This window comes from Sipha flava, unplaced genomic scaffold, assembly GCF_003268045.1.
Source record: "Sipha flava isolate LNK unplaced genomic scaffold, YSA_version1 245_pilon_pilon, whole genome shotgun sequence".
Taxonomy (NCBI): Eukaryota; Metazoa; Arthropoda; class Insecta; order Hemiptera; family Aphididae; genus Sipha; species Sipha flava.
In genome coordinates this window covers 495,035-564,268 of record NW_020272893.1, presented here as the reverse complement: position 1 = coordinate 564,268, position 69,234 = coordinate 495,035, and the positions used below count along the sequence as shown (strand labels likewise).

Genomic DNA, 69,234 nt, shown 5'->3' with positions numbered 1-69,234 from the left:
AAAAAAAAATGTACCCACATAAATGTAAATCTTTATATATAAAACAGTAAGCTTGACTGCTATCAACGCACAGCTCAAACCATTGGACGGATCTGGCTGAAATTTGGCATACAGATAGCTATTATGATGTAGACGTGCGTTAAGAAAGGATTTTTCGAAATTTTGAATTTAAAGGGTTGAAATCGGTTTAATATTTTTTGACCCGGTCGATAACTGCGCTATTGAAAATGAATAATATTAAATAAAACTATTAAAAAATTATTAAAAACTATTAATTTTATTTTTGGTAGTAAATGACGAGTATTGCATAAATATTAAACAAAAAGATCCCGCAACAGGTGCCAAAACAAATAAGAATGTTAGTTCAAAAAATTATGCATATCGGTTGATGATTAGACGCGATCAGGACTAAGTTATTTTACGATGCATAAGCTTTGTCAACAATTCATGGTCGAAATATATATAAAGATAGATAGCGAACGATTTCGATACTTCGATTTCGATTCAATCAAAAAAAGCTGCGTGCAAAAGAGTCTCAAAACAATTGTTAGATATTGGAGAAGGGAAAGTTACTACAGATGAAACGGGATGTATAAAATTACCAAACGATTTCTGCACAATCATTTATTCGCAAGATGCTCTCATTGACCAGATATGTCCCAGTGTACACAGACAATACACAAATCATGAGTGGCTGGCAGAAAGAGCAATTTTAGTAGCAAAAAATGTGAAGGTCAACGAATTGAATCTCAAGATACAAAATTTGTTACCAGAAAACTTGGTGTCATACAAATCTAGATACAGTTTGCGATGCTACTGAAGTTGTAAATTATTCAACAGAGTTTTTAAACTCGTTGGATTTACTAGGCATGCCACCGCATAATTTACAATTGATCATTACAATTTACCATCGATAAAATACCTCCTTCAGAGTCATTTAAAGTTGTAATACATGCAGATAAAAAACTACCAAAAGAACATAGAGGCAGGTATAATGCACCAACGGCAAATGAAGTTGCTTTAGTGTTAGTAGATCAGCAGTTTGATCGAAGAGACATCATCCTCGAAAACCGAAGTAACTCACTTCACCGTATCAGTAAGATACATCGAGCATACAACGCACTGCAGTATCCTTTAATGTTTTGTCGGGGGGATGATGGGTATGCAATCAATATACCACAACGCGATCCAAAAACCAAGTTACCGCTTAAAAAAACTGTCTCTGCATCAAGTTTTTACTCATATAGAATAATGGTCAGAGAAGGGGAAGACAACTATTTAGTTAATTATCGTTCTCTTTTCAGTCAATATTTGGTAGATGAATACGCCAAAATTGAAACTGAAAGACTAAATTACATCAAAAACAACCAAGCCAAATTGCGCGCAGATAGTTATATTCATTTAAAAGATGCGATTGGACGACGAGACATAGAAGCTAATCAGTTAGGCCAAATGGTTATACTCCCGTCAACTTTTACTGGTGGGCCAAGGTACATGCACGAAAGAACACAAGATGCTATGACCTACGTTAGACATTACGGTCGTCCTGACCTTTTTATTACTTTTACATGTAATCCTCGCTGAGACAAGATAAAAGAGCTCTTACTTCCCGGTCAAAGATCATATATATATGATCGACATGATATAATTGCAAGAGTGTTTCGGTTAAAAGTCAAAAAGACCATGAACTTATTGACAAAAGGTAAAATATTCGGAGAAGTGAGATGCTATATGTATTCAACAGAATACCAAACTGTAGAGAGGTTCAGGTAGTTGTAAGCTATAACTTATCGAATAGGTTATGATAATAACTAAATTAATATGTATAAAATATTATTTCAAAAATCTTAATTAATTTAAATTTCAATAGATTTAACAAAATTTAATCTTGGCAGGTTACATACATTAATATACTTAAACCCGGCCACGACGGGTAATTCAGCTAGTCAACTATAAAAATGTATAAATAAAATCTGAATAAAAGACTGGTAGACAGGTACTCGATTACGTGGCTTGGTGTTCGGTGAGACTTCTCCCGGCCTTTCCACATAAGTGCGCACTGGAATCCTATGGCCTTTAGACCGAGGGCGATTATAACCCACTCTTCTCTTCAACCTTTATGACCGCAAACATCGCCCCCCGCGTATATACCGGTGTGGGTCAGGTAATCTAGGTGAGAATAGGGGGCTTGCCTTTCATTTGTATTATACGGTGCTTACGACGTCCTCGTGAATTATTCTTTTTCCGTCTGTTCAGACAATCCTTTAAAGAACTGGTTTATTATTATTATTATTATTATTATCGTTGTGTGTGTTATTCTTTATATTTTCGAAAAAAGGGTGTGCGTTCCACCACTCGCGGTAGTCATAGCAGACCCCCCGAGTTTGGTGACGAAAAAATTCCGTGGATCACAGGAGCTTGCTCCCGCCGCAGAGGTCCCACGACCTCACACAACAGACCGATAACTATTTTTATAACACATATTTTTATAAAAAGTGCGTAGTGCGTCCGGCTTTACGCCGTCTTCCGGAGCAGTCGGCATCGACGAATCTTTCGTTGTTCGTGATTTTTTTTATTCTCAATTATTTTTCGTCTTCAAAACCGAACCCCGACTGGTGCCGACTTTTGGCCCAGCTATTACGTGTATTGTACGCCGCTTTTCGGAGCAGCCGGTACCGTTGTCGTTGTGAGTTCTATTCCTTTTTTTTTTTTTTTATTCGTCGTAAAACGAACCCCGGCTGGTGTCGACTTTTGGCCCAGCTGTTACGTGTATTGTGAATTCTTCAAACAGCTGAAACGCCGCCTATTGATCCAGCTGCATACCCGTGAAGTTTTCTCCGGCCAACTGAACGCCGCCTTTTGGATCAGCCTGGTCCGCAAGACACGTAAGTGACGTTTTTAACGCATTTAACTCTCTCGCTCCAACGATGGCCGACCACACTGGCAACAGCCAGGTGGCCGGCCAATCAACACACGTTCCTAATGAAACAGATATAAAGCGTCGACAACCAACCCTCGACGGTCCCCGGCTAACTTTTTGGTACCCCCCGCCCACGACCGTGCAGTGTTCACACAACCAATGCTCGGCCAAATTCCGGGCCAAAGTGTGGACAAGTGCAAAACAATCAATCACACGCCACCTCGGGGACTTACATGACGAAGCGGAATCTACTACGATAAAGTGCGTTGGGTGTGAGGTGGTACTCGGAGCTCGACCCGGCGGTCACAAATGCGGGTTCCGAATCGAAGACTCCGAAGATGTAACAGAACGATACGGATGCAATGTAGCTGGGTGTGAAAACTCATACCCGAGTAAACAGGGCCTCACAAATCATCTTCGGAACAACAGACGATGTGACGCGGTCGAGCTACCAGCTCCCGCGACGCGTCAACAGCTCCGGGCACTTCCTCGGGCCAGGGTAACGCGTGGCGGAGACGCCTGCGTACCCGAGAATACGGGAATCTCGTCGTCCGTAGTAATGAGACCCGGGCGGGCACCTTCGTCGAGTGGACCAAGGACACTAGACGCCACCAACGTTCCAGACACAGGTGGTCCGCAGACAGGGTCGCCGAGCACGGTCACGATGGGACCAACCGACCCACCCACGGTACAGAGACCGGTGCTTTCCATACGCCCGTGTCCGCAGACTCCGTTGCCACCGACATCGGGGCGACTGTCGCTACCACGCGTGATCACCCCGGTGTCACCGCGACGCGAGGTTTCCCGTAACGAAGGCTACAACGCTGTCTACGCCAGTCCGAACCTATCTCCCTATCCGGCCAACTCGCCCTCAACACAGCAGGACGAATCCGACGCGGCCGATGGGGAGCCGCTGGACAACGGCGAAGAAGTCTTCGATGACGGGGCGGACGTCGGGGCACCTGGAACGATCGATAAAGACGAAATCCTCCAACCCGACGACACGACCCCCCTCCATGCTTTTCACCAGCGTGCCCGTGAACACGCCAGGGCACCGGTCACGGAGACCAGCTGGAGGTCGTTCGTCGACTTCCCAATATTTTTTTTACTGTGTGTTTTTCTCTTTGTATAATTGTTTTTTTTTTGTGAGTTGTACTCAAATATTTCCTATATATGGCGCTCATTATTTCTTGTTACTATTTTTACCATATCTCTATTATTACCAAATTTTACACATCATTTATATTTAACCATTTTTTTTAATTATTTTACTTATTTATTTAATATATTTATTTTTACCTACTTAATTAATTAATTTTTTTTTTTGCTACACATTTATACTTATTACTATATTTTTATACCATATACCCCAATTTTTCAACTTATGTACTATTTATTAAGCCCACAATTATGTGTCCCCCCATTTAAAAAAAAAAATGCTCCTCAACAAACCATAAAAATGTATGAATAATATCTTTTTAATAACAGATTCTATTAATAGGTAATATTTCAGAAATTACATCATACAATTTTAAAGTCTATATCGTTTATACTACTCTATATCTAGAACCAATACTCTATTTTATCGATAGAATGATATTGTTATCTGGTATTAGATATTATTAAATGTTTGTACATTGCTACGTACGTTGCTTAAATTAGCTTAAAAATTAAAATTTAAAAATTTCTAAAAATAAGCTAAATGTTAAATTGCCCAAACACATTGCAATTTTTAAAAATTCGCTCAAAGATATGACTTTTCGGCATGCAATTCGGACATACACCTCTAAGACGTGGCATGCAATTCGGACAGAACCCTCTGAGACCTGGCGTGCAATTCGGCCGCATCGGCGTATACCCGTCAGCAGATTTTCGATTTTCGACATATACCTAATGTTAAATATTGTCTCACGAGTATACGCTTCTAAAATAACTCGAAAAAAAAAAATGTAATAGTTTATTAGAAAATTTTTTTATAAACCATGAAGTTGAATGAAATATTTATCTGTTGAAGATTATAGTGTACGCTGTGTTATTGTATTTTAAGTTAAATGGGCATTTAGTCCTCGATTATTAAATCTGCATCATGCAATGTATAACGCGCGACAAATGTATATCTTGTGGTTTTATATTTTAATGTCTTATTAGAAGTTATAAACATGTACAAAGGATTAATTAATTTTATTCGAACGTACCAAGAAAAAAAATCGTCGAGTGAAGCGAAAAAATTGATTTTAGGATTAAAATCCATATTTTTTAGTGCGTATACCCATAAATATATTTACCAGTACATCACTGCAAATAATGAGTAATTCTCTAAAAAGAAAAGCTTTAGTAGACATTTTTTTCAAACCATCAAAACTTATTCGCTCAAAATTGAAACTAGGCAATATACCGACTTTGACTAATACTGATTTATCATTAATTTAACATAATATTCATCGTGCCTGTCTATCTGTGCACCCCCTGTGCTCTGCCGAGCTGCCGTCATAAACGAATTATTATTTTTTTTTATTTATTGGATCAAACAGATCACACTATTATTTATTATACAATATATTTATTCATTTATTTACTTCTTTATCATTATATTCACCGGCGAACAAGATTGCCTCCTGTTGTAGGCAGGCATTTGCCGCGTCGACAACAATACTAGATGTCGCTGCAATCAGCTCTTGTAGATGATAATAAGGGTGCCTTAATAGCTGTATAATGAAAATGTACTATTGGGAATAACTGCTGTGTGAATAAAATGAAATAGAAAAAAAATAATATTAAACTTTAAATGGACTGTATAATTGAATAATCATGATAATAATAGTAATAATAATAATAATAATAATATATAAATATAAATAAATAATATACGGCCCGCAATACAAAATAATTAAAATAAAATAACAATGAAAATAATAGCCTTTGGTGGCTAGGCCCATCGGCCTTTACACAACGATGTATACAAATATGGTCGACCGCAGTGTATAAATGAAAATAAATCACAGAATTGGTACGTGCGACCACTCAAGCACAGTCACCAACGAAACAACTGCAATGGTACAGCCCTGGACGATGAGAAAACAAATGAAAACCACGTTATTCACAAAGCGACCGCTGGTAAAATTGAAAAACAATGAGATTAATCACTGGACAACATCAGATTGCCCCGAACGATACTTTACCAGACAGTCGATTCACAAACGAAAATGACACTATTCAACAACGTGGTTTGAACAAATGGCTGGGGACGTACGAAAACTTGAAACGAAATTAAATTTGATGTGCACACCACGAAGACACAAAAACGAGAACGAGATGGGGCCGACGACATTCACCACGAAGGCTAAGGCCGCCGGACACCACAAAATGAAGATAAATGTCTCAGTGCCACCACAATAAACCAAAAAACATGAGAACTTATGAAACTTTGTGGCTCTGAGAACATGACTTTTACTTTTACAAAAACATAACCGAAAAATTTTGAAAACGTGGAAATAAAGACACTTTCATGCGATGATAACAGTGCGATTGCGTACCCGGCCGGTAGCACACGAAGGCTTATCACCGCCGCCGACGAAGGCTGCGGATACGCAACGCACGAAAATGATAACATAAAATGAGAAACAAATGAATTGTTACACCATAAACACTAGAAAATACATAATATTAATAAATTTATATTGTGTTCATTAGGCTAAAACTCACCAATACCGGCGAAAATGTACTGAAGAGCTGTTATTATCCACCACACACGGTTAACATCTTAATTTGTAAATTAATACTGACTAGACTAGATCTGGATGAAATTATAAAGAAATGGCAGCCTTCGAAAACTTTTCTCCTGTTAAAATCTTATTAATTAAGCCCACATTTGATTTTAAAACACAATTTAATCTTTTGAAAGTTGAAATTTCCGTTTAGATTGTACTATTTTTAAACATGCATCGAATGTACTGCATACACACATAAATATAAACAATTATATTGCTAGATTTAGTAAAATACATACTATGTTTAAAGATTATTAAGTATATTTAGTAGAAATATGCAATATACACGTGTAGATTGTAAAATAATAGAATTTCATTCTATAATATATTTCAACAAAATTTAATTTATATATTTTTTTATTTGTTGTTTTACATCATACAAATTATACATGTACATTTTTGATAACCAATCAAAAAAACATAACAAAAACTACAATATTTGTCTACAAAAGTTTTGTGCGACAATTTTTAACGTTTAACATAATAAATAACGCGTTCAAATATTTAATATTAAATTGGTATGCATTATTGTTAATGGATTTGTTTTAATAACATCAATTAATTTTTCTTATACGGCTTGGACCAAACAAATTATTCTATTCAAATAAATCTTATTATAAATATAAACAGTTTAATATAAATTTTTATTTTAAGTTATAACACTATATTAGTAAGTACATATATTAAATTTTTTTTTTTTTATAAATATTATGTACTGAAAGAAAATAAATATAAATATACTGAATAATTTATTTTCGATCCAATTTAAGATAATGGTAACATAAAATCACATGTGTATGAAAAAACAATATAAAAAAAGCAATGCAGGTATAAAGACTATAACTTAAACCGTTAAGTGTAATAAATAATAATATACCATAGTATTAATAAGAATTTGGTGTTTTTGATTTATATTTATTTATCTACCATTTTATCAAGTCCTAGGCAACAATAATTTTGGTTTTACATTTACATACATCTTATTTGAACAACTTAAGCTATAAATTATATAAATTACACATTGAAGTTTTTGAGTTTGATTTTTGTTAAAAATAATAACAGTTGTAAAGACAAAATTTAAATAATAATAAAACTAAATTATTGCTGTATGTATTTACGTACATAAATATTTGTACTAAGGTTTAAATGTGTTTTGCGTTTACTAAAAAAAACCTGATGAATAAAAGTACCCGAAAGATAAAAAGTATTTAGAAACTCTAAACAAATTTCAAAGCACCAACCAAAATTTAACAATAACTCTATTAGTTAAAATTACAAACATGATTCTATATTAATATTAAAATACTATACACATTTAGTCAAGTATTTAGATACAGGATGAAAATATTTTATGTTTATTTAACATACAAGAATATTTCTATCACAACAATCACGTACTTAGTTATTCTGATATCGAACAAGTTACGACATTTTAATTTATAAATAAATCAACGAGTTGTAATTGCATTTTTTATAGTTAATTACTAATGGCACATGAATACAAGTTCAAAAAATAGGTAGTCAAAAAATAAATATTTTAAATATTATAAATGTTACGATGCCTAGGGGTATGCACTTATCAAGTAGTAAATATTTAATATGAAATTCAAATATAAACTTCATTATTAGTAGTATTAAATATAAATAAGCTATATTGATTTGATTTGATTGAGTAAACTTCTGAAAAATTATTGAATGATATAATGCATTGGATATTGTCAATATTCAATCATAAATATATTTTAACGTAAATCGATTACCAGTGGCGTGTGCAGGCGGATGATGATGGAGGATATATCTCCTCCATAGGCTTTTTTTTTTTTTTTTATTTTTTTTAGTCTTAAAAGTTTAAAAACCTATTTAAGAAATACAATGGGGCAATTCCCGTTAAATGAAATGGCGTTAATGAACATACATCGAGACAATACATTATCTACAGAACAAATAATTGATGAATTCAGTTTAAAAACCAGAAGGATGAATTTCGGTCTTGATTGCATTTTTTTTTTTATATATAATAAGAAAGAATAAAGATTGAAAATAATACATTTTTAATTAAAACATCCTTCCCCAATAGGATAATTTGAACACTAAAAATTTAAATACATTTTCTAACGGATTTCATTATCACTGAAAATTAATATCTGAATTAAATTTTAAAAATATTGTTAAATTAGTATATTACTTTCAAGTCATAAAATAATGAATAACCACAAATTAATTTGTTTGAAGTATTAGGATTGAAATGTAATAGCTAAGTAACAGTTAAGTATATAAAAGTTTTTGAAATCGCGAATTATATTTTTTTAAATTAGATAGTTATAGAATAATGAACAATTAACATTAAATTATTGCTGAGTGCATTAATTAATAAATTATCCATACTCAATGATCTTATTGAAATCCAGTTTAGTTCTCTTATCTTAATACAAAACTAATATTTATATTTGTATAATACACAGGCATAAGAGGTATACATTAAGATTACTCATAAACTTGAACAACTCTATGTCTATTAAAATATTATCATATGAAATTCATTTTTTGTTTTGTATTATTTGAAATTAAAAAAATCTTTGATTTTTAAAGCTCGACAGGTTATATACTTGTAATATTTGAATTATAAATTAAATTATATTATTTTAAGTTATTGGTCAAAATTGAATTTTATATAAATTGATAATTAAGTAAAATATTATTTTAGATTTATAACTAATAAAAACAAAATTATCTATTATCATTTATTTTATTATTTAAAAAAAAAAATCATTTGGATGTTTTTGAATTCATTTTTAGAATAAAATCTAGTTAAATTTAGACAAATATAAATTCAATTGTGTGTACATACCTATAAGCTATCTTGATTTGTGTATTTATATACATGAAAAAATCGCTACCTAGACAATAAAAATTGCCAAACGTTTTCATAAGTTTATTTCTCAATAGTGGTTTGAAACCACTGGCTCTATCTGTAGATCTTATAAGAATTGAAGTTGCCGTAAAGGATTTTACGGTTAAATATTATAACTTAAATAAATGTTTGAGATTGAAAAAATCATAGATAATATAACATTATTTATGAAAAATAAATAGAATATGATTTTAGAAAAAGGGGTTATTTATATTATAAAGGAAAATCGCGTTTTACTGACAATAAATAGAATATATTATTTAAAATAGAAAAATTATTTGTAAAAATAAAATGCGAATTAACGAGTACATAAAATATCGTTATTATTAACATACCCTATATATTGTAAGTAATTAATATTAGTTTACTACTCATAATTTTTCATATTGCCCTTACGAATTGAATATTACAATTCTTTCAGTATTTAATCTATCAACATTTTTTTTACATATAACATAAAACTGTCAGGATACATACATAGACATAATAGCAGAACTTTTATACAAGCTTTTGATTTTCTTCGGATGTACGATTATGTAGACGATATATATCAGTTAATGAAATCAGTGTCGATGGATTAAAAAGTGAACTTATGCTTCCTTTTTCTTGGTCTATAGTCCACAGAAGATTCGTCTAAGTATTATATTTACGAAGTATAATATGAGGTTTAGACGCCTTTACCTCGAGATTCACTAGCCGATCGATGACACCGAGATTGATGATTATATCTTGGTGAAACAACACAACTTGAAGAGCTACCTGCACAATTAAAATTTTTATAATTACCATTGCTTTATATATATATAAACAGTGGCGTATCCAGAATTTTTTTTTTTTGGGGGTGGGGTTATAAAAAAATGTAATATTAAATTTTTTTTGAATTTTGTGTGTTTTTATTATAATCAATAGACAATATATATATACACTAAACATTTTCGGAGGGGGGAGATTATAACTCCCCCCCTCTTGGATACACCACTGTATATACACATTTTATAATTATATTAACAACTTCATAAATGAGGAAAAAATTAAATTCTCATTTTATTATTTCATTTTGTATTTATATATATTCATTCATTATATTTTATGACAGATGATGTATAATTAATTACGAATGTAATTTGTCGCTAATTTAAATCTAAAACAAGTATCAAAATAATTTATTAAGTACTTTAAGTAATTAATTATCATAGAGTAATACATTGTATTTTCATAATAACCTACAATAAAGTATATATTTAAGTGAAACATTATAATTAGAAATTTATAAATATGGTATGACGAGTCCAAAAATCTCCCCTGGCTTCCTTAATAATTAACAGTTGCTGATGAGGCAATTGGGGACAACAACAAGTGTCAGTTGAAACGTAATGAATAATTGTTACACACGCGGTACCAATGTTACCAATGTATCATTTGCTTTTAAATAAAGGAAATAGAATTTAATTAGTTAAGTGATGCTACCAAATATATAAAATGTTAAAGTAAAATACTTCAAAGCATGGGCGCCATTTGGGGGTGACAGGGTGTGTGCCCTCACACCAGTGGCGTGCTCAGCAGGTAGGCGTGGTAGGCCCAGGCCTACCCTGTTTTCAAATAATAATTATTAATATTTTTCAAGAAACATAATTTTATACATTTTTTTGCTTCATAATACGATATGTAATTGAATCATTTTGGAACAAGGTTTATTTATTTATTACCTACTTATAGCAAGCGTTTATACATTATTAATAATTCTTTCCTTAGTCGCAAACAATTGTAACCACAGTACTGCTTATCGGCTAAAAATAGTAAAAAATAGACAATAATACACCCGAAGTGAGTTATTTATACATTCGTCACTGGCCGTTCACTGCCGACAATCGTCATTTGATATAAGATAATGAATATGGTTTACAAAATATGTTATTTTTTGGTATTAATAATTTATTAGTTTATTACAGTGTGTACTGTGTACTGTGTAGACGTATTTTAGTGACTTGTGTGTAACCGAGCCGATCGAGAAAATCGTTTTATTCGTTTTGTCTGTTTTTGTTTATGTACACTATTAAAATAACCTAAGTACTTTTTTATTTTATATTGATTATAACTTGACTAATAATTAAATAAAAATAAAAATATGATTAGCCAGTTTTTTAAACCTATTCCGAAACCCACAAGGACATTGAACGATGATGATAGTACAATAGATCAACCACAAACAAAAATGTTAAAATTAAATGTTACCTCAACTTCTAACGAGTCTTCTATTTCCTCGTCTAGCTTAAATGTGCTTAATATTAGCTTAAATAGTGATGAACAACCAATTCAGCCGATTATCAATTTTCCACGTCGTAAAAATTGTGAAAAACAACGTAGTTTTCAAAGTTCATGGTACAAAGTTTATCCTTGGATTGAATATTCTGTTCAATTGGATGCAATTTTCTGTTTTTTTTTTTGTCGTCATTTTACTAGTTCTATATCTCGTGAAAAGCATCAAGATGTTTTAATAGCCACAGGATATAATAATTGGAAAAATATTTCGGGGATGGAAAAAAATCATAACTCGGTAGATTCGCATAAAACATCGTTAGCCAAATATCAAGGTTATATATCATCAAAAAGTATAGGAGCTGTTACGACTCAAATGAATAGTCATGTCGAAGAGAATATAAATAAAAATCGAGAAGTATTAAAAAGTGTAATTCGTTCAGTTTTGTATTGCGCACGACAGGATATAGGTTTACGTGGTCACAATAATGTGTGAAGTTTAATATAAATTTAAAGTCCCTACCTAAAAATGCTAAATATACTTCAAATAAAATCCAAAATGATATTTTATTTGCGTCTTCAAATGTCATTTTACAAACTATTATTAGAGAAGTGAATGAAGGTAGTTCGGTTTAAAGTTTAATTATTGATGAAGCTCGTGATGCGTCAACATTTGAACAAATGTCAATATGTATCAGATATGTACATAAATTAACTATAAAAGAAAGGTTCTTAGGATTTTTACAAGTAGAAGAATTAGATGCACTTGGTCTAAATAATTCTATTATCGAATTTTTAAATTCAGTTGGTTTAGATATTACAAAATGTATAAGTCAACCTACGACGGTGCATCAGTAATGTCTGGTTCTACCAATGGCGTACAAGTAAAAATTAGAGAAGTTTCTAAAAACAAATGCCCTTATATACATTGCTATGCACATCGGCTTAATTTAGTTTTGGTCGATGTTGCTAAATCAGTTGAGATTGTTGACAATACGATTGGATTGCTTGAAGTAATTTATGCATATCAATCGAGTTCAACTTTACGTTATAAAATATTTTTTGATGTCCAAAAAGATTGTGAAACAATTTTAAAAGTCCCTCAATATAGTAATACTAGATGGGTTGCAAAATATAAAGGTATTCATTTTTTTTTAATTCGTTTTGAACATGTCATAAAAGCTTTATCACAACTGTCAAGTAGCTCAAAAAAAAAGAGGCCGTAGAAGCCAAAGGATTATTAAACCAATTTCGATCGTTTGACGTATTATTTGTTTTAACATTTCTTGATAACCTTTTATCAACTATCAATGTACTTTCAATACATTTACAATCTTCTTCTCTTGATATAATTAAGTGTTTAAATTTAATTGATGCTACAATAAAAGAGCTTCAAAGTTTACGTTCGGATGAATTTTTCAACAACTTTTATAAAAAAGCTCAAATTATGGCTTCAAATTTAAATATCTCTATGGATAATTATGAAAAAAGACAGAAAAATATTAATAGTATATATAAAGTGATTATGTAATTACTTCAACAATTGGCTTAAAATGTAATAAAACTACGACTCAAAAATTGCGAATTATGTATTTTACAATAATAGATAATATGTTGAATGAAATGAAAAAAAAGATTTAACAACAATTCAAAATTTTTAACTGCTATTTCAGTATTCAATCCGATATCGACAAACTTTTTAAATGATGATTTTGTTTTAAAGTGTATAAATTATTATGGAGATGATAATTATTTCTCTGACCAAATCATAAGTCAAAACAAATTAGCAAAAAATATGTACAGTAGTTGTAAAAATATCATAGATTTTTACAACGAAATATTATGGGGTAGTCATTTGGAGAAATTAAAAAAGTCATGGAACGAGTGTTAGTTATACCTGTAAGTTCAGCATCGGCCGAAAGAAGTTTTTCAACAATGAAAAGGATAAAAACTTATTTACGAACATCTATGTCTACTACACGTCTTCATAATTTAGCGTTAATTTCTATTGAGAGAGAGTTAAGTTTTGAATTAATTCAGGATCCTATAAAGATTGTTAACAAGTTTGCTAAATTGAAAAATCGAAGACTTCAATTCACTAAATAATTATTATATTTTATATTTTTATGTACTTATAATTAAAAAAACTATTGTTTCATTTGCATTCATTTAGGTATTATTCAGTTATATAAAAACTTAATTTTATTTTTTAATATGTAACTTTAAGTATTATTAACAAGTCAAATAGGAGGAATAAATTGTGTTGTATTATATTATTTTATAATCATTTTTTCTAATTCAATTTAAAAATATTAAGTTTCTAAAAAAAAAATAATGTGTATTATGTACATACATAAACTAAAATAATTATGACCGAGCCTATCCTACATTTTGATCCTGGGCACGCCTCTGCCTCACACCCTGACAAATTATTGTCTACTATTTATTTATTTATTATATACTAATTGTTGATACTATGGCCCTGGATTTAGCTTAAAATATTTGATCCCTGAAACAATGAAACATCTATCTTTATTCGTCTTGAATAAAATTAATAATATTATTGCTTAATGGTAAATGGTTCTTTCTACGATAGAAATTACATTTTTTCTCCGGTAGATAATAGATATTATAAGGTCTTTGTGCCGTAAATATGTTTTAGATAGAAAAATTTTATTGTGAAAATACAAGAAACGTTTTTTAACGATTGGTCTGGTAGTGGAAAAAAAATTGCCCTCCTAAATTGTTAGCACACCCTTAAGAAAACTGAAATGGGGACCCTGCTTCAAAGTATCATACCCAATTGTTAATAAATAAGTAAATAAAAGTAAATACTTGAACAGGAGCTCTGAAAGAGCGACCGGGTTTGAGGGCTTTTACATCTATCTCCATAGAGTTCCTAAAATAAATAAATAGATAAATTAAACTGTAGAATTAATTACTACCAATATAGTATTTGGAAGTATTAAATTACTTGGGTATGGTTTTTTTCGTCATATTTAAATATAGGAATACGTGGCCACGTAGTTGGAGGAGGACTTCTCACCATGTGCTGATGAAGCTCTACCAGAGCGCCTGGACCCATATCAGCTAAATATTCCTATTTAATAATAAAATTTACTATACATTTATTGTTTATACAATTGTTTTTTAAGTTAGGGCAGACTCAAGTAGAGAATTCATAATTTTAGTAATTTTATTTTATTTATATAAAACATTACTTTAATTTTTGTTATAGTAAAGTATTACGACATTTATGCCATACAACATAATATAATATATAATTCATAATAGTAATTAATTATCACTAGGGTCCGAATTTATATGCATTTGCATGTACCTATTAACAATTTTTAACAATTCAAAAAGTAGCTAAATAAGCTACAAGTTTGAACTATAGTCAATAAATCCGAAGTACAAAGTTTTTATTGTATTTTTAAATATTCAGTAATTTTTGATGTGTACTGTGTGTATCTATATTTTACAATTTTTCATTGCATATAGATAATTTTTAAATGCATATTTTTGCATGTTTTGTAATTTTTTAATGTATAATACATATTTTTATATTTTACGATTTTTAATTGCATAATAGTCAAATACCTAAGCGTTTCATATCCATTTATTTTAATATTTCATTGGTTCTGGCTACATATAGTTATGGTTCGCAAGGAATTTGTTTTCTTATATTATCTATATTATTTAATCACTTCTAGATAGAGATAATTCGGTTGGGACCTCGATTTAAGATATACAGGTTACTCAATGTCCTATAGAAATTGGTTTCCAGAATGGTAAACGTCGTATATTACTAAATATCAGCTGTTAAGCATAGTGAGGTTGATCATTACCGCTCTCGGTGCCAATATTTTTCAACTTTAAATTATAAAAAATTGTTTTAATTTAATTTTGTTTTAATTTTAATATTTATTAATTTAAATCGTACATTGTAAATTATAATATATTATATAAATTTTTGATTAAGAAAATGCATTTAATATTAAATATTTAATTTGAATTAAATAGGTGTGGTAACTAACGAATGTTGTGTTCCTGGTTGTAAAATCTCAACCAGTAAATTTTGTGCTCCATAAAATGCATGAGAAAATCTATTAGAATATTTAAATAGAAATTCTTGAGTTTGCTCTCATATTTTCAAAGCAGAATTAAGATGATATTAAATTGAAATATTTATATAGTTTGAATATAAATTAAAATGATAATATAGCTTGATACTAATATTATCACGAAATAATGTATTTAACTACATTAATGACCGCATGGATGCTAGGTGTATACCTCACATTCCAAATTCGATGAAAAACTCCGAGCACCAAAATATATAATACGTTGAGCAATCTGTACATATTAAATCTTAGTTAAGACTAATTGTTGTAATACTTATATTGAATAAGTTTTTGTAAATCATATTTTAGTCATGTTCCGCGATAGTGTATACTCGTGTTTCTTATTAAAATGTTACAGAATTTATAAAAAATATTTTTGCATCTAGCGTGGAAATTCTTTTTTGTAACGTGAAATTGAAGTTAACAATGTAAAGCGCTTTTATTTGAAAATGTATAAAATGTATTCAAGTCTTTAGTAGTCAACAGAAATTTTTCAGGTAACTTTGAAATACTATAAAAATCTACTTGATTTTTTTAAATTGATTTTCGTTTATGAATTCTTATTTCAACGAGTGAATGTTCAAAATGTTTTAAAATTCAGCATACAGTTTAATACAACATACAAATTACAGTTCAAGTATTTAGATAATTTTAATAATAATTAGATATTTTATACGTTTTTTTTGTTCCATATAAATTATTTAATTAATGATCGACATTTTTAAATTAAATACATTTAACTAACATGCATTATCGTTATCATACTTTTTACATATTTTAATGATAATCAGTGCATAAATGCATGGATATTTCGTATGTTTTTAGTGTATATAATTCCGGATCCTAGTTATTGCTATTCAAAAATATTTATAAAGCCATCTTTAAATGAATCTATTATTTTATTAGAAATATAGCTTTATAATGAATTATACGAACACGATTCAAAAAAATTACCTGAGCCATGACTTCTATATCATCTGTTTCTGATACAATATTATCGTCTAATAAACTCTCTCTGCTTGCTAAAATTTTTTTTTAAAACGAAATTAATATTTACATACATAAATATAATAATAATAATATATATAATACAAGGTGTGGCAGAAAGAACTCCCTAGTTTGATAAGATCTTAGTTTGGGCTTGGGTGGAGGTACATTAGTGATATTTATATCGATAGAAAACCTTATCGATGCTGTTTTTAGTATTTATCATGGCTTGGTCGGGAGAGCATCGTGCGTTTGTTGTCGAAGTTTAGTTTAGTTTTTATTATTTTTCTTAATCAGGGAGTTCTTTTTGCCGCACCTTGAATATAATATACCTAATATACAATAATATACTATACATGTACGTACAATATTCTATGGGAGTAATATACAGTACATTTATGATTAACAATCGTGTTTTTTCGTTTTCATATTATAGTTAACAGTGGAAAATAAGAAAATACGATGATATTGCTGTACTCACGATTTATTGTTTATGAAACGCATTATAAAAATAATTAGTTATGTAAAAACATATAATTGCTGTAGTTAGTATGGCAATTTTACAATAGGTTTTATGTGAAAAATAACCTATATAAATCATATGACATTAATTTTTTTTAATATTTTTTTTAAATAAATCTATTTTAATACATTACTTCAATAGTATTTTTCTGTGTAAGGTAATAAAATATAAAATTGTATACTTTTAATTTTTTTGATAATACTAGTGAACATTGATAAAATTTTAAAACGATACTTATTATTAATAATTTAAATAATAATGACTTAATAGTCAATAGGTGTATTATATTTTTGTATTGATAAAAATCTAAAAACTACGATTAGACATTTCGAAATCATGTATAAACTATAAATAAATCAAATTTATTTAAAACTATGAATCAAATATAAGTTAGTATTTCCTTAGAAATTATGACCTTACCTGTAAGTATGGATTGTCGTGCCTAGACATTTTTAACGCTTCCATGTCTTGGAAAACATCTCTTGATCTGGGTATGGAAAGAGCAGGAGACGCAGGACATGAATTTCTTGTTTTTACAGACATCGCAGTAGCTATGCAAACTTCACTTTTACTTAACTGCCTAGCTGTATACGTAATTAAATAATTAGACAATCAATATAAAATACATATAAAAGTTTATAAGTGTATTTTTTTATTACCTTTTTCTTTTTCGGATTTTTTCCATCGAAAGAGACCGTTGAATAATTTCAGTTTACTATCGCTGTGGTCGTTCTCCCGGGCCGTCGATAAATAAGGCATTGCCGATGGGCAGCCGCATTACATAAAAAGTGACTGTTATCTGCAAATAAGTCATTTTGTTGAAATGTATGGTACTGTGCGAAATTCAAATTAAATATCTACTATAGATATCATGAGTAACGAAAATAGAATGTCATAGCTCATAAGTAAATATTGTATTTATAATTCATATAACTATATGTATTAATAAAACTAATTCGTTCGATAAGATAATAAAGTATTTCTATATTGATTTTGTCGTATGTAAATAAAAATATGCGCTTGACAAATTATACAAAGTATACTATATTACTACTACATAGTAATATTTTGTTATTACGTTAATTAAAAGAGCATAATTTCTAGTTTAAATATAATTAATGTATCTTACTGTACACATAAAACGGGTATTTTTAAAATGTGATTGCAAATACGGAAAAGGTTAATCAGGTAGGTGCTATTAAAGATTATAATTGGAGTTTTAAAATTTTATGAAATTTATTTTCTTTAAATTTAATTTAATATTTAAATGGAAAATAAAAAATAAAAATATTGTACCTAAAATTTTATAGTTTTATTAACTTGCAAGTGAAAATTTTTATAAGCTGGATTATTGTATGAAACATAGAAAATATGTAACATATTTACATATAATGTAGAAGATATTTTAAAAATCTATGATATAATAAATATAGAATTCTTTAGATTTCTAGTTCTATTAAGAACATTATTTCAAGTGAAACATTTCAAATTCAGAATCCTAATTATAATACAAGGCATAAATCCATAAATACAAAAACAAATTAAATCAATAACAAGAGCAGCAAGTTAGTTTGTTTCCATGAACTATAGCATTTTAATTTAGTGTTCAAATAGTTTTTAGTACACATTTTATATGTTTTAGTATTTTGCTTTTCAGTTTAAAATAATTTTTTGTAACTTTTATAATTATTATATAAAACAATAAATTATATTTGTCTTATCAATAGATTAAATAGATAAATATTTCATAATTTCTTTTACTTACAATTATATAAAAATAATGATTTGTTTCATGGTTATGTTATTTATTATAGATTTTTATAAGTAGGTATTATAACACATTTCCTCAACTATGTGCTTACTAATAAGCATTAATATGTATGTAAAACAATTATACTCATTTAATTAGTTAGTAGAATATTTTACTTAAAAATAGAATAAAATTCAATATTTTAATGAATAAAGATGAATAAAGGTAATTTAAAACGATAACTGGAAATGTACGACTGCGTAATAGAAAAAACAAGAATGATAAATCATATGCTAATATTTTTAAAAATTGTATTTTCACTTGGAGTTTTAAAAACGTAAGCCAATGTTGTTGTTTATAATTTGAAAATTATTAAAAATAATATTATACTTGATTTTTAGGAACAATATTATTATCATACTTTTAAAATAATTTTAATAAAATTTAATAATCAATTGTTGATTATAAAATTGTATTATATAACTTTTTTATTAACTTTGTTTATTAAAATCTTTGCGAGATAAGAATTTGTTGGTGGCAGTTAGTATTTTATATATATATTTGCTACGTGCAAGTTGTAACGTACAAACCCGTGTTGTATTAATAATAAAATGTTGACATTGACATACTGGTCTTATTCTTCTTTAATTGTTTTAAACATATATCTATTTATACACTTCCGAAAGAGTTCATATAATTATTACATAGGTATTAATATACTACTGTATATGAAGAAAAATATAAATTGGTTTTTATAAATATTATTTGTGTATTTCATTTATTTTATTTTAAATGTACGTTTATTAAGAATTATGAAATTAAGATTTTAAAATTAAGTGTTTACAAATTATTATATTTTAAGGTTATAATTGTTTATTGTCCTCAAATCACATTCAATCTTACGTGTATAATGTTAAGAATAAGGTACAACAATATTAATTCAAAGTATTGAAATTAAATAAATCAATAATATACTTACGTTATCCGCTGTAAATCTATTTATTCAATAAATAAATAAATTTATTTTATGACGATAAAAGACAGTTAAATTACCAGTTTTTGATCTAAATGTATTATGCTATTTATTGACATAAATAATAAACTAAAGATTTAATTTTTAACGACGCATTTTTAACAACACCTTTTAAAAATAAGAACTTTTTAAATGAACTTTCACTTAGGTTTTACAGTTATAGGACTTATAATTCATATATATACACATACGTTTACGTATAGGCATAACTAGAGCTTACATGTTAGATGGGCTATAAGTACCGAGATAATACAGACCTACAGAGGCTAGGCTCCCACACCTCCAATTATTAATTTACATACACATACACACAAAATAAATCACTATTTACTACTATAGGTTTAATTTAAATTTTAACAAAAATATGAAGATAAGATGAAAAAGAGCAATTTTGTGAACCAAATTTAGATTTTGGATATTCCTAATATAAAGCCGTAATACACTGAATAATAAGAATTGTCAAACTTAATAATTATTTTATGTATTAAGTGTACATTGATGATTAGATTTTATCTCAATCTTAAACACGAAATTCAGTGATTTATTATTTTTAATCTGGGAGGGCTAAGAATATTTAGGGGGCTAAGCCCCTTAAAGCCCTAGGCCTATGCTTTTACGAGATGGCATTATAAATTAATTGAAATATTTCCAAATTAAGAAAAATAAGCATATATTAAAAATTTACCTTTAGATTGTCACATAAATAGTGTAAACGTGGTAACTGATATATTTTGAATACAAAATTTTTAGAAAAAACACTATATCTAAACCTCCCTAAAATATTTTTCTTATATAAGAGGCAACAGGTTATCTACTTACTTATTTTTTAGAATGTCTATCACCATTTATTTTGTTCAAGTACTATTAGTTATTTTAAATATCTTATAGTTTTTCCAGCAATTACTTTTTTGTGAAAAAATAGCTTAAGGTTAGCTTAAAAATCCAATATATATTACTATAAGTGCATAAGTTGTAAATTATAGTGTAATGTGATTACTAATGGTCAACCGAATATCGTATTATTTGTTTAATAAAATATTGCAACTACGATGATAATATATTTAAGTTATGGTATAAGCTGCATACGACTCACCAATATATTATTTGAAAATTTTTTAATATATTACGTAACGAAATGTATTGATAAAAAATGCAGAATTCATCAAGATTAATCGTAATTTTACTTACCCTATTATTATACGATCGCCAATTATAACTGACGAGGGTGATTATTAAAAATAATTTATTATTACTAAAATAAAAATTCAAAATACGAAAATTCAAAATAACAATAAATATTTAGGCATTTTTTTTTTCTTGCTGATTATCATATAACATCAGCTGGCGCCATGGAAATCGATCGCTTTCAGCCCCCTTTGTCGGGAAAGTGTGGGTGTGGATTTCCTTACACTTTTACCGCTGGCGCCAATATTTGCAGTGTGTCCATATAGAATATATTAATTACCCATACTATTCTATGATAGAAAATCTAAATTTTTAATTCGTTCCTGCGATATAATTAAAACACATAATCAAATAAAACTACTGCAGTCTGCAATATAAGCTAGTGGTACAATGTATAGTACTTTTATTCGAATAATAGAAATTAAAAAATAGGTATGAGCTAGTAGGAAATTGTTTTAATACTTAAAATTAAAATTGTATTATTTTATATAACATTTTATAAACTTTAATAAAGTTTAAAACTACACAGAACTGAAGTGGTTAGCTGGAAACAGGGAAGAATGGAGATTGCATATCCGACTGCAAAACCAACCATAAGGTTAAATACCAGAATATATATATATATTAAATTGCACTAATTACCTAAAAAAAAAAAAATGGTCAAATTGAATTTGGGTTAAAAATAGGTAATAGTTAAGCTGCACTCGTTCAAAAAAGGAGTTAAAACTTAAAATGGGTTTTCACTACGAACGTTCACGTGTATAAGCGATTATAACTGTGTTGTTGGATATACTTGAACATTTATCGTGTACAAGATTTATACACGAATAATGTGTTATATTTCAACGTCTTTAAAAATAATTGTTTTTATAATAACATTAAAAATGTTACAAATCTTATGTTTACGTATGCTACTGCACAATTACTAACAGATACGTATATTTGAATGCAGGATACTGACATAAGACCTTCAACGACAAGGTAAAAAAAAAAAAATGATATTGAAAAATATATTAACTTATATACTCAAGTGCGTATTACCAGGTTCGAGTTTTTGAATTCAGTTTGTTATTATTACAAAAAATAATCAAAACGAGTTGAAAAAAAATTAAATAACCATAATAATACTTGGCGATTTGATTATTTATATTATTTATACATTATTTAATTATGGTATGTATAAAAAAATAATTTTCAACCATCATTAAAATCATTGGCAGTTCTAAGCGTATAAATAGAAAGGAAAATTAGTGTTTTTTATACTCTTCCAATGCATGATATTTTGCTAAAATACTTTTTTTGAGCACGAGTTTAATCGACCACTACCTGCTTTTTACTGGAATGCAGTTCAACCATTACCTTTTTTCAACCTAAGTGCAATTTTACTAAAATAAAATTCGACCATACCCGGTTATTCGAGGCTAAACCTTAATCGATCACGCATGTAAACCATTTTATTCACACATTAAAAACTTACAAACTTTAATTATTCTAAATGTTCGTGTTATTTTAGTTAAAATGAGTTATAAAAAAAAATTTAAAATATACAATGACAGACAAGAGACAACAATAAGTTAGTACCTATAAACAAAAATGTTCGTAACAAAGTCAAAATGTCACGCAATAAACATAAACATAAAAAATATCTAATCATCATAATTTGTAAACATGTTCTCGTTCCCATAGAAAATCGACTAATTATTATATTATATTGTATACTAAATATACATTATTTTTCATGCGAAAAATAGTGTCCAAATAAGTATAATACAAGAATATAAAAATATAATAAAAAAAAGTAATATTATTATATTGACGCTCAGATACGTTAAAATTAAATTAAAAGAGCTGGTGAATCAACTTTATTGGTCAATTAAAATTTCAAGAAAATCAGTACTTTTATTGTTACACTAACAAAGTTAAACCCATAGTTGGTTAAGAATAGGAAAACAATCACGTGGTTTACGTGAGATATTATATTTTAATTTTATTAAATGCACCTTTATGTTATGTATTAAAATAAAATATGTAATTAAATTAATTTTTTATTATAAACAATTTCAAACTAAAGTAAATCGCAATGTGCTCATATATGATAGGATTATGTATATTTTTTTTTTACAATTTTAAATTGTATTTTAACAAATACTGTTAGTTAGGTACAATATTGGCTCGGAGTATATAATGTTCATGTACAACCCCGGTAACTTATAAGATAAATTACAGTGAAAATAATATATATATAATAATAATTTTTGTTAATAATTTAATAATTCAATATTCTTGAAACTTATACCTGGTACAACCTTATAATGTTACGAGTACATCACATCACTACTTTACCAATTTTTTTTCGTTTTTCATATTTTTAACATATTTTCTGTAAAATAATATTATTATGCTAATGCTTCAATAATTACTAGAAGTTATAACTTTTTTATTTAAATATATAACTTATATATCTTTACTCCGTAATCGGAAATTTTTATAGATAAATCTTTGGTATCAACATGTGGGGACATTCAGAGGAGTATTTGGAAAAATTATTATAAATTATAAATAGTATTTATAACCAGTACCGTAGCAACCAAATATTGCTCTTGGGGCGAAACTTAAAAATGTGCCATAATGTATTTTTAATAAATTTATAGTTATTAATAATAACTATAAATTTATTAAAACTTATTAGATGTTATTTTCAACAATTGTTTCAATTAATATGATGAAGTTTTTGTAAATAAAAGACACAATATTGACCGTTGTAATTTTTAATATAAAATGAAATTTTTTTTATTTTTGCGTCCTCCCAGGAATTTAACTCGGGGTATAGGTACTTCTCACCTCCCTTTATTGCTTCGATCCTGTTTATAATCGATGATAGCATAAGTTGTAGTATGTAATTGTAGTATTGCCCAGTGCTTGGAAAGTTCCTTTAAAAAAGGAACTCGTTCACGTTCACATTCATCTTGCTAAAAAGGAACTAAATCCTTTACCATTCCTGTCTTGAAGAAAGGAACTAGTTCCTTTTCTCGTTCCTAAATAAAGAACATTTATCGTTCTTCAAAAGTTTTAAAATAATTAATTGTATATAATTAATTTTATTGGGTATTATTGTTTTGTTTTTATTTTTTAAATTTGTTTATTTCATACACGTTAATTTTATAATATTTGCTTTAATTTTAATTATTTTATAATATGTAATAGGTCAATAAAAAATTTGAGAAAAAAAAATATTTTTCAACTCCTGGCCATAGATACCAATACGTGAGATCGAAATTGTACTCATGCTTTCGTCTGACATAATTATTAATTTGTAACAAGCAGGGCTCGGAAGTTCTAGAAAATGCATATAATTCTTGGTTCATCCTAGAACATCCAATGTAAGATACAAATATGTTTCACATTACTCGGATATCATACTCAAAATTTTATTTTGCTATTTTTTGCATATATACAAGTTTTATTGCTATTTCGCTAATAGAGGATTTAGTGCTATTTTTGGGTACCTATATTTTCACATAATACAGTAAATAATCATAATTTGTTGATAATAATGATATTTACTAATTAATTAATTCAACCTTTTTTTAACAGTTTATAATTTAACCAGTCTAGCCATCTATGAGCCCAAAAATTTGTAAAATTACATTTATTTTTTTTTTACAATCAATTTATAATTTTTTCAAATTAAATGCATATTTTTTTATTTTTTGTGCTATTTAAGAGCTAATAAGTAAAAATGTTAGTGCTACAACTTCCGAGTCCTGGTAATATTTAATAAGTAATAAAAAAACTAGTAAAAATAACACGAAATTAATTTATAAACCTGTGTAGGCAGCACTCAGCAGACAACTGATTGTACTGAAAAAGAGACATTGCATTAGCTGTTATAGTCTATAGGCACGCTTTAAAAATTGAAAAATATACTCGTAATAAATTACCAATTGTAAATAATACATACCCGTATCGTCAAGTATTTTTCAAGCCACTAACGATGTCCCACCAATAAGGTCGCTGTGACAGAATGGACACTTTGTATACACCAATAATTTTGTATAAAAAAAATAAAGTTTATTTTTAGCTCTTTATGTTTACTAAAGAAGTTTTAAACTTTTTTTCTCATAGTTCTAAAAATGATTTAACTATTTTTATTCAAAAATCAATTAACGAAAAAAGGAACGAAAAAAATCATTCGTGTTCCTTTAAAAAGTGAACGAAATTCCAATACGTTCATAAACACGAAAAAGGAACTGCGTTCCTGATAAGTTCCTAAGAATGGAACGAAATAAAAAGAACGAGTTCTTTTGAACGCGTTCCTTCCAAGCACTGTTATTGCCCTTCTTATTTGCTTAAAATAAAATTGTCACTGGATAATATTAAATTTCCCATTTACAAAATATCTTGCACAACTGTATCTGCACTGTATCGCGTAATCATTACTACGGATTATCAGTTTTTCGGCATCGGCGTTTTCCAAATTTTCGTCCTGTAGAATATAAACCAATATCTATCATCGCTGTTGCCTATTTATTGTAATTTTTATGCTGCTCATTGAAGCCTGGTCCCGTAATCTCTATTGTCGTTAAATTGATATTCGACATGAACCAATTGAATCATTGGTCTTCACGGTTGTAGTTGATTTTTATGATTTTTTCGCGTTTTTTCACTTTTATTTTTGTACGTTTTTAATATCAACTGGAAACTATTAATTTACTAAAACTGATCCTTTGTGCAATGATGACATGTTTACCACCGACCAATTGCTATTATTGGCAAAATTAGCCGAGAACATAGATTCGCTAGATTCTGTTGAATTGGCTGCGTTTGTGCTGCTTCTTAAACCAGATCTACAGCAACAGCAGTCTGAATGTAGTTCGTCATCGTCAACATCATATCAGTCGATGGAACAACGTCCATACTTTGGCCAGCGGGACGGTCACTCTAGAGATGCATTACTGGAGAAAGAGCTGGAATGGTTGGCCAAAGAAGACCGTGGCAGACGATTACGTGTTGATAGACAAACATTTCACAAGTTGTTGACAAAGTTGCATCCACACATGGCCAAAGTCAAAAATGGACTAAAAGTCAGTGCTGCTAGACGTTTAACAGCAACATTAAGATTTCTTGGTACTAGCTCTACGCTACAAGAAATTAAGATTGATACTCACATATCACCTCAAATGTTGGCAAAGATCATTGTAGAAACCTGTGATTGTATCATGGAAGCTCTCAAAGATTATATTAAGGTATATTTTTTATCTTATTAATAATTAATCAGTTTTGTAAAAAAAATTATTGTAAAATATATTTTCATAATTTTATTACATGATATTGATAAATTAGTTGTATGGTTAAATAAGTTTGATTGATGAAATTAATATAAATATTGACATAAGATTAAATGCAACTGCAAATGATGATAACCATTTCAACATTGATATTATCGACAAATATTATTAAACTATTTTAAAAAATATGCCAAACGAAACAAAAATGATTTTTCATGTATTTTTGATTATGTTATCTTATTTTTCTCAATATTTCAATTTTATAATTTTTATTCGTTAATCAATTAGTCATAATATTATAAATCTATCAAACAATTGTTATTACCAATTATATTTTATTGAGTCAGTAAAAATAACAATAAATTTCATTTTGTATCTATTTTTGAGTTTCATATGAACAATGTATGAATGACCTTGTTTAATTTTTTCTTCAATATTTAAAAAGCCATGAAACATAATAAGATTTTATTTAATTTTCATATAAAAAAGAATTAATGTTCAAAAATAAAAACAAAAAATATATTTTGTATTTTTCTGTTTTACCTATTTCATATAACTAGTTGGTTGTATTCAATAGTAATTGTGTATTGTTTGTTTATGACATCATAGATAGCAATAGATTAGGAAGATATGAACTCATCAAGTTTTAAGAATTAAACCTGCAGATATGTGTTAATTGTATTAATAATATTGAATATTATATAGCCCAGTGACGTACATATAAGGGGGGGCGGGTTCAAACCCCCCAGGACAAAAAAAAATAAAAAGAAAATTTTTTTATTATTGATGACGTGTAATATATTCGTAGTTTCATTATTACGCTTTGAATTCAAAATATACAACTATACAAATATTATGATAGTTAAATAATTATATTGATAGGTATTTGAAAAGTTTTGTTAACTATGCTGTTTTATATTCCAATAGCTATTAATTTACTATAATGTAAAAGTAAACTGTAAATTGGTAAAAAAATTATATAAAATAATATCTATTTATAGATATATCTATTTTTATCAATTACCTTGTATACAGACACAAAAAAAAAATTATGGTAAAAAGGTTTGTTTTTGCTAGTACGTTTTTTTGCTCTTCATTTTATATTGCAATTTAAAAATGAATAAACAATATATATACTTAGAGAAAAAGAAAGATGGTTGGATACGATTGAGAATGATACGAAGGCTGTTGATGTGTGTATGTAGAAAATAGAGGCAAGTGATGATTTATGACAAGGGTGATGGACTCCAAATAGTTGGAAGAAAGGCAAAGGAAAAGAAGAAGTGTATGTACTTAGAACAAAAAAAAAAATCATGACTTATGACATTATTACTTTTCTTTACAATTTTGATTATTACCTAGTTAACCCCATACACTATACATCCACCTCATCCCAGATCAATTAAAGTTCATAAATCTTCATAAAATATAATATCTCCCATAGATTGTTCTCCAGAGTATACATGCTTCCATAGAGTGTATCGACCATCATAGCTTATACAGAAACTAGATGAGCATAGGTTTCCAAACTTTTTTGACTCGGAGTACCTTAGAAGATTTTCTACAAATCCAAAAACACTATATGTTGTATATTGTGTATTTATATTTATATTTTATAACTTTGATTTTCTTTAGATAGCTACAATATAATATACTATATACTACTATATAATATTGTATAATCAATGGTACAACTAAATATATACATGTATATCATTTAATTCACAGCACCTAACCTAACTTGGTTCTGCTATAGAGTTGACATATACCCATAATGCATAGTAGTGTAAATAATTGTTAACATCATATAACAAATATTTACACTTAGTGTACAGCCATAGATTAAATATACTATGTTATAAATATCTTTGTTTTTAATGTATGTTTTGATTAAATGTTTTTGTAAACTTATTTTTAATATCATTTGTCTACTTTTTTTCCTTTTAATATACTTGTATATGATCATTGCGCTGTAAAGAATAAACTACAAAAGTGAATAATATAATTAGTTTCAGGCTTCTACTGTGAGATTTACAAATAATCCTCCCTTTAATTATATATAGTTCCAACTTGAATTCATACAATCCATTATCAAAATAAATAATATTATTAACATTAAATGTCATTTCACAAACATAAATTTAACAATACTAAAAGAATGTATATACTCCAAAACTATTTAAATTTTAAGTGAATAAAATAAAGAACATTTTATTTTCATGGTTGAATGATTTGTTGATATCAGTTGAAAGTGAGGAGGATCTAGTTATTATTCTGCATTTTTTTCCATTGTATTTAAGATGTTATAAAATTATTATCTTTTTTTATGTTATAATTGTTAATAATTTTATTCTAATTATTAAAATTCAGATTTTTCATAGTTTTGTTATAAATTAATCAACTAGCATAATTTATTTATTTTTACAGTGCCCTCAAATAGAAGAAGAATGGATGCGAGTGTCAGCAACATTTGAACGTACTACACGATTTCCATCATGCCTTGGTGCTGCATGTGCTCGTCATATAGAGCTCCGCAAGGCATCTAAGGCTGATTCTGATTATCTTAACGAACGTCGTCGACCTAGTGTATTACTATCAGCAGTAATTGATGCTAATTATGAGTTCCTCATAGTGGATACGTGTCCTAGTGGACATCTTTCAGAAGAAAACCCACCAAATAAAATTTTGGAACGTAAATTTCGATCAACAAAGCTACCATGTCAGTCTAATTCTAATCAGTTACCATATGTATTTGTAGCTGATGAATGTTTCAAATTGCAAGAAAATTTTATGGTGCCTTACAGAGCAATTAATGATAAAGGTGGTGAGGCAAATAAATTATTTAATCGTCAATTAGTAAGGGCCAATCAAAGAGCTGCCAAAACTTTGGCCATTATGGCATGGAGATTTGGTGTACTTCAAACTCCTGTTAACTTAGAAGCAAAGAAGGTGCAAACTATAGTAAAAGCTTGTTGTTATCTTCATAATTTTTTTAAGCGTGAGAGTGCTTATTATATTGACAGTAACATGGAAGCTGTTATCAAAGCTGATATAGCACCAATTGTATGGGGCCCTAATACAACTGTAATACCACATATTAATAACTGTGATATTGATGCACAATATGTTAGGGATTGTTTTTCTAAATACTTATACACATTATCTAGGGGTCAAGGCCAAACACGTGTCTGTAAATAATTATTGTTCATAAAACATTGTTAATGTAGTTCATTCATCTATACTAGTATTGAAATTATTTATTACATGTTGTTATCAACTATTGTTGAAAAAGTATATTATGGAGTACTGATTATTTTATACTAGTCTATTCAAAATTTTACAAGTTTGTAATTATATAGGCTTAATTTACTTTCATGAAAATTTATATTTAATGACATTTTTTATGTGCACAATGTTAAAGTTACTAGATTTCTATGACTGAAATGACTAACTATTTATTCATATATGGAAGTCTTCCATAATCCATTTTTAAATTTGGTTGTACTCTTATTCATATAATTTTTTTTTAATTTTATTAATAACATTTGTACCAATATTATTACAGGGTGTGCTGGGTTATAGAATATTATAAAATGTTTCATTATATAAATACATTTACTTCTTTAATATATTCCATTGCAATAAAAATCAAGTCATAAAAATTAAATATCAAGTTAATTTACATTAAACACCCTGTATTTAATGTTCAGCGCCATAAGTCTGAAAATTTAGTAAGTGGTCTAAAAAGTTGTTCACAAACGTTTATATTTCTAGCATTACTTAGTTTATTATAAATTGTATGTTAATTAAAATATTATTCATTAGTTGAAATTTTCATTATACTATCATTTATGTTTTGTATAACAAATTTAAATTTACCTTTTTAATCAGTTATATTTTTGTATTTTGATATATTTTCAAAAATAATATAAAAGAGGTGCTGATAATATTTTGAAATCATAACTTTACCAAACCTTTGAACTCTAAAAATCAGATTATGAACCTTGCAACATAAGTTATTAAATAATCTATATGGAACTGAGGTACACTACCTTAGCTTGTTTTATTTTTTTAATATTTAATTTATTTAAAACTACTAGATTTTGTGAATATTTTTATTTTATTTCATTGTGATGTATTTAATAAGTGGGCCTCGTGATGTGAAACTAATACATTTTGACAATGTTCTGTCAACCAAACAATTATACTATTTAGTTTCTATGTGTCAATGTAGTCATGCTTTATACTAAAATTAATATATATTTATATATATGTATATTAATAAACCTATTTACAATCAATACATTTATTTTGATATATTTTTTTTTTATATATATAAGCCATTATATCGGTAATTGTATGTCTTCTTTTAAAACTGTCGTTATAATTGATTGGTCTTATTTTGAAAAAGAATTTATATGTTTATTAATGATTATTAACCTGTTCAGATTTTGTATTTAAATGTGTACTACAAGAAATAAAGAAAGATTTTTTAATTAATTAATTATTAATACTTCCCTATATTTATCTACAAACCTTACAGTTTCTGAACTATCAGTTACTTTAAAAAGTATAGTATCATAATTTTTTAAAAATAAATTTTAATTGCGTATTTATAAGTAAAAACTGAAATCTTAGAAAAATATTTAAGTATTAAAACAGTAAGTAAACTAATAGTTCAGATATTCATTTGTGGAAAAAATTTTTTTTGAAAAAATTCATTATTTTGTTTATTCTAAATTAAATGTTAAGTAATAAACAAAGAAAAAAGTTATTTGAACAACTGACAATTTATGTAAGTAAATAGTATATACTATTTATTTAAATGTAATTCTATTTTATTCAATATTTACTGAATGACCTAGGTATTAATTATACCTTACATTACACAATTTTAATTCTTGGACTACTAAGGATTAAAATTAAACATTTTAATTAAAACTCTTGGTTATTTTATTTTCAAATAAAAATGTATTTGTAATTTGTAATCGTATCAAAAATGTGTCCAGAATCTTTTTTAACGCCCTAACCTCACAAAAGAAATCTCAGTCAGAAGACTAAGATGGGCAGGGCATGCATGGAGGAAACAAGGATCAATAATAAGGACCGTGATCAATAACGACCCTTAGGTAGGCCTCGCTTAAGATGGGAAGACTGTGTTATTCAAGATGTAGGAAGAATTTAAGCTGGTCTGCAATGGAGGGAAGCAGCAGAAGATAGAAATAGATGGAGGAGTATTAAGTTGGAGGGCTGGTCTTAAAGGCCGTTACCCCTTATGAAAAAAAAAAAAAAAATCAAAAATGTGTATGCTAATGATATATACCTATTCTTCTTCTGATAACCATAACCAATTCAACAGTTCTTAACAGGTATAATTTTGATACGTTTTATATTTCAAATACTATGCTTGATTGGATTTTATTAATTTTTATTATACGACGCATGTATATAAATATTAAATTAAAAAGTAAAATGTATATTATACTTTATTAAAAGTCTAGTACATAGAGAGATCTATCCCATTGTAATTGGACGGAATTGTGCACATAGTAAACTTAAAAATAATTATTCAATCGTGTTCTTCGGTAAATAAGAAAGGCTTTGGATCAACAACTATTTGTAAATAATCTATTTTTACTGGATTTGAACACATTGGACAGTTTTCACCAGACTCCAATAATCTAAAATTTAAAAAAAAAGTATTATAAATTAAATTATAACAATTAGTTCTTAAAATTACATAAGTCGTAAAAAAATGCTTTACCCAGCAAATTCATTATACAATGCAGGAAATCGACAATTTGGACAGAAAGTAAGATTTTCCTTAGTAATGTGCCACCCCTAAAACAAGATAAATGAAAAATAATAACAATCTATTTTTGTTTCTAATTACATTTATCTTACAGATGCTATACAAAAAGGTATAGTACTTTTACAGCTAGTGCATGTGAGACTTGTCATTGGCAAGTCAAATCCACAATACGGACATGGTTCTATTCTGGTAACAATATCATTTGATTGGGAACCAACTCTAGGAGACTTTCTAATGACACTTTCTATTTTTTTTCGATATTTCTCATCAATCTAAAACACATTTTGTTATTAAAATCTGTAAATATATGAAAATTACCTCAGTAACTAAAATTACCTGATGTCTATAATCAGATTTCATTAAAATAGTTGCAAATTTAAAAGCACTTTCCTTCATGTTGGAGCGGTAACATTCAATGACAGTTGATGTTAAAATTTGCACGGCATCTATGTACACAATAGGTAAAATAAATCATCAAAATGTTTTAGCATATTTAATATCAATGACAATATCAATTGACATACGTGTGGGAAATCTATCAATATTTTCTGAAATTCTGATCAATAATGGAGCTGCTTTGCTATGATTGTCTAGGCGTACATACACTCGTACAAGTATATACGAATGGAGTAGTGCTAAATTAGCAATCATCTCGTTGCTTACTTTTAACTGATTATTACGTAATTCACAAATGGTGTTGTACAGTACATCATGTGCCTGCCTATAGTTACCTGTAAAATATTGTTAAACAATTACATACTCAACGTTTAACAAAATTGTGCAACAAAATAATTTTGTACATGGAGTTTGAAATTGAGTACTTGTTGAAACTATATTACCTTTGACTTGTTCATTATTTGCTAATATTATAGCAACTTTTGCGGCCTCTAGATATCGATTTCTGGCCATGTGGAGTTTGAACAAAAATTTTGGATTCTGAAATTAATAGATATGCAAGACATACAGTTTAAATTGAATTAATTCTTAATTTACAACTGATTATGTTATTTGTATTGATTACCCTTGTGTGGCCATCAACTTCACCTAGCAATAATTTTATAAATTCATCATCGATTGAGTTTTTTTTAGCGGCAGCAACTACTTCAATAGCTAATGACAAGATTTCATCATTTTCTGGATCAGCTTTACTACCTTCGAGTAGATTTATAACAGCCTAAATTATGAGTAAAATTAGTTAGATTCAATTTCTAAAAGTTTAAAAAGTTTACTTTTTGGTAGTTTTTTGCATAAAAATAATATTTCCCAGCAAGAACAGGACTGTTTTTCATTTCATAATATTTAGCTAGACTGGCAAACTCGGGAACAGAAACTTCTTCATCTTCGTCTAACAAAACATCACCATATAATTCTAAATGGTCATGATCACAAGCTAATCTGAAAGCGTCTGTAAAGCAATGTGACATAGTCAAAAATCGAATTGCCAACAGTATTTCATTGTTTTTCTGAAAATATCTGAAAATATTTGTTTATTAATTTGTAAGATATACTCTTTTAATAATAACAATTTGAAATGGTTTTTTTTTTAATTTTAAAAAAAATTTATAAGTCTCAATGTTTGCAATTTACCTGGCAATCATTTTTGAACCTTCAGTACTACGATGTTCTTGCACAACTGCAATAGCATCTTGTGGATCATCTAGCTTATCTAAATCTATTCGAATAACATTTTCATAGTCATGAGCTGCATTATAACCATATAATGCTTGCTTATAATTTCCCATAGCTTCCATAGCCTGTTATTAAATTGTATTAGCTCCATTTTGAATCACAATAAAACATTTTAACTTTTACCTTAGCATACTGAGCATGGATTTTTGTTGATGTAATGTATGTTGCATATTCACCAACTTTTGACCAATTTTTTAAGCGAATATAGCATGAAGCTGCTTGGTCCCAATTCTCAACCTTTTCATATAAATCTGCTGCGTCACCTAATTTCTACATTTTAAATGTAAGTTGAATGTCATAAAAATAAATATACACTGTTTAATTGTTTACTATGTATTATTATAATACTTTAGTATTTTCTAGTAGTTCAGCACATTCATTCAATAATTTTTTTGACCCAATATCTAATGCTATATCTATGCCTTTTTTAGTATTTCCACATTTTATCAAACATCTGGCTATCCCTTCACGACAATATCTGAAATTATCAGTATCTGTATCTGAGTTAAGGCCTTGTTCATATTGTAATATTGCCTCATCAGATTTACCACTAAAATAAAGACGAAAAAAAAGTCATATAAAATTATTCTAGCTAAGACATAGTGTGTAAAATATAATACAAACATAAGTTCGAACTGTTGGCCGTATTTACAAGAAATGTAAGGCATTCGTTCGGGAGCAAGGGTTTTGGCAAGATCTAATGCAACATCCCATTGCAATAGGTCTTGTCTCATTTCTAAGGCTTGAATTGGATTAGACGATTCTAAGAACAATTTCTAAAGCCAATACTAAGGTTATAATGAATTATAAAAATTATTTCTTGTTAATAAATTACTTGAGCTTTATCAAATTCTTTCATATACATAGCTAAATAACCAGCAAACAAGTTTTTGTCTTCTATATCTTTTATTAATTCTAATGACCATACCATTGAAACATCACCCAGATAAGTATATACTTGAAGAGCTTGAATTAATAACAAATAAAAAAAATTGATTTGAAATTTTTTTTTAAATACTAATTGTTAAACATTAAACAACTTACCTGTTTCTATATCAAAATAATTTAAACAGCTTTCACCCAATTTCTCCCAATATTCTTTTTTGTTTAATAACTGACAAGTCTTCCATGCATCACTAATCCTAATAAGAGCTAATTGTTTGTCCAAGTCTTGTTCTAATCTCTCTGTTGGGTGACTAAGTGTGGTCGCTGCTGGCCGTATTAATATTGGTGTGTGGGTTGATAATATTATAGTGTTTAATTTTCCATTGGATGTTTCCAGTGTTAAATCACCGTGGAACAAAAACAATGGAATTTGACGTTCAGGTAATTTGGTGGAACCAATGTAATGGATTTCACTACCTAAGTGTAAATTAATGATGTAAAACAATAACTGTAAATAGTATACATAGCAATATATTATTTAATAAATTACCATTGATTGAATCTCTTACATACACAAATGTTAAACATAATTTATCACTACATGCAATAAACACATGCTTTTCAGATGGCCAAAGTTCCCACATTACTGAACAAGCCGAAGTTGGAAAATCTTTAATAGGGATAATTTCTTCAGAAACCTTAAGAATAATTAAATATAATGTTCATTTGCTTATTATATATTTTATAACATTAACAATTGGACATACTGGGGTGTATAAATAAGCTTTATTTTTTGTATCAACTAACACACATCTTATACCTTCTTGATTAGGATATAAATTGACAATACCACAGTGATGTTTATAAGTGAAAGCTTCATTCCAGTCTTCTAGATGAAAATAGTGAATAATACCTACCTGTGATATATTTACAAAATACATAACATTTAATTATTTAAATTAATAATTTTTTCAGTATGAATATCCTATATTCATAAAAGTTCTAGTAATATTATATTAGGATTTCATTTTATACAAAAAATAATCAATTATATTTTTACCTCAGTGCTATAGATGAGAAACTCATTAGTTAAATACTGACTGTTGATGTTTTTTCCTTTATCGGTAGGAAATATTTTTGATACACCATCATTGACTGTCTTTGAAACAATTGATTCAATCTAAATTACATAATCTTATGATAAATTATTATAATTTTTTTTATAATTTACAATAATAAATATAAAATATAAATTATTTGAAATAATTATAAATAAGAGTTAAATAATTAATTATATTAAATTAATTGTCCTTTTCCTTTTTAGTCTTTGCTCTCAAGTACTTGAGATTGGCCAACCAAGTTCTCAATCTCCAAACATCTAAATTACTCACATCTCCTTCATACACCGGCTGATTTTATACCACCAACAGTTGAATACAATTACCTCTTCTTTAATATTCTTATTTTTATCTATTTTTTTATTTTTTTTAATTACAAATTTTAATGCCTCTTTTACATATCTCATCTTAACATATTCAAATCATTAAAAGCTATTTTGTTTCAATTTACCTATCAATGATGTAACTCTTCAGTTATCCCAGTTAGAATAATGTATGTATATATATTGTTTATTTTGTCTTTTCATGTCACCATTTACTACATATATCCTTCTTGGCATACTCATTTCCGTTACACTTACTCTTTGTTTTAATTTTTTTATTTACAGTCTATTCAATTCATACATTTTTTACTTACTGTTTAATACAATTAATGTGAATAAATATTATTATAATAATAATAGAAAAAAAAATGTTAAATACGATTGTAAAACTAAAATAATAATGATAACTAAGATTAATATCTCTTAAGCTTTAACTCAACAATTATTTTTATGTCAAATTAGACATAATTATACTTATCACATTAAATATAATAACTAATATCAATACATTTTAGACTAATAACCATCTTATTTTCTGTATTTATGCTTACTTATAAATAACATAAGAAGGTCATGCTGTTATGAATATTAAGATATTGTGATTCATTATTAATATTTTTAATGTTATACAATTTAATAATTAATATACAAACCGTATGGATTTGGATTCTTCCTTCAAACAAAACTGATATAAATTCACTATTTATGCAAACATTTTTTATGCTACCTAAATATTCCTGGTCACCAAGTAATGACATTGATAATTTAGTTGAATCAGACGAGTTAATTTTGTAAAACCAAATTCTGTTATTCATGCCAACTGCTAAATGATTAGGACCAAGGCCTAAAAAGCTTGGTTCCATTTCTGTAGTAATAGAGACCATATCAGGTGGTTGGTTCTAAAATATATAATGATAATGTAACAAATTAGTGTTTTTAAATATTTTTTAGAGAACTAACTTTGTCCGAATGACAGTAATGTACTGTAACTTGATTCAAAGAAGTTAAAAATGCAACATAGTTGTTATATGCTGATGATACCATAGGTAAGGCCTCTAAATAAATATGAACACAATCATCTGACGTAGTAGCAGCCATTAATCGCCCATCTTCACTCCATGAAATATGATCAAGAACACTACCTTCGTCAACATTTAATACAGCTGTAGTTTCTTGCAATTTTCCAATTTCATGTACTTTAATTCTAAAAATATATTATTTGATTTATATATTACATTAATTATTAATGTAAATACTTACGTATATTCACCACATGTAGCTACTTTTCCAGCAGTTTTAGATAAACCAACATCAGATAGTATTTCTTTATGATTTCTTACTTGAAAGAGTTCTTTACCTACTTCTTTAGGATGAGTCGATATAGATATCAAATAACCTTCACTGAAACCGATTAAAATATAACCATCTCCATACCAATGGTAAGTAATTATTGACCCATATTTTAAATTAAAAGCTAGTTCATATGGATTATCAGTGTCTTGCAAATCAATAAGGTATAATGTTTTATTGCTTACTAAAACGCTTACCTATATAAATTAAGAATACAAGAAACTATTTCATAAAATCATAACTATATATTTATAAATATATAAAACTTACGGTTTCTTCAGAGTGCTTTCTACGATCCGACTTCATTTTTGAGAATGTAATTTTTGAAGGTTCTCCTCTAAGTGATATAATTTTTAATGTATCACCATCAATATTGCTTATAGATACTGTTTGATCCAGGGATCCTAAAGCTAGGATATTGTCTCTATTCCATTCACCACATGTAATACTTCTTGTATGCTTACCTAACACTGGTGTTCGTCTAAAAATCATTCAATAAGATATTGCACAAAAATTAGTACGTTAAACTCCTAGTGGTTACGCCCACGGTGTTAACACCACGCCATTGGAAAAAACTATTTTCTTTAAATATAGTTATCGGTAAATTTAGAATGACTCCTATACCACTTATTTATAAACATGTAAAAATAATTATAAATTTGATCTATATACATGGAGTCACCAGTAATTAGTCATTAAGTAATAGATCACATTAAAAATAAAGAATAAAATAGCGGTATTAACTCCGTAGTATAACTTCCAACGAGATTCTTAAAACCACAACCTCAACAAGGCTAAATTAATTAAAACATTGCACAAAAATTAATTTTATTCTTACTTAGAAGTACGATAGTCATAAATTGTTAGGTTTCCTTTGGCTGAAGTAATAGCAACAGTTTGACTGATTTTTGACCAAATTATACATGTAAGACTGTCTTTAAAGACAGGATTAATTTGTTCAATTTTCGAGGAATTAGCTTCCCATAGCATTAAAGTAGATGAACCATCACATAGAATTCCTAATAAATCACCATCGCGATCCCATGCTAAACTAGTACATTTTCTAAAACACAAAGAAAAATGAACTGATATTTATTTCATAAATATAAATATATATAGGTGTTATTGCATTTTATTTGCAAAAAATTATATAATATATGTTAGTTTAAATACAATTAATTATGCGATCACAAATATATTTCAAAAGAGAAATAAACACATAAAACTGATATAACATTATAACTAGATATAACATTTTTATAGAGTACAGATTTAACTGTACTAATATACATGTATCAATCTATATCAGTGTGTACGCAAGATCAGACATTTCACATATGAATTACGTGATGTATAATGCATCACTCTAAAATATTATTGTCACAACATGGATGAAATATTTTAAATTGAATTTAGCGATAAAAAATTTGAGATAGGACTTTCGAGCTCTTTAATCTGTTGGAACATTAATTACAACTGGCATTCATAATAATTCAAAAATAATAATTCTAACTAAGTAGTGAATCATCAAATTATGTACTTAAAAAATGTTTTAACTGAAAAAATGGTTAATAAAATTATAGGCACCCTGAAATTTTGATTTTTTCCACCAATTTTCCATTACGATTGTAAATTCCAATAAACTGATCTGATCCTGTTACAGCAAGATAAGTACCACTTCCTTTTTGCCATGCTATTCTCGTTCCACCGGCGCCACCAAGATTTTCGATTTTCAATAGTTTCTAAATAAACGACAAAGATAAGTTCAAAAACAACCAATTTTTATTCACTGTCTATTTCTATGTCAAACTTCTCTGATACATTAATCGATAATTAATTATTACCTTCATCAAAAGACACTATTGTCACGCACTTTTATTCTGGCTGACTGGACTGCACATTTATAATGTCATCGATTAAGTGAATTTTATAAGATTGTCGATTGAATTTTTAAACCATTTGAATTATTTTTAATTCCTTATCACTGTGTTATCATACAACGGTTAATGTTTCGATGTGCGAAGGATTTGTTTCCTGGGCAACAAATGCCCCACTACCTACCGGCAACCACGGTGATTATAAAGAATAAACCATAGACATAATAGAATCCTATGTCTATTATGTCCGTATGTCTATGTTATAAATATACTATATAATTATAGGTAATTCATTATGAATGCAATGTTTAATGTAATTTGTGGTGTATGTAATCACAGAATATCATCGTATAATTATGTATTAATTTTAAGTATAATTTATATATTATGCAACAGAAGGAATTATTTTAACGAAATTGGATGAAATTATACATTTTTTAAATAGAAAATATTCAGGAAAAGCAAATTACTATAGACATTTAAAATATAATGCAGATATCATACGTTTTCGCAACTTGTAACCGTTCTTCACCGAACAACTGAGTCTAATGATTGAAACAATCGTAAACTACAAAGCTTTGACAGAAAAAAAAAATTATAATCAAACACAATATCATAGTAGTGATGAACATCAAAGAAATTCAAATGAAGTGACACATAAATGCTAATATTAGTAGGGAATAACATTATTTGAAAAAAAATAAATAAATTGCCACGCACCATGGACGACAGCAACGATTTCAACTACTTATATAACAGTAGGTAATTATTATTATATTAACAAACATATCTGATGGATTCGATGTCATATTCGCAAATTCCATTTTAGTGGATCACTATTAGTCTTAGTAAGTTATCAACCTGATAAGTAGCTCTTTCAATTCAAGCAAAAAATGGTTACTGTTTTCGTACAATTAGGGAAGGAATTTCCAGTTAAATTTAAGGAAAAGTTCATTAATTAAGGTGGAGTAAATACTCACCAAGAAAGAAGTATGCAGCTTTCTCGGAGCTTTTCCATACCAAAGATAAGGGATGGCAATGGATTTTAAGCAAAAAGTGTTTGTGGCTCACGCTTACGTACAACAGACACATAAGCAGATATTTGGTTAAATTTTTGGGGTAGCTATAATAATTCAAAGTAAAATAACCCGCAGAGGCTTCGCCCCCAGGCCCCTTTCTCATGCACAAGTATAACTTATTACTACTAAATATATAGATGTTTAAATTGTATTAAAAAAAAAAAAAAAACACTAAATAACGTATATTTAAAAATAATTAATATTTTATTTTAATGACAAATCTAGTTGTATCAGCGAAGATATTCAAAATATCATCGCTTTTTATATTTTTCGATGTATTTTTGTAAATATATAGTATTGAAAGATCGCTGAAACTTAGCCAAGTTTTTATTTTTTTCATTACACTGAAACTTCCTTCGCAAGTAACCGAACTAATTGGTATTGTTAATGCCATTGTAAATAGTTTTTTATTATTTCTTATTTTACGATTTTCAAAAAAAACCAAAAGATAATTATAAAAACAACGAATAACATTTCTAACAAAGTTTCGATTTTGAGGGGCTATTAAAATATTTGGGGGGCTACTTGAGGTCCGCCTATGAACAGACACCGGAGGCATCATAGTCTGGCAATTGGTTCGGATGGAAACGATACAGTGCGGTACATAAGATTTTCGTAATATTCCTGCGGGTGATTTTGCTACCAATGATCTATTTTTTGTACTTGATGACACCGTTCTCGAAAAAAAACTATCATTACACACTGCCCATAAACCGGATAATCAACTATTAATGATTGTATGCCATTTTTTTGATGATCCTATTTTTATGATCCTATTCCTTGATAAACTCTTTAAAATAATCTAAACAAGACAGGTTCCATAAAAGATTCTCTGTACTTGATCTTGAAAAATGCAATCATTGTTTAAGTAGATATTTTCGTTCACAGTTCGCACGGTATAACTGGTATTAGTCCAGGGACCCAAAAGGTATTTCAGCACATTGTGGAATATTTATGACTGTTTGAAATTAATTAAATTGGTCATGACGTTCGACTATTGGTGGACAGCCGATTTGAATTTGCAAGTCGAAGACGATGATCTACATAAGGCAATGAACGCAAATATTGGCAGCCCTTGGATACAAGATTAGTCGTCGAATGGTTGTTCGCTGAGGCCATATTGATATCATACTTACTTAAGGGGCACTCGATATACATACAATGCACATATATATGCCATTTTAGTTTCATCCTGGGTCCCACGCTTCTGTCACTAGGCAAAATTACTACTGACTGTTCGATTCGCGATACTATTTGGCATCATCGTTTTGGCTTTCACCGCCGGTCTGTATAGATTTTACCAGTACTACCATGTATCAAATGGAATCAAATTCCGAAGAAAATAGCTATAAATCAAACTCATCAGAAGATATTTTCGAGATAAACTGTCCAGCGGTTATGTTAAAAAATACAAACTCTATTTGCTGTTAACAATTTAACTAATCTATGTTGATTAATCATTTTGTATCTTGTCTGACCATGTTTTGTAACTCAAAATATATATTTCATGAATACAATGTTGATATACGTTTTGTTCAATTATGTTATTACTGTATGTATTTATTATGTTCACATTTATTACAAAACAGCATTTAATATATAGGTATAATTACTCGAGCTTATTTTACTGTATCGTTCGTACGTATTATTATAATGATTAAAGACGTTTGATAATTAATAAAAATGTTAACTGTATATTCCCCCATGTTTGCGCCATCACGGCACGTACATTTACGACTTGTGCCGCCGTGCTTGTAGAAGGATAAGAAGGAATACGATGACGAAAACAAAACAATCTTATTTAATAAAAGGCTCGATTACATATTTGCATACACAAAATAATGTAATAACAATTATATGAAGAAAAAACGGCACACACGTCAACGGCTAACCAATGACATATATGTCATATATATTCGCGGATTCAAGCGAAGAGGGGGTTTTGGGATCCGTCTACTTGCGGAGGACGTGGACATAGCCGCCATCGATTCCGCATTCAAACTCCTGACGTCACCGGACACCCGAGTCTCTACCGAAGCCAATGAACACGCGACCGACACAACAAAAAGGAGGATCGGCCGCCAACTGACCAACACAGAAGTTGCCGATTTCCTCTCCGGAGAATGTGAGGGCGTGTTCAGAGAGACTCGCGGTTCCGGCACGTCCAACGTTTGGACGCGGGCGCGGAACGCGTCGAAGCGACTGAAGGTCGGCTGGGGCCTGGACCCGTGTCCCTCCATCCAGCACGGTGGCACCATACTAAAAGCGAAGCAGAGGCGGAACGTGATGAGGACAATCCGAGACTGCGAACGACACCAACGGAGTGAAGTCCTCGTTGACAAGCCGGACCAGGGGCGGACGATGGAATGCGTCGGAGCCCACCCCGCCTGACACCATTTCCTGAGGAACGGGGACTTCACTCGTTTTGCAAACTAGCGGTTTGTCCACCGCGACCGCCTCAACCTCGTGCCACTCAATGGGGTCTCGTCGTGGAAGGCCGGTGACCGCAGATGTAGACGATGTGGGTACATTACAGAAAGTTTAGCCCACGTCGCCAATCACTGCATGCGGTACACCGCCCTATACATGGCGAGGCATAATACACGGATTAAGAAGGCGGCGGTTCGCAAATTCGAAGTCCTTTCCGAGAACCAGGTCATGGGCAGCCGTAGCATGCGCCTTGATTTGGATTTTCGGAAAGGCCCGAAGATCTACATCGTCGATGCGATGTAACAGCTAGGCCAAAAGTCGGCACCAGTCGGGGTTCGGTTTTGAAGACGAAAAATAATTGAAAATAAAAAAATCACGAACGACGAAAGATTCGTCGGTGCTGACTGCTCCGAAAGGCGGCGTACAGCCGGACGCACTACGCACTTTTTATAAAAATATGTGTTATAAAAATAGTTATCGGCCTGTTGTGTGAGGTCGTGGGGTCTCTGCGGCGGAAGCAAGCTCTCATGATCCACGGAATTTTTTTGTCACCAAACTCGGGGGGTCTGCTATGACTACCGCAAGTGGTGGAACGCACACCCTTTTTTCGAAAATATAAAGAATAACACACACAACGATAATAATAATAATAATAATAATAATAATAAACCAGTTCTTTAAAGGATTGTCTGAACAGACGGAAAAAGAATAATTCACGAGGACGTCGTAAGCACCGTATAATACAAATGAAAGGCAAGCCCCCTATTCTCACTTAGATTACCTGACCCACACCGATATATACGAGAGGGGTGATGTTTGCGGTCATAAAAGTTGAAGAGAAGAGTGGGTTATAATCGCCCTCGGTCTAAAGGCCATAGGATTCCAGTGCGCACTTATGTGGAAAGGCCGGGAGAAGTCTCACAGAACGCTTACCACGTAATCGAGTCCCGTCTCCTCAGAGTCTTTTTCAAGTTAAGCTGATAAGAACAGATTTTATTTATAAATTTTTATAGTTGATTTACATTTATGTGGGTACATTTTTTTTTCAGGGTGGGGCACATAATTGTGGGCACAGTATTATAACATCTACATAGTAATTTATAGTAAATGGTAGACAATTTCTGGTAATATATATAAATTTTTAAAAACTAATTAAAGATAAAGAATAAAAAGTAAAGATAAATGGTAACGTGTATATAAAAAAAGCTTTTTAAAAGAGATTAAATATGTAAAACGTTGGTAGAGAATAATATATATATAAAATAATGGTAAGCAACATATATAAAAAAAGTGAGGTGGTCAATTAAATGTATGCAGTATTATAACGAATAGAAATAATATTGTGTATAAGCTGATAACCTAATGATTAAACATAATTGTTTACGAATTACCTATGGTCATAAATACGGGCTGGCGGTGGTCACTATTACGAGTTCTCGGTATTATAAAGATTATAATATTATTGTTAAGTGCACTGGGAGCCCGGAGCAATATAAATAATAGCCGTTAATGAATTAATTTATTTTGTCAAACGTTATAAAACTTAGAATTTTGGTTGTCCTGTATCTAATATTTTATTATTAAACTATACATTATTTTAAAAAATTTTATTAAATCCATGAAATATGCATATAAATGTTCTTAAACCCAAAATATGCGAATTGGTACAAAAAGTAACAAAATATGCAAAATTAGGCATCAACAATTTTTATATCTGAAATATGCATACTATGAATCGAATTTGTATCGAATTTCAATATGCAATTTCAAGACAAAGATGCAAATTCCTAAAGTTCCGAGCCTTGATAATGACTAACCATAAAAATTTAAAATTTTTTTAAAAAGTTTAAGATTTTACGAATTATTATATATATATGAACAAATTTGAGAAATGGTATTTACGGGTAGAATCACTATCTGATGAAAATATTACCATCGAGTTTCTGTGAGTTGCATACCGCTATTACCGGCAATGTAGAGGCCGACCAATAAAAAAAACTCCATGATCTTATCTCAATTATCATCGCTATTTTGTCACATATATTTTTCGGTTTATTTTATTGCTAATAACTAATTTAATTATTCTCGTATATAATACGCAAAAGCCACTGGACCACATATCAATTCAATTGTGTATTTTAAAATTATAATTCTTATCGTTACTATGACAAGCAAATGAACAACAATACACCGTATTGCCACGGTGAATTACATAGCTCATCCATTTAGTGATTCAAAGCGAACATTTCCCGTCAACAGAAAATTGTAATTGTTTCGTATCAAAAGTTTTATTTAGAAGAAAAGATGGAATCCATGACAGACAAGCAGATTTTCCCAAAGGCAAGTTCGACGGACATCATTCGCAGCGACGAACTTGTACTTGACGTGTTGTTTCAGATGAAATCTTCGGCCGACGAGATCACTCGTACGGATATTGACGGACATAGCGCCAACGCGTTTTCCGGGATTCCAAAGCATTCGGAAAACATCGGTTCTGGTTGGAAGCCCGCCGTTACGGCGGCAACGAAACCGGTGGTCGACGGTGGACGACGTTCGAACGTGGTGGACAAGACGACCGGCCGAGTAGGTGCGAACGCCACGAAGGTGGCGGTAGCCACGGCCAAGACGACTGCGGAGAACGGCAAATCGTCCAAGATAACCGTACGCTACAATAAAGCGGCCACGCTGGCCAAGGTAGCGGTGACGGCAAAGGTGACGGCCCAGGCGTCTCTGGCGGACTTTGGTGTCCGGACGTTGCCCAAGCCTAAAAAACCACCTCAAACGATCGGAGTGGCCATCCGGTACAACAACGCGGCAAAGTTGGCCCAGGTAGCGGTGACGGCCAAGACGACGGCTCGAGAATCTCTGAGGGACTTCGGTGTCCAGTCGCTGCCCAAGGCCAGAAAAGCACCCCAAGTGACCGAAGTGTTCGTCCGTTACAACAACGCGGCCAAACTAGCCCGGGTAGCGGTGGCGTCCAAAACGGTAGCCCGGACGGCCGTCGTGGAGAGCGGCAGCGACCGGTCACCGATGTTAGCCGGTGACAAAGCAGTGAAGACGAAGGTTCCGCCTAAACGTCCCACGGACGAAATCCCGCGCCGCCTGAACCGGCCGTCGGTGAACGGGTTTCTTCGATATCCGCCGCGGAACAGAGTGCCTCCGACGGAAGTCGAAGATGCCGGACCACACTTGAGCGTTCTCCGACAGCTGGTGGCTAACGGTCCACACGGGATCAATATCCCGCCGAAGACGTTCGCCGGTCAACTGCCCAACAAATGACGACGTCGGGGTCGTGAAGTCGGATCCGTCTACCCAACACACATACACCTGTGATCCGATTTCGAACGCTTAGCCGATGGGTCGTGACGCGTTACCTCCTGCAACACCACGATCAAAACACGAATTGATTTTCTTTAACTTGTCCCCGTCCGTAAGTGGCAGTCGCCTTGCGCAATGGTATTCTCTGTCTCCATCTGACATACGTACAACACGGCAAATTTGTGTTTAGTCGTTTAAATGTAATGATGTTGGCTTTAATATTAAAATAAACTGACCTGTAATAATACTTTAAGGGAAGATGTTATGTCTATGTTTTGTTGGTAGGTTTTTCGATATTTTAATTTTTAAGCGAGTTATAAACATTAAAATTCATAAATCCCATGAAAATTAAAATATCGGAAAAACCAACCAACGAAACATAGGAAATGTCCTTCCCTTAAAGTATTATTACATGTCAGTTTACTCTAACATTAAAGCTAACATCAGTACATTTGAATTACTGAACGAGAAGTGACTATGTTGTATGTTTGTCAGGAGGAGACAAAACTTGCGGGTGTGGCTTCTTCTAAATTCCGTTTACTTGATGGCTTTATGTTCTAACGAAAAGTTTTATTTTAATAATTTTAAAATTAATATTAATAAAATGTATTTTTAAAAAGTATGCTTTGAATTTTATTTCGGTGTTTTAAGTAAGTTGAGCATTTGTCTTTTAAAGCTACTTTACATATAAATGTACATATAATGTACAGAGAAAATAATATTGTTTCTCATATATTTTTTAATGTAATAGCTCACGAAATATATATAAATATACGAAATATATTTTTTTTTTTATGTAATAACCCACGAAAATAATATTAAACTTGCAGAAAGTTTATGCATAACAAGTAAACAGAACAAATTTTATTTTATTAATTTTGTGGAAACGGTTGTAACATGTAGCAATTATTGAATTATCAGTTTAAAAAAAATTTATTTTACCATTTAATCAACAATCGTTTTGCACTGTATTCGAACGAGATATTCTACACCTTTTCTATGGCATTCAACCAGCAACACGTCTAAAAGCATTGACAGTTCGACACGGCACGCTGATAGGTTTCGGCAGTACAGCGGTAAGTATGCCCGCTTGCCACAAATGTCGGGTCGAATTTTGGCGAGATGCTGTTATTCGTCATTTAATTGTGCCGACAGTTAGTCGAATGGCGTAGCCAAGAAGGGTTAAGGGAACTATAGCCCTACCCCGTATGCGTAGTGTGTATGTATTAAACTAGTTTAGTACTGTTTGATATTAAATTATATTAAAATGTTGGTACTAACTAAATGTTGACGAATAACGAGTGCATAAGCGTAATACTAGTACTGTTGGTCAGTACTATATTTTTGGTGGTTATCGTGTACGTTATGGCGACTCTCGTCTAACACTTACATTTTATTATCACAATGGTTTTTATACAATGATATGTCATGGCGATGCTGTCGCAACTGACCACCGTTAATATATTATGGTTATTAATCTTATTTTAATGAATATAATGATTATTTTTTAAAAATTTTAATGCTGGAGATACATTTTTAAATTTGATGAGGGGAAGGTTCATGGGTGAACTCTTAAAGCTTTTCTCAACTAATCGGCCCAAAAAGCGTTTAAATATCCTATTTACCTACGCTACTGATGTAGCCACTCGGTAACGGTCGATGATGGGTTTTCGATGGCCCTTGTTTTGAATCAGGTACCCTGACGAGCCGTGTACATCAAAGGTTCCGAAACTAAAGATCGCGATACATTTTCGATCCAGTGGGTACGTTGTCTCGACGGTTCCGGCAACCGTCCCCTTATCCGGCCGGTGTACAAAGTAGGTGGAGGTTTTTTGGGCTTGTGTCTGGATAGAGAGCAGCTACGATTAGTGGTATACCACGAAACCTTGTCAGGTTTATACATAATTATTTCCCATAAATGACTGATTTATATACGAACTCATGGTATCGATTTGTTTAAATAATCTGTTTCTTTTTTGGATGAATATAATGTATATTTTTGTTCTCGGGAAATCAACCATCTGCTCGTTTGAGACGTACAGCAAAAGTTATCCAATTACAACACTGCCAACCATGGGAGTTCAATCGAAAGATGTCAAGCAGCGATTACCTTTACCGAGAAGTAAATGATTATACAATCTTCTTTTGGTTTCTTAGGCCACGTACACATTGGAAAGCGTTCCGTGGTGAGCGGTGGGCGATGAACGACGAGCGTTGAGCGGTGAGCTGTGAAGTGTGTATACAAGCGATGAGCGTTGTTTGCAACATTATTTTATTTTAATGTAGTGACTTAGAGTACCATGGCACTAATTTGGCACTAGTTCGTCGTATTTTTTTTGTTCGAAAATTCATTTTTACGAAGACTACGCCTCTTAACTAAAAAGAAAAAAAAGAATAGATGTTCACGAAATGAATAAAAAACGAAGTTTTCTAGGCGAGTTCCATCATGTATATGAAGAATTAAAACTTGACCGAAAGAGATTTTTCAAATTTTTACGTATGTCTTTAGAAACTTTTGATTTTCTTCTATCTAAAGTACAATTCAAATTAACAAAGCCGGTGAGAAGCGATTCGGACAGATTCCTGTTAGACGTGGCATACAATTCGGATGCAGCCGTATACGCCGTACACCCGCGTGTACGTTCTAATACACCCCTGATTATTTACCTGTTTAAGACTTTTTCGTCAGGTTTTCTATGGTCGTGATTGGTGTTACACTCAACTATTTTATTTGAAGTTGATAATTCAGTAAAATACTTACAATTTTTGAAACAGCAAGTCCACTGCTGTACATCAACTTGCGGTGTCTTATGAAAACGGAATTTGTAGCCTTCGTAGATAATAAGTGGCTTCGATTTTTCACTATATACAAATTCCACGACAAAATATTCAAATACGTATAATATATCGTACAAACTATTGTACAAACGATACAAAGATTGATTTCGGACTAAACACGATTTGACAATTTGCATTGTGCCATTTGAAATTATCTGATTATCGTAGTTAATGCAAGTCATACGGCAGATAATACAAAGAAAAATATATATATTATGTTTATTATATTAAATAAACATATAACTTGCTATACGTATCGGAACATTTTGTTTATCGTTATTCGTTCATCACTATATGTACAGCCAACACCGCAGGTATTATACCATATTTACATTCAGCCCATTTTCGTGGCAGTGAGCAGGGAAGTGGGCATGGAAGTGGGCAGCACGAGTATGTGAACACGTAACTCGCGCTGATCATGCTCCTCGCATTGTCACTGCCCGTCGCTCCCGTTAGGAGCGGTAAATTGAGCAGTGCGAGCAGCAGGTTAACCGACAGCGTGATATTAGCACACATTAACAGGGCAATGTAGATGCTCACTACCTACGACGCTGCCACTGAAGTATTTTGACAATGAAATACAGCAGCGCGAGGAACAGCGGCAATGGCTGAATGTAAATGGGGTATAACAGGTTAAGTAATGACAATTACTCGGGCTGCAACTCACCTACAGCTAAATATATTGTCGGGCCGCCACTCACCTACAGCAACTTTCGCAGCCATGGGTGACGAATGCCGAAATATGGGTACGAGTGTAACCCGCACAATCGAAATCGCAGCGAACTGATTCCGGAGTCATTATTAGGTATGTAAGAGTTGATTCCCTATGGTATATCAATAAACTGCACGACCGTCGCACACAACGCGCCTCGTGTTCACCGATAACACGCGCGAATTTACGAGAAAAAAAAAATACTTGATTACTAAACATTTTTTTAATAATAATTTTTTTAATAAATATAATATAGTACAATAAATAAAAATTGAATGATTTTCAAAATATGAATAAACTAAAAAGAACAACATTTTTGAGTAACTTGTCAGTCAACCTCCTCATGGCTTTTTTTGGGTTACTCTGGAAGGCTAAATATTTAAACAAATATTGAAAAAAATATATAATAACCCGGGAATCAACTTGTACATACCTCTCGATGGCCCGGGAATCAAGTCAACGGTATCGATGCAGGTAAACAAGTACCCGGGAATCAACTCGTACGCAGCCATCGAAATCAAAACACAGATCAATACTGTGAATTGACACTTATTTTTACGGACCGTTTGAACTGACTTTTGACTGACAGTATAGTTAGTATGCGCCAAATACTCTCAGTCATATTGATCGTGCGAGAGCTGCTTTAAGGCTGACGCTCAATTTTATTTCTATTTTTTTACCTTAAAAAAAACGATGTAGGTGATTTTTTTTGAGTGTTGATTAATTATATTGTTTTTACATTGGTTCAAGGAAAAATCAACATTCTACCAAAATAAACGTCAATACTTTTTATTTAAAATAAACATTTTATACTTATTTTAACAGTTTATGTTTCGGTTAACTACAGTTGATTCACACTTGAATTTTATAGAAAACGTCCTGCACAACGACAACGAACATATTTCATAATGATAATAACTATTTTATATATATAACGCACTTTGGTAGCGAATGAACTTTTTCACATCGACCGGTAATTCGAGTGCGGCCGTTCGTAATATGAAATACGTGGTGCTTGCTCAAAGATTTCCAAACTATAAATTTATTCACCACTTACAAGTAATATATTTATTTGATTTATGTGGGCCGTAAAATAAAAATGGTTAACTATAAGTGGTGGTTAAAATTTGGTAATAATGTAAAAAAAATATCCGAGTACAAGATATAAATCAAAAAAGACAATTATAAATATAATAGAAAAAGAAAAAAACACACATAGTATATTAAGTAAAAAGGAAAAAATATATATATTTTGGGGAGTCGATTCTATTCAGTTTGGCGGATTCCCGTTATATGTTCGATGTAAATGTCCCTGGTGAATTTTATTGTTTCACTCACGCATAGTTTTTGAAACAGCTTCCCGTATGAGCGGCTACAAATTAGTCGCAGAAAGCTGTCATTGTCGGGGTCCCATGCTCCCAAAGACCCGTTAATGAATGGCACCACAGCTACCTCCGCCACGTGCTGCGCTGCCATCTCTGAACGAAGTTCTTCGTATTTCGTCCTTTTCTCCTCTGCTGCTGCCTGGAACGCCGTCATCCTGTTTTCGAAGTCGACGATGTAGATCTTCGGGCCTTTCCGAAGAACTAAATCAGGGCGCAAGCCACGGCTGCCCATGACCTGGTTCTCGGAAAGGATGTATGCGCCATGTATAGGGCGGTGTACCGCATGCAGTGATTGGTGACGTGGACTAAACTTTTTATAATGTACCCACATCGTCTACACCTGCGGTCACCGACTCTCCACGACGAGGCCCCATTGAGCGGCACGAGGTTGAGGCGGGCAAGGTGGACAAACCTCCAGTCTGCAAAGCGCGTGAAATCCCCGTTCCTCAGGCGTCAGGTGTCAGGCGGGGTGGGCTCCGACGCATTCCATCGCCCGCCCCTGGTCCGGCTTGTCAACGAGGACTTCACTCCGTTGGTGTCGTTCGCAGTCTCGGATTGTCCTCATCACGTCCCGCCTCTGCTTCGCTTTTAGTATGGTGCCACCGTGCTGGATGGAGGGACACGGGTCCAGGCCCCAACGACCTCCAGTCGCTTCGACGCGTTCCGCGCCCACGTCCAAACGTTGGACGTGCCGGAACCGCGAGTCTCTCTGAACACGCCCTCACATTCTCCGGAGAGGCAACCTTTGTGTTGTGTCGGTGTTCATTGGCTTCGGTAGAGACTCTGGTGTCCGGTGACGTCAGGAGTTTGAATGTGGAATCGATCGCGGCTATGTCCGCGTCCTCCGCAAGTAGACGGATCCCACATCCACTTCTTCGCGTGGATCCGTATATATATTCTCTGGACGCCTCCTGCGGCAGGTAGAGCGTGGCTTTGAGCTCCGGTCACAGTATTTGGTCCCAGTCCGTTAGTACATTAGTCATACCACACTTTGATCTTAGCCGATAGGCAGAGAAGCGATATTGTGTATCTTGAATATTAATAGATTACAAATCGACAATCACTACTTATTGGTATATGACGTTCGGCCATTAAAAATGGAATTTTTATTAGTGCGTCTCTCCATTTAAATATCGACTTGTCAGCATTAATTTACCGATTGTTGAATATACATATTAACTACAGTTGTTTATGGTTGATTAATATTGAATAAAACGTACAAACAAAACGACAAGGAACATTTTTGATATTGATAATAAATATTTTGACGTTATAAAAAAAATGATGATAATATAACGCTCTCTAGTAGTGAGTGATCGAACTTGGGCACCGTCACCATGCATCGCATAGTAATTGAAATGGAAATTAGGTGAACCTGCACAATAAAATTTGTATATCTACTATAGTCCTAACCTTCGATTGTATTAACTATGATTATATCATAGAATTATGTGGGCCGTTCCCGGTGGTACTGCAATACCGGGTCAACCCGCGGTGGAGCAGGAGCAAGCCCCAAAGTCTCCACCAAATTTAAAAAAATTAGTTTAACATTTGAGTCCTTCTATGAAGGACGTATCAGATGTTAAGCTGATAAGAACAGATACTACACTTTGATCTTAGCCGATAGGCCGAGAAGCGATACTTCGACCAAATCCTTCAACCACTATAAAGGATAAACGTCAAACTCGAAAAATGTAGCTTTTAGTTTGAGCGATTTCTCGATATCGAAAATTCGGCGTTTTGTTTTAGAAACCGTATCTGTTCAATGACCTGTAAAGCATTTTTCGATAAAACTAAATTATTTAGTATGATATATTAATGTATCTAAGTACAAAATTGGATCATTTAGTAATCGAAACACGACTGTTGAACTGCAGCAGCGTAAAAACGCTATCTACCGTCAACAAAGAGCGGCGCATGTAGCGCACGCGGGTGCACTTTATCGTATACTATTGCCAAACGTGCCGCTAGATCGCTATACACAACAGTATCCAAGAATTATATTATCGGTACGTACGGATACAGTACGTTGATTTAAGTTGTATAGTTATCGAAATTTGAAAAAAAAAAAATTCGAATTTTAATTTCTTTTATAGTTATAGGATTATTAATTTAACAATTTTTAAAAATGATTTAAGAATGTAGGTTAATTACATTTTTTTAAAATCATTTTGAGTTCATCATAGATTTACTGTCCGAAATTACAATCACATCCTAATTAAAACAAAAATGTTACACGTTTAAATTTATATAGAAAAATATAACTAACACTCATAAATAATTATAAAACGTTCCAATAATTCGGGGTTGTCAATAAGATCGTTCTGTAAATTTTAAACAGAAATAATTATAATTCTTAAAATATAAATTTCTAAAACCGAACTGTCTAATTTAATACAAAAAAATTTAAATAATTCAAATGTACACATACTAATAACCATGTCAATGTAATTAAGATTAATAAAGAAAAGAATACATAACATAATGCGTGTTGATATTTTAATAATTTGCAATGTTTATTGTATTAAATAAATATTTATTGAAAACTGTAAAATATATATACTACGTAGATAATAATAAATTTGTTAGTTTACTATATATATAATATAATGTATATAATATCAAATATTTATAAAATTAAAAATTATCTATGACCATGGACAATATTACTGAGGAAATTATTTTCAAGTATACTTAAAATTTAATTTAATCCCAGTGAAACCATTAATAAAAAATCGTAACTATGTTATGAACATTTTTATACATATATAAAAAAATATATATATTCAATTACTTGATTACAATACAATAGATATAACTTTTTATGTTTTCGAGAGTAAACTTGTTTGGCTATTGTTAAATCTGTTAATTATAAAACATTAATAATATATAAAGATGTATGAGATGTATGAATGATAAATTATGTGGTCAAATGAGAGCAATTTAAAGTTGAAAATACGCATTTCATAATGAGATAAGCTCGAATCGTTGACCAATAAAAAGAACGATCGGAAACTTGATTATTAAACATCCAAAACATAATATTATAGTTAGTTGAAATATATGATATTCTTCCATCGCCAGTAAAAATATCACCCAGTTACTATATAATTAATTTTGTTAACGTGTAATTCGACCATAATCGTTTTATAAACACATTTTTACATCGTATTTATTTTTAAGTCAATTGTTAATAAAATTTACTTTAAAATGTACTTTTATTTACTATTTTACTATTTTACTTTTTAATTTAATTTACATTTATGTTTAACAACCTTTTATATTATTCTAAGATTTAAACATATTTATATTTATGAATTACTCAATCTCATATATAAATTATTTAAAATTAATTCTATTGTTATGAAAATCGATACAGAAATATTGTTTATGTTTATATTACTAATTGAAAATCTACTCCCAATAGAATTAAAGGATTAAGATTTGGAAACTGATTTTGGGATAACATAATAATTACAATAATAATGACCTTACTTATACTATAATAGTATAATGCGACTTATGCGCTGTATAAATCACATACATTTCAGTTAAAACGCCATATAAAACTATAAGACATATACTTATTCAAAATACTCAAAGAGAATATTGACCATAATAAAGATATTATTATGTGGTCACTTTACTCATATACCTGAACAGCGTAAAATGTGTATTAATATTAATGAATAATTTAATTTACGAAAATTAAAGATGTGTTTATAGTGTTGTATGATTATTGTCTATTGTTCTTTGGTATAGGAAGTCTAAATACATTCTTTTAAAATACCTACACGCTATATTTTGTCCTTATTTGGTAAATCCAAAAAGATTTTTTTTAAATAAATATTGTTTTAAATTATAAAATGTGTGGTTACCATTTTTTACATAACTATTCTAATTTTTTTTTTTAAACCCACATGAATCTTCATATTTCATGTTTAAAAATGTAATGTATTTAGTAAGTAGTTTTAAGTTATCTTGATAAAAGGTACTTCATATAAATATTACAAATACTACTCATAAACATTTCATTATTATTAATTTGGTCTCTTCTCCTAATCATGCTTGTACATACTGTATACGACAAAATATCATACATATTAAATAGTATTAAAACCAATGATAATATTTGCTTATGACGCGGTAAAATGACTGATGAAGACTAATGTTTATAAAACGTTTTATATATCCTTTATAAAAAAAAAACTGTCTTACATTTAATACTGTTTATAATTTTTTATTGCACAATGTATCATAAATACTGTTAGAGACATTTATAAAATAAAAACATTTTACCTGACGATCGACATACACACACAACATGAACTTGGTCTAACTAAATAGAGCGTATGGATCGAGTTATAATGCGTTACATATAATTGCATTTTTTTAAAATATTAAACATTTATGATTCATGTAATGAAGTCGAATTTTTTTTGCCTCTAGTGAGTAAAAAATACCTACTTTAACTATACATAATAGGTATTCATAGTATTCGCCAATACAGGCTATACATATTTGATAGACATGTGTTGTGTTCTACACATAATATAAATGCGTCCATATTTTATTTCATAATAATTGATCTGTATGACAATATACGTATTTATAAAACACTGCAGGGATTACAAATAAACATTTTTACGTAATAATTTCTACAAACTTCTAAGTAGGCATAGCGTTATAATCATAAAAGGAACACTAAGGTTTTTCCGGTATTGTATAAGATATGTCGCGGTATAATTATACGAAGTTCTTCGTTTTTGACGGTTCGGCAACCTCAATTACAACAATGTATAATGCATGTATAATATTTATGCATATACTACGGTCAACTCTCATTTTTTTCCTACCAAGGTCGATATTTATTATACGCTGTATCATTTTTACTTTTTATTTGCTCCAATCATATTTATATAATACAATGTACATGACCGCCGATAACGTACACAGTGGAAGACCGAGACAATTTATAAAATACATGCGTACATTCAGGCATACATTTATAGTTAGTTTAGAAAACGAGTACGAATCATTTTATAACTATAGACGCACTACAACAGTTCAGTAAACCACACACGTAATAAATTATTAAATATTTACAAATATGTTTTTGAATCGTACCCATGTAAAATACATATAGTACAAAGTTAATTTTAATTTTTTCATGACTGCATTATAGGTACTCAATATATCACTTATTTACACACTCTAAAAAATCATATTTAAATTAATATGTGTTTAAATATTTATAAATATTCGCTACCAATATAATGACGAAAAAAATTGCAACATATCGGTATAACATTCGTAATTTTTTTTTTTGTTTTTTAAAATAATTTTTTACATCATATTTACGTTATAATAATAATTAAAATAATCGAAATGACTAAATATAAAATTGTAAACAGTTGTATAATTTATGCACTACGTTGAACGTATTCTGTGAACGAATTACTTTCAATCATCGATTATACCAACGAACAAAAACACAGATAAAAAAAAAACAACAATATGTTTATGTAAATCACACGAGTTTTGAATGACTTAAAAAATTGACAAATCAAATGGATAATTACATTTATCGGTCAACTTTTAAAACGTAGACATAATTTATGGACTGGATAATATAAATAATATATGGTCCATGGATTATCCTTAAGGCCAAATTTAGGAGGAAGCAATGGTTCCGAGCGACAATTTTTTCGGAGCGGCGGATTTAAACTGCTTCTTCGTATATTGTAACTCTTTATAAATTATAATAAAATTAAATAAAAATGGTGAAATTAATTGGATGTTATGTTCGATGTGCCTTGCAACCTACGTTTATCAGACATTTTATCCGATTAGTATATTATAATATTTTTCCGTTCGTCATCGCAACGACACGCACATTCGAATTGTTTACGATATATTTATAGAAATAGGATATACTGCTAGCCATCGCTGTAAAATAAGATATCATAAGCTGGTAACGATTCCTGACTGTAGTACAAAATTAATTTGGCTTATGATCATAGATGATAAAATATTTTATTAACTAATTATTATTATGATGGATATCGTGATTTGATACTAATAGAACGTAATAACAAAGTCATAACTGTACAAAACAACAATTTATAATTATATTATTTTATTTATTTGATCAATATTTGTTAGTTGTTGTGTTGTTTAATCATTATTAAAGTGTTTAAAAAATACATTTTTATAGTACTTAATTTTTTATTTATTTATTTTTTTTTTATGTACATAACATTCCTTATGGGTTGGAGGGGTAGCTCAATTTTGTTGCCCCAGGGAGGAAAAAGTATAAAAGCGGTCTTGAATATCTCCAAGAACTTACTACGAATTTTCTGCAATTTAATAACAGAAAACATGTTCGTTGAATGTTATATTTAGGGAACGGATTTATATGTAATAAAAATACAGAAATATGTGCTAAAAATATCCAAATATATAGGAAAAAATGTAATTAAAAAAAAAAAAAAAATTATAATAATTAAATTATCAAAATGATTTGTTGCATTGAATTATTATAATGTCTTTTAAATTATCAAATATTAAATGTCGCCTATTGGATCTGAAAATATTTTTAAAACGGCTAAATGATCGTTCCACATCAACCTACATGGGTTGATTAAAGCATATTTGAAGTGCATAATATCAGAAGGTGATAATTCCAAATTTTTAGAAGGGTGTCTGCCACTCATTATGTCATTGATTGATTGAAAATCAATATAACTTGGAATTTTTTTCTGTAACAGCATGAATTTTCTTTTTTACAACATTTCCTATTGGTCCGTTTACAAGTTTTCATATTGCTATCGTTGATTCGACAATTTGCATACTTTCATTTAAGGACATATTTTTACTTCTAATTTTGTAAATGTATGTGCAATAAAACTAAAATTCACCGAGATGAAAATTAAATTAGTTTTTTATGTTTCATTTTGCATAATATTTTGAGCTTTTCTAATAGCGATAGAAGTTACTGGATTCAAATTTGAAATAATTTCTTGTACTTTTGTACGAAGAAGACGTATGAATGATGAAATTATGAAATATGTAAAAATATGTAAAATAAAAGTAGCATTATATTAATAGAAATGATTTAAATCATGAACATTTCTTATCGAATCTTAAATATCTCTTTTTAATAAAAATATGTATTTACATATTAATCCTTTCCCTAGTTATATTAAGTTGTAGGTACCTACACAGTATACACAGACACAATAATTATAAAATTATGCCCAAGATAAAAAAAATATATTTTTATGTTTTTGAAACGGTTAAAAATTTAAAATACAATTATTGTTAGGTACCTAAATAAATACATGCATTAAATCAAACCTTATAGCAGTAGTGCAGTCGATGGTATCTTTTAGCATCTTATTCATTATTAATTTTAATTTTCACCTTTTTCATGAAGTGGAGATAGTAGTGATCAATGTTGGCCGGTCTAATTAAATGGCACAATTAATAATAACAAATTAAAATTGACCATCGTTATTTTTTAATAATTTATGAAAACGGGACATTTTAGTGTCCCGAAGATTCCCCAGAGGACAACAGGTTAAATATATAAAAAACGGAATTATCCCGTTTAAAGTGGAACGTATACTTAAACGTATAAGTAACCTTAAGTATACAAAATACCTACATCTGATGGCGACAGTGATTAACGGTTGCCGAGAGATTGTTTTGAACACCGAATGTTTACCGATTGAACGAATATAGCAAGAGGTAAACTATGACAACTGATGCGTTCAAGACAGTAACACATATCCGGGGGCGGAGTGAGGCCCTGAGGGTCTGGGTGGATACACGTTTTACAAACTAGTAAACAAGCGACTCATGTTATGACTCATTTTTGTAAATCGTATTGTTCCCTCGTTTTTGGCCATCTTGGTAACGATTACGGTGTAGCATTGAAAAAAGAATTAAAAATAACAAATATAGCTCGAGGCTCAAACATAAAATTTCTTGAGGGCTGGAGCGGACATGAACACCTACCCACCCTATAAGTCAGCTCCAAGCTTATATAGATAACACATACGTGTCCAATATTCATATGCCAGCGCTCAACATATTAATATAGTGTAGGAAAACATGAAAAATATACGAGTACATATCAGATGTCTCATATTATATAAGATGATCAACTTATAAACGCTCAAGTGTGTGTACCGGATACGATCGTTTTTTTTTCAACTGGACGTAATGTTACATGAATAGAATTATAGAAGAATCACAAACATTTATGTACATTTTTTGGGTAGGTACTGATTTATTTTAATGACCGGGGTAACTGAGTAATTTTTGCGAGTTAAAATCGTGCAGTACAATATTTTGATGTTTAAATCATACAGCAAGCTGGAGCTTGTTCATGTTGGCATCTTAGGAAGACACCACGCGGTTCGCTCTGTATACATCTGTGTACACGACACGCAGCGCGCACGGTATATCACGCGTCTGACAAATTATTTACAATCATAATCGTTACATCGGACAAGACAGAGCCGTACCGAGCCATTTTTAATCCTGAAGCAGAACTGAAGCAATGCGCCCCCTAGGTTATAGGGTTGTCACACTCACAGCTTTTAATATGTATTTTACGATTCGGAAAAATCTGAAAAATTGTGATTAGATTTCTAGCAAAACAAGAAATAACATTTCTTAAAAAGAGTTAATTATTTAATATTTTTGCGCCCAAGGCAAGTGCCTCGCTCGCTTCACCCTAGTTACGGCTCTGGGACAGAGTGGAATACACACGTTTCCGGGATGTATGCTCGTATTCTCATGACGAATGCGTTTTTTCGTGAAAACCTCCGAGCAGTAGCACTCGGTATCGGTCACATGTTTTATCGAAAATCGATCGCGGACGTACCGCGGCGACCGTTGTATTCAAACAGCAGCAACAACAACAACAACAACACGGCAATGTTATTATTATTATTATTATTATTATTATTATTACTGTACTGTGCCGCAGAATATTATAGTGTGCTGCACGCACCGGCGACGCAATAACAAAACACACGGCGCGTGCGCAAGCGCGAACGGTCGCCCGCGGCGACGAACGGGCATCGGGACAAATGGGCAACACGGCGTCGGCAACGGCAACGGCGGACGGGCGCGGAGAGGTGTCTGTAGAACGCACGGGGGCTCGTCATATTGGAATCTCCTTGTTTCCAGCGGTTGCCGGCAACCGGAGCGCGTTGTCGACCTTGATTGCCGGTACACTATTATTGTTTACATCGGGCCCGCTCAGCTGTAGCCAACCGCAGCGCTCCGTTCGCTAACTGCGCAATTCCGTCTGGAAGCGGTTTTACGTATCGCGCTATCGGCTTTTTTCCCACCGCCGCATACATCTTGTCAACGTCGTCCGGTCAACTTCTCCCAGCGCGCAACGCTTTTGCCCGTCGTCTCTCACGTCTCCTCCGCAGCTCTCATCAATTCGTCCGCACCGATCCGCCTTCGATCATCTCGCGTACGTGTTCCTCTTAAGACCCGACGACGCGTTCGTTTTTGCCCAACGCATTCCGCTCCACCCCCGATCGTCAGTTCGCTCAATACCCTTAGTTTCCCGTTTATCATTTCCGATTCCCCCGGTCCTGTGTCGTCCTGCTCGACTTAACGACTTGCCGGACCGCGTTTCTTCTCGCGTATACTTGCCCACAACGTGTGGTTGTCGGTCGCCGCTCTTCCCCGAGTGTCCCGAACGCACGCCATGGCCGAAGTCGATGATTCCGTTATTGACGTGGTAGCGTCCGAAGTGATCAACGGCTGCACCATTACCGGCGACAGCGACTACTCCGACAAAGCGGCTGATCCTACGTCCGTGGAGATGCGCGTCAAACGCAAGGCTAAACGTCTGGCCAAGTCCCTGTCCCGGGACAGCGGAATCGTCAACGGGCACGGCGGCACCGCCACCGTAGTGCAGCTCAAGCGGCGCTGGAAGAACAACAGAAAGTCCAGGAATGGCTTCACCAAGCGTGGTGACGTCAAAAAGGGTAAACACTTGTTCCTGTTGTTTTGGTTTGTTATTGTTGTTGTTGTTGTTGTTGACTGTTGGACTCTCCGCACTAGACCATGTGCTTTCTCGACTGCGTCGCGTGTTCGCTTAATTCATTGCCAGTCCGATGCACATGATTCGAATATCGTTGATGAATTATTAAAATTTATTTATATTGATATTGTTTTGATTCGCATTTAATAGGCCATTTTTATTAAAATGTTATCGTTTACCGCGTGTAAAAACCGCATGTTTACTAAATTTAGTTACGTCGTAGGTATTCTGTTGTGTACTTGGCATATAGTTCTACGAAATATGTTTATATAAATAGAACTTGGAAATAAATTTCCGCCGATGCCTACCCTGGTCTGAAATGTATGACTATGACCGTAATTTCGACACGATTTACACCTCATTGAAATTATTTCGTTTTAAATTTTCTTTTGCGTTTTAGCTCTAATTCTGGAGTATCTAAGAACTTAGATAAATACTTTTATAAATTTAATTACATTGAAATTGTTTTGAATGATCTACATTTTTATTAATATTTTATTTTATTTTAATTAATATTTTTATGAATCTATGAATTTATTTAAAAATAACTAATAATCTGAAAATGAACTATGATTTGAATTGCTGTGATTTGTATTAATTATACAGTAATATTCATTACAAATTGAGACGTTAGAAATCACTGTATAGCTCAATTTCTTAAAAAAAATATGTTATTATGTTATTGATTGTAAATTTGAATTCATTTAATAGCATATTATATTATTTAATTCCCCGTTTTTTTTCAAATAAAAATTTAATGCATTGATGTAGGTATGTGGTTTCATTATTGATTAATATTTTTGGTTAAATTATAGGTATATTTATAATAGGAGTCAAGTAAATAAGAATGATGTAAAACAGTAACAGAGATAATTTAAATTGTTATTTTATACATAAATTATGTTTATAAACAGATTATTTAAAGTAGTTTCTGATAAAATAATGAAAGTTACTTCAAATGTATTTTCATTATTATCTAGGTTCAATCGAGATGGACAATATCGCTTTAAAAATTTAGAAAAATAGCTCATTAAATGATATATAAAGTTAATAAATTTACTGTGAAAAAAAAACAACAGTAAAAAGGATTTATTATTTTTAATTATTGACGTATATTAAAGTACTTAACCTTTTTTTAATGCCATATTTATTATTTAAAACAACTCTTGTTATCACAAATAATTAGTTTGTTTATCCATAGATAATGTATGTTTTAAGTGTTACTGAAAACATTGTCTATCTTACATGGTTTGCATTATTAAATAAACAGATTGCGTAGCTGTTAAAGTATTGTAGGTACTGTACTGTTTAATTTTTATAGATCATTTTTGTTAAATATATTTAATTGATTTGTATAATTCTAATTAAAAACGTCCATCTAATTATAATAGTTACAGTGGACAGTACCTATAGTAAACCTTTATGTTACGTTTTGATTAAAGATTTTTAAATTATTTTCAATTAAATATTTTAGTAGTGAAACTTTTGTAACAGTATTTACTTAAGTACTTTTTTGTTTTAAATTACCCTAAAAATATTTGTTTAAAATGTGGTTTACTGTTTAATAATATATTTGTAAACCACAGTTAATCGAAAATTATTTAGTATTCTAAATATTGTTGTCATTCATTTATATTTCCTAAATTTCTACTTTCATCACCATTTGTATTGAGTTGATTATATAGAAAACACTACTTGATTAATGTTTTTATCTTTCTTGTTTAATTAGGTGGTGCTGGTGGCAAAGGTGTTTGGGGAAAGTTAGGCGAAGAAAGCGACTTGGATACAGCTATTGATATGAAGGATCCTAATTATGATAGCGATATGTTGGATGATGATAATATTGTGCTGCGTGAAATTACTCCGGAATCTTCTGATGAAGAACTTAAAGTAATAATCCTAATATTTAAATTAATTTTATTTAAAAATTATAAATCGTGTTAACAAAACTATAAATCTGTTAAAATTAAGAAATTCATTTTTAATCTTATTTCACATTGTTTTAGTTTTTTTTTTATACTTTTAACTATAGTATTGAATATGCATAAAAATTTCTTAAGTATTTATATTGTTTTAACTCTTTTATTATTTTAATAAGTTTTTATTGTTTTATAAATATATTTTTTTCTTTTCAAAGTTATGTATAATTGTTTACATTTAATAATTATGTTAAATAACATTTCTTGTTAAAATAATTTTTAGAGTTCCATTACATTTAATATTCTTGAGTATTATGAACATGGTGATACTGAGGAAGTAACAATGTCATTAAGTGAACTTAATATAGTTAGCAAATGGCATTTGGTAAGTCTTATATTTATTCTAAGTCATTCAAATAAAAAATAAAGTTTATAATTTGTTTTTCTTTCAGATCACTCAAGTTGCTGTTGAAGTAGCTTTGGAACACAAACCATCTCAGAGAGAAATGACTTCTGTATTGATATCAGATTTGTATGGGCGTCTAATTAAACAAAAAGAAATTGCTCAGGGATTTGATGTTGTATTGTCTAATCTTCCTGACCTTATTCTTGATACTCCTGATGCTCCTATTGTTGTTGGCTGTTTCTTAGCCAGAGCCATTGCAGACGATTGTCTCCCACCCAAAATTATAGACTTTTTCAAAGAGAAAAACTACAGTGATTTAGCTAAGTTAGTGCATAATTTACAATTTTAGTGTAATTTAATTTATTTACATTATTTTATTATATCTAGTGAAGCGTTGATTAAGGCTTATAACTTGTTGAATATTAAACATGGACTGACTAGACTTGATAATGTTTGGGGTGTTGGTGGTAGTCTGAGACCAGTACAGTATCTTGTGAGACAAATGAATATGCTTTTGGATGAATATTTGTGCTCTGGAGATTTGCAGGAGGCCATCAGATGCATTTTGGAATTGGAAGTTCCACATTTCCATCATGAACTTGTTTATGAGGTTTGTATTATTTTTTCTCTACTAGTATAATAAAACTATATTTTTATATTCTTATTATTATAAAACTTTTTAATTTTTTAATTACATCATTATACATGTTTGTATTAAGAATTATTTTATTAATAATAAATTAATCATTAGGCGGTTGTTGATGTTATTGAAGCTATGAATACTCATACTGAAATTGCTATGTGCAAATTACTCAAAGCATTGTATGATGCTATTATCATAACACCAGAAATGATGAATAGAGTATGTATAATCAAAGAGTTGCTATTAATAATGATTAAATAATATTTGTATTCTTAATTCCTGTTAGGGTTTTGATAGAGTATTTGATGTTCTGGATGATATATCTATTGATGTGCCATTAGCACCTGCAGTTCTTGAACGTTTTTTGGATAAATGTGTCAATGCTGGTTTCTTAAAAAGGGATATATTGCATAAAATGCCAACAAGGTATAGTAATTATTTATTTTTTATTTTTTATTCTCATATTAAAATTGTTTTGTTTAATTTTTAGAACATCTCGTAAGCGATATGTGTCTGAAGGTGATGGTGGTCGCCTCAAAGAAGCATAAGAACTTAACAAATATACTCCTTTTCTCTACAATCCTTCTACCTCTCGAGTACAGTATTTTTTCTTTAAAATTTGAATTAAATAGAAGTATTTTTTTTTTAATTTTTTTTTAATTTAATTTTTTTGTTTATCAATTAAGATCTTAATTATAAAACTTAATTATTTCATTACATTAACCATATTCCAGTTCGCTAACACTACTATTAGTAATATTAAGAATATGTATGGCTATATAAGCAATTATATCACTTAGCCGTAGTATTTGAACGCCAGCTAAGTGTTGCTTCTAGATAAACAATTAAAAAATACAAAACAAGAAAAAAAATGGTGTATTATTAATAAATTGTATCTCATATGTGTTAAGGATTCAAAATTGAACATTTAAAAAAAAATATTTCAAAAATATCATTGTTTATTGATAAATATTAAATCATTAATATATTTGACATTTTAGTGAATACTGTACTCATTAGTATCATACGGTCAAACGATTTAGGGAATTTTCTTTTATTAACTTAGGGTAAAGTTTATAAAAACTAAATGCTTGATAACATAAATATATATTTAATGTAAAATGTATTGTCATAAATTAGTGATTTACTTACAGATAATTATTTAATAACTTTTTCTTGTTAATTTATTTGACATTCTAAATTTACTTTAATGTATTAAATATTTTACAGTGAATGTATTATCCAAATTAGTATGAGATATGTTTTGAAATATTTGTAATGAAATATTGTTTTTTAGTACAAAATTATATACAACAGATTATATTATTATGTATCATTCTTAAGCAATATTTTTTAAGTATTCTAAAATTAATAATTTATTCCTAGTGTTTCCTGTTGTATATCTCAATAAAACTGTATCATGTATCGGGTAGTATAGGTACAATCTATATAATACTATACATGCTCCTAAAAGTTGAATTTAGTGTGTGCACGTGTGTTCAATTTTACAAAGTTAGTTGAAACTTTTATAAAAAGTTTTGTATATTTATGTTAAATTAATAATACAATATACTTTTTATATTTTATTGATAAAATAATATTTGTTTTTATATTTGTCCTAATTATTATAAATTAATTTACATAAGTATTGTATGACGAGATGAAAATGTATTATTACATGCTGATTGAATTTATTTTATTTACATAAGATTCAGTTAATAATTTTTAAGTATGAAAATGACATATGTTGTACAATTTTCTTAAGATTTTTATATGTAAAGATATAATATTATCTATCAGTTATAATTTAATACTAATTGTGTGCTTTTGGTCCAATGTTATTATTATTTTATTCATCATGGTTAGGTATAGTGTATAAATGGATACATACATCATATAAGTACTTGACTTTAATTATAATACAATTTTATTTTCCCAATATCTTACCTTATATAGATCTAATCACTGGAAAATAATATTTCTTTAATATTTTGTAAAGATAGTTATCATTATAGCAGACATTTTTAAAATATTAATTACTCTACGTCTTGATTTTTATTAATGAATAATAGATTTTAATTTAAATCAACTGATGATATTCGCCCAAAAATATATTACATTTATAAATATACCTTAACAGGAAAAATAGAAACATTAAATTGGAAGGATAAATTGTGAAATTCCATGAGAAATGGTTTTCAGTTAAATGTTAGGAATGGATAATAGAGTGATTTATTTACTTATTTGTACTAAATAATATTAACTAAAAATTCTTGTAAGTATTCAAATAATAAAGTGAAAATTTAAAATAATTATGAAATTATAAACTTATTAATCATTAAATCACACAGCAAAGTGATGTTAACTCTATATCATTCATTACAATATAATATTCTTTTTGAAGCAGCTCCAGTGTGTCATTCATTCAGTAATTACCATTCCATAGAAATAATATGTATAGTATTATAATTATATTATATATAATAATTATAATTTTCCGTAATATTTGCCAATTAATATTAAGTGTTAATATAGATGAACTAAATAAAAAATACAATTTTTCTTAAATAAGTAAAAAACCATTTAAAATAATTAGTGAGCTCATCCAAATTCAAGGGTGCAAGCTAAAATAAAATATATTATTATGAATAAAAATCACAAAATATTTTTGGGGTGTAAGCCTGTTCACCTTCTCGTGGTGTACCTTGGGTCACTCTAAATGAACTGGGACGCACTAAGGCTATGTCAAAAATATGACCATTTTTTTGAGGGATGCACTCGGTACATTAAAAAAAAGTAATATCGGGACGCACTCGGGAAACTCCCAGTTCCAAGGATAAAGCGTTAAAATTATTACAAAAAAAATAATAAATATAATTAAATACTATTTTATATTGGTAAATCTTGACAAATAAACAATATTAATGTAAATAAATGAAAAATACTGTCATGCTGTGGTTATTGCTAAAAATTAATGGTCTGCTGCACGAAATATGAGTCACCAAACCATCCCGTTTGAATAGAAATAAGCGATACGTAATTACTTATCTTTTGTCGATAAAAAATGTATTTCCGTGACGACTTTATTTGTCTTATTTTATATATGGATCAAGTCATCGGCTAGTCAATTTCCGCTTGAAATGTTTAAAAATGTCGATAAAACTATCTCGGTTAATTTTTTCTCCGATTTTTGTGTTTAAGTATAATTTTATGGTACGAGGCTACATAGAAAACGTAATATTAAATCCGTATTTTATTCCTCTAACCGGCGTAGAAAGAAATTTACTTTAGAATTTTTCATTTTTGTGCAAGATGAAAAAATTTCGATTTTATAAAAAAAATTTGTTATAAACATTTTTTAGTACCTACTCGTCGCATTTGGAAAAATTTAATACTTTCATAGTTAAACCTGCTTCATGTACATTTTGAATACAAAAAGAAACACCTATACGGTTAGATAAAAATGAATAATGGCTATTGCAATAAATTAGTATAAATTTAGAAGATTTTCATCTCTTCCTGATCAAATTAATAATTTCGTATACACTTATGCAGCTTCAGCAGTGTCTAGTTATCGTAGTGATGAATGAATAATATCGCTTCTATTTTTTGAAACAATTATAAAATTCATATAATTAATACTAATTGATTACAACAACATTATGCTTAAACGTATAAATTTCCCTTCTTCTGAAAATGTTGCAATAACTGTGAAACCAAAATGACAATTATTAGATTTTAAAATGAGACTACAACATTTTCATTACAACTTAATTCAAGAAATGCACCAATTGATGAACTGGAACTGAAAATAAAATTCTTAAACATATGCCTGACGTACCAATTGGTGCATCTAGTGAATCATTATGTGTGTATGTGTTTAGACTGGTTAAAAGAAAGTGGAAAAATAGACATTTTTCATAATATGTATTTAGTATTAAAAATGTTTACCATTATACCAACAAGTTGAACATGCGAAATGATATTTTCCAAATTAAGCATTGTAAAAAATAAACTCAGATATACTATGGACCAAAGATAAACTAGAATTATTAATACTAATATGCATAGAACAAGAATTCGTTTTAGTTTGTAAATTAGATTTTAATAAAATATTGTATACATATATGTTGTTATGTAATATTTATTACAATGAATAAAATTAAAATATATTATTTTTAGTGCATTTTATATAAACATTTTCCTTTACCTATAACGGATTTTAAAATTATTGTGGGCCCTAATTTTTAGTATGTACCCCGGAACTAAAAGTTTGCGCTCGTCTATGACTGAAATTAAAAAGTTTTGTTATTTTTTCTAAACCGATTAAAGGATGAAAATACAAATTTGGTAGTACGTTTTTCGTACGGTCTCCTTCAGTCCCTAATATGAAATTTCTTAAAATTAAAAAAAAAAAAAGTAATATTTACAAAGATACCTCAATCAGGAAAAACATTTTGGACCATTCGTAAACACAAAAATACATTTTATTAGTCTTTACATTTTTAATCGGATGAATGAACAAGTAATAATTTTATATTTGGTTACTTCGCTTCTATTCAAATATAAATCAGTATAATAATCATCCAATTATCTGTTTGTTAAAAGATTATTGCTAACAAATA

The 69,234-nt window shown here is 30.1% G+C and overlaps 4 protein-coding genes and 1 non-coding gene across 9 annotated transcripts; 2 read left to right on the top strand and 3 right to left on the bottom strand.

Annotated features, from left to right (window-relative positions):
• Positions 1–9,922: 9,922 nt before the first annotated feature.
• On the bottom strand, positions 9,923–25,534 carry LOC112684212. Of its 5 annotated transcripts, XM_025555593.1 has the most exons (10): positions 25,421–25,534; positions 25,286–25,320; positions 24,301–24,494; positions 18,151–18,290; positions 17,912–18,075; positions 16,936–17,016; positions 14,829–14,954; positions 14,690–14,753; positions 10,280–10,357; positions 9,923–10,209 (listed from the first exon to the last, which is right to left on the bottom strand). In XM_025555593.1, the coding sequence occupies exons 4-10, from the start codon at positions 18,248–18,250 to the stop codon at positions 10,097–10,099; spliced, it is 726 nt and encodes a 241-aa protein (XP_025411378.1). In that variant the 5' UTR covers positions 18,251–18,290; positions 24,301–24,494; positions 25,286–25,320; positions 25,421–25,534; the 3' UTR covers positions 9,923–10,096. The 5 variants fall into 5 exon arrangements, with proteins under 5 accessions (XP_025411378.1, XP_025411379.1, XP_025411377.1 ...); XM_025555594.1 differs by lacking the exon at positions 24,301–24,494; XM_025555592.1 differs by lacking the exons at positions 24,301–24,494; positions 25,286–25,320; positions 25,421–25,534 and adding an exon at positions 21,463–21,644.
• Positions 25,535–26,201: 667 nt separating this feature from the next.
• LOC112684191 lies at positions 26,202–30,583 on the top strand. The gene is made up of 2 exons (XM_025555560.1): positions 26,202–26,705; positions 29,175–30,583. Exons 1-2 carry the CDS (start codon positions 26,202–26,204, stop codon positions 29,943–29,945), a joined length of 1,275 nt encoding a protein of 424 aa, XP_025411345.1. The 3' UTR covers positions 29,946–30,583.
• Positions 30,584–32,207: 1,624 nt separating this feature from the next.
• On the bottom strand, positions 32,208–39,903 carry LOC112684205 (WD repeat-containing protein 19). The gene is made up of 24 exons (XM_025555585.1): positions 39,769–39,903; positions 39,512–39,666; positions 38,763–38,987; positions 38,195–38,405; positions 37,835–38,121; positions 37,535–37,778; positions 37,228–37,473; positions 36,194–36,313; positions 35,901–36,050; positions 35,684–35,831; positions 35,293–35,610; positions 35,084–35,214; positions 34,873–35,024; positions 34,597–34,798; positions 34,372–34,518; positions 34,147–34,313; positions 33,789–34,032; positions 33,581–33,733; positions 33,399–33,495; positions 33,084–33,290; positions 32,896–33,005; positions 32,652–32,831; positions 32,512–32,588; positions 32,208–32,428 (listed from the first exon to the last, which is right to left on the bottom strand). Exons 1-24 carry the CDS (start codon positions 39,772–39,774, stop codon positions 32,317–32,319), a joined length of 4,089 nt encoding a protein of 1,362 aa, XP_025411370.1. The 5' UTR covers positions 39,775–39,903; the 3' UTR covers positions 32,208–32,316.
• Positions 39,904–53,009: 13,106 nt separating this feature from the next.
• Positions 53,010–53,203, bottom strand: LOC112684213. The gene has a single exon (XR_003148673.1). It is a non-coding gene; the product is annotated as a U2 spliceosomal RNA (small nuclear RNA).
• A 7,697-nt stretch (positions 53,204–60,900) lies between these two features.
• On the top strand, positions 60,901–65,558 carry LOC112684209 (programmed cell death protein 4). The gene is made up of 8 exons (XM_025555588.1): positions 60,901–61,585; positions 63,371–63,531; positions 63,844–63,945; positions 64,013–64,290; positions 64,354–64,576; positions 64,718–64,828; positions 64,896–65,035; positions 65,100–65,558. Exons 1-8 carry the CDS (start codon positions 61,303–61,305, stop codon positions 65,155–65,157), a joined length of 1,356 nt encoding a protein of 451 aa, XP_025411373.1. The 5' UTR covers positions 60,901–61,302; the 3' UTR covers positions 65,158–65,558.
• The last annotated feature ends 3,676 nt before the right edge of the window (positions 65,559–69,234 follow it).

What these genes read in the sequence shown, in the direction of transcription:
- LOC112684212 (XM_025555593.1), bottom strand. Translation starts at nt 18,250, where the DNA reads ATGCCTTATTTATCGACGGCCCGGGAGAACGACCACAGCGATAGTAAA. An exon ending in ACGAAAAAAACCATACCCAA is followed by an intron (nt 14,754 to 14,828) that starts GTAATTTAATAC and finishes TATTTATTTTAG; the next exon opens with GAACTCTATGGAGATAGATG. An exon ending in ATCGGCTAGTGAATCTCGAG is followed by an intron (nt 10,210 to 10,279) that starts GTAAAGGCGTCT and finishes TGTGGACTATAG; the next exon opens with ACCAAGAAAAAGGAAGCATA.
- LOC112684191 (XM_025555560.1), top strand. Translation starts at nt 26,202, where the DNA reads ATGTTTACCACCGACCAATTGCTATTATTGGCAAAATTAGCCGAGAAC. An exon ending in CTCTCAAAGATTATATTAAG is followed by an intron (nt 26,706 to 29,174) that starts GTATATTTTTTA and finishes TTATTTTTACAG; the next exon opens with TGCCCTCAAATAGAAGAAGA.
- LOC112684205 (XM_025555585.1), bottom strand. An exon ending in GAAAGCACTCTGAAGAAACC is followed by an intron (nt 38,122 to 38,194) that starts GTAAGTTTTATA and finishes TAATTTATATAG; the next exon opens with GTAAGCGTTTTAGTAAGCAA. An exon ending in TGTAAGAGATTCAATCAATG is followed by an intron (nt 35,611 to 35,683) that starts GTAATTTATTAA and finishes ATTTACACTTAG; the next exon opens with GTAGTGAAATCCATTACATT.
- LOC112684209 (XM_025555588.1), top strand. Translation starts at nt 61,303, where the DNA reads ATGGCCGAAGTCGATGATTCCGTTATTGACGTGGTAGCGTCCGAAGTG. An exon ending in CTTCTGATGAAGAACTTAAA is followed by an intron (nt 63,532 to 63,843) that starts GTAATAATCCTA and finishes AATAATTTTTAG; the next exon opens with AGTTCCATTACATTTAATAT. An exon ending in TTGCATAAAATGCCAACAAG is followed by an intron (nt 65,036 to 65,099) that starts GTATAGTAATTA and finishes TTTAATTTTTAG; the next exon opens with AACATCTCGTAAGCGATATG.